Raw genomic sequence first — 70,317 nt, 5'->3', positions numbered from 1 at the left:
TTTTGCAAAATTAAAAATCAATGTTTTTCAAGACCATAGTCACGTATAGAGTGGGGAGGAGCAATAATCCTTTTTCTATCCATTTTTAATTTTAATTTTATAACTTTCACTCTCATGCAAACAATAAAAGTAAATAGATTTTTGCAAAATTAAAAATCAATGTCTTGTCGAGACTACTATAGTAACGTGGAGGGTGGGGAGGAACAATTTTTGAAGGTCGATTCTCAATAAAAACAATGTGAAATAATTAATTAAAATAAAATTGAAGGAAAAAAAATATATTTCAGTGAATAGTTCATTATAAGGATAACTATATACAGGGAATTCAACCATTCTTTTAGATATTTCAGCAGCAAGCAAACAAGAGTTTAGGTAAATTTCATTTCTGCTAACATTCATTCATGTTCATGTCCTCTGGGGATTGAGTCACGTGTAGGTATGTGATTTGAAAGAGGATACTTGAATAGGTATAGGACAGATGTCACTCACTTATTTGTTAATATGTTGACTGTTGAATTTTGGGTCCAATTTTCATATGGCTAAGAATTTCTTTTAAAGAGAGCGGAATATGGCTATGAAAAGGCTAAATTACATCCACTCGTTATCTTCTTCATATTTATATTTAAATACATTAATTGCTTATAAAATCACGATTCATCACTATTATTAATTATTAAAAGAAACTAAAAGGAATAGTGAAATTACTATAGCAAAAAAAAACATTGTAGCCCGCAATTAATCAAAAAATAAAAGGAGTACTAAAATTCCTATAGTGAAACGTTGTGATCTAACACATTTATAAACACCATGAATTATAACAGTGAATCCTCGAATGTTTATTTTTGTTCAAGTTTTGTTTTTTTAATTTTATTTTTTTTATGTTTGGTTGATTTGGGATTGAATTTTATGGTTTGTCTCTGTTATCTTTGCATTGGATTCTCAAGGTGTCCAGAAAAAAAATCCAGCACTCGGTTGATGCTTGGTTTGAGAAAAAAAAATCAATTTCATTGACTTGAGAAATTTAAAGCTTTATGGATGAATTCAAAACTTGGCAATTCAAAGACTAATTTGAACCCGAAAAAAAAGGAGAATTGTTTGCTGATAAATTAAGTTTCGTAATTTATTTTATTTGCCTTGTATGCGATAATTCTGGTTTTAAGATATGGATATTAGGATGGTTCTCCCGGGTTGACTTGTGTTTTTTTTTAATCTCATTCTTTAACATTGAGTTGATTGAAAATTAAAATTCATTTTTTCCTTTTATTTTTTTTCAATAGGGTTATCCTAATATCATGACTTAGTTCGAGGGTTTGACGAGTTAACCTAAGTTGTCTCAGGTCTTTTTTTTAATCTTTTTAATAGTTTTTTATTTGCAATATGTCTTTCAACATTAGGATAGTCTGTAATTAGGCATCGTAATTCTTTTCAACAAGGTTATCTCATTTTGATGACCCGTGTCGCAAGTTCAGAAGGTTTGCCTAAGTTATCTCAAGTTATTTTTTGGCCCTTTTTTAAAGATTGAACTTTTTTTTGTTTATTTTTAGCCTTTCATCAGTAAGTTGATTGAAAATTAGGCCTTATAGTTTCTTTCAATATGATTTATGTGAGGTTATTTTATTCTCATGACCTTTATCGCAGCTCATGCAGTTTACTCAAGTTAACTCAAGCTATTTTTTCATCCTTTTGTTAGATTGAATTTTTCTAAATTTCATCCTCCAACATTAGATTGAGAAATTGAGTTTCGTGATTTTTTTTGAATTTACTTTCCATAGAATTATCACAAATTCATGACCTTGATCGAGGATTGTGCTAGTTACCAAAGTTGGTATGGGTCAATCAAGTTTGTTATCGTCTCAATATGTTTTTTAAAAACAAGATGTCATCTAGTATGTACAATCTCAATATTTAAAACATGAATCGTCTAATACGCATCAGATTTAAAATTTATAATTATTATTTTTTGCTCAAAAACACGTTAGCAATGCATTTACACTTTTTTATGTTTAGAGAAAAGAATAATTCTACCAGTGGTGTATCGCACATCACAAATCTAGTTATTAACAAAAACAAAAAAGATTAGGGAAAATCACTATGCATAAAGACAATTCATTATGAATTGGAATAATGATTTTATTTTTGTTTTTTTTATCCTTTAACATTTTTTTCTTTGACCATTGAGACTTTTTTTTATTTTGTCCTTTTCCATTGCGTTGTCATGGCATTAGGCTTGACAATTTATTTTGATCTTTCTACAAAGTTATCACGGTGCATAAAAAAAATCATGACATTGGGTTAGTGTTTGATTTTGCATGAAAAAAATTCAATTCTATTACCTATAAAAAAAATAAAAATTTGGGATCAAAATTGACATCGAGGTAAAATAACCAAGGCTTTTCTCTTTTTTGTCATTGTTCATCCATTGCCTTTTAAAAGAAATTTGTAAGTGGGATTTTTTATATTTCATTTTTGGTTCCTTTAGTTTGGAAATTGTATATATTAGTCCAAAACTTTATTCTATCCACATTTCAATCCCCGAGTTTGAAAGAAAAAAGAGAGAGTCATTAAAAAAAGGTAAACGAGAGAGAAAGAGATTGGTTGCCCAGATTTCATGAGTAAAAAAAGTCAAATTTAATGTCAATGTGTCTCTCTTAATGAGAAGAGTGTTGTTGAGGTGTTTTTGAACTTCTATATATTTTTTTAAAATATATCAAAGTTGAAAAGTTTCTTTTCGGTTTATTTTTTTGTTTTTGAATCGACTTAGGGGTATTTTGAGCCAAGAAATTGGTTTATTAAGATTTTAAGGATGATTATTAGATAAAAATAAGCTTAAAATGTTTTTTTTTTATGTTTAAAAAACCCTAGCCTAATTTTCTACTACGTCATAGATATCTAGAGTCTAGGCTAACAAATGGTGATTTGTTTGCTTTATTTTTAAAAAATAATAAAGGGTGAATGATATGCTTAACCATTGGAAAAAAATAATTTAAGGCTAGACAAGCGAGTTTTAAGATTTATGTGTTTAGATTGTTTACTTTGCATACTCTTACATATTTAAAGTATCAAGGAATAATCAAATTTTGAATTGAAAATCAATTATATGAAATTGAATTTTAAGCTATAGGTAAAAGAAACTAAAAAAAAAGACGAAAATAACAACAAAAAAGAAAGTCCAGTGTTCAAATAGAGCAAAAAACTTTAATTTGGTTCCTAAACTTTCAATTTAAATATTAATTTCTTCCTTAAAATTTTAGGATTTTATGTTTTGATTTTTTTTGATTTTTTAATTCTTAAAGTAATAAGAAAGATAAGAGAAAGTTGTTAAAAACAAGAAAAGAGAAAAAGAGATCAGTCAAACACATTCTAATAAAAAAACAATTTTAGTATTAATGAATTCACTTGTTTAGAGAAGTTTAATGAACAATAACTATTTTAATTTTATAGAAAAATAATTTTTTTAAAAAATAAAAAAAATAAAAAATAAATTATTTTTCATGAAAATAATTTACAAGAAAATAGATATTTTCTAGATAAATAAATTTTGCATAAGAAATACGCCTATAGTGAATATTAAAAAAAACAATTTAATTTTAATAAATTTCAATAGATATGGTCCATTTTTTAATTATTTTTAATCTGTTGGTATTTAAGATTTTTTTTATTGTTATCTTATTCTTTTATAGATAATATATTTTCATTTATTTTCTCTTACTGTATTTACTAATTTTTTCATAAAAAAATTATTTTGACCTTTATATATATATATATATATATATATATATAACAACCAATAATTCGATACTTTAGTTATTCGTGAATAATCAAATCAGGCGTATACTTTTCAATAAATTAGATGCCATGTGTCAAACGATGAATAGCAAGAGCATTTAAACGAAGGAAGGATGGCTTTGAAGAATTTGTCCAAAGAAATATAAGTTGGATCCCCGCACCCGTTCTTCTGTACACCTGCTTGCTTTTCCCTCGAATTACACACTACATCGAGCCAAGCAAACAACATCTCCAAATCTACCCAGAGTCTCTTGCTCCAGCTTTCAACGCGTTATCTCCCACATCTAACTCTCTCAATGGCAACCGAAACAGAAAATCCTTCAACCGCCGCCGCCATCACCGTCGAAGATAACCCTAGCAAAACCCTAGACACGGCAGTCCCTGCTTCTACCAAGCCAGATCGAGTCCAAGATTCTACCAACACTGCATCATCTACCGTTGACTCAGCTACAGAAGGGCCCATGCAGGGCGCCGATAATTCAAAGAGCGCTGCCCCGGCCACCGATACTGACAAGAAGATCCGCCGTGCTGAGCGGTTTGGAATTACTGTTCAGCTTTCCGAGAAAGAGAAGCGCAATTCTCGTGCTGAAAGGTATAAACATATATTTCTTTTCATGTTTTAGATTCTTTCTTTTTTATTTGCTATTTTAAACTTCGCAATTAGGGTTTTGAGTTTCTTTCTTTCTTTATTTTGAGAGGGGGGGTTAAATTAGGAAAAGAAACGCTTATTTTGCCTGGGATTAAAGGACCTTGATTCAAATTTATCTAATAAGAATGTACATAATGCTTGATTATTTTGGCCCAAAGTTTAGGCTTTTACCTGGGCCATTCTAGGATGTTCAGAATTTGGTGTTCGTGATGATGCTGCTTATGTGTTGGTTTTTTTTAGGAGATGCCTGAGTCTTTTGTAGAAGGTTTATTATTTTTTTTTGTGTGTAAACTTATGCCTTTTTTCTCACCAAGGAATATGTCTCTGGCATATGGAGATTTTTTTTGGGGAAGTGGGGGTTGTCGCTAGTGTTCTTTTGGGAGCTTAACTATTTATAATTGAAACTGGATAATAGAAAGTTAATAAAGCTAGGTATGGAGGACTTCATTTCTAGATTTGCATGCATATGCTGCTGTGCAGGCACTGGTATAAAGCTTGAATCTGTGAACAAGCTTTGATTAGCCGTGTGTGCTTGTGCTTATGCATGCATGCAAGTGGGTCTGTGCATGGGAGGGTGTTGTGTTGATGACTGCAGGTGTCCGTCCATGTGGTTGTGTTTTTTGTGAGTTCTATGTTCCAATGGTGTTTTGCGAGTGGAAACTTCTGTGCAGAACTTGATTTCCCTTTTCAATTGACTGAAATTATCATATGAGAACCCTTCTCTTGCATGTAGATGCTTTATTGGGGATGGGGTTTGTCTCCAGTTTATTTTTGGTGCCTCAACTGGTGATTTTGTGAAGTAGAGTGTACCAATTTTTTTATGTATTGATGTTTGGGAAGCTTAAACTGTAATTTTGCTTCTATAGTGGTTGCAAAATTGATCTTTAATTTGGTTTGACCTATTATTCTATTTATAATACAAAGTGAATAGTTGGAGTCCTTAAAGCAAGGCATGGGGAACTCATTTGCATGCATTTGACACTGTGCTGGCCCTGGTGTCTAGCTTTATTCTGTGAAGGAACTTTCACTTTGGTGTGCTGTGCTTATGTGCAAGTGCAAATGGGTCTTTGTGTGGGAAAGTGCTGTCTGGATCGATTGAGTTTGTATGTGCCAATGGCATTTTGTCCATGGAGATGTCTGCGAAGAACTTGATTCCCCTTTTCTATCCACTAACTGAAATTGTCGCATGTGAACCTATCATGTTGTAGGTTTGGCACTGGATCGCAGGGGCCAGGGTCAGAGTCAGACTCAGTGAAGAAATCAGAGGAGCTGAAGAGGAAGGCTAGAGCAGAGAGGTCTTATTCCATGTCCCACCCTGGGCTTAAATAGCTTTAGTTTAATTGATCCAGCCTTGTTTTTCAGTTTACTGTTCTCACAGTTTTGTTCTAAAACTTTTTATTTGTTTCTCCAGGTTTGGGATTCCTGTGCCACCCACAGCTACTGCTGAGGAGACGAAGAAGAAAGCTCGTCATGAAAGATTGGCACCGGCTCCAAAAATAGATGCACTTGAAGAAAACAAAAGGAAGGCAAGGGCTCTCAGGTCTGTTTAACTGGAAACTGCTCCGAGTTGTTCAGAATTTACAATGCTTGTGATTCATTAGAACCATGACTAACATGCTACTCTATGCTTCCAGGTTTTCACAAAGTTCATCTGATTCCCTATCAATGAATGGCAAGGGGGATCTTGAGCCAGTAAGACCTTCAATGGATAACTTTTCCATTCATTGATTGTCATTTATATTTTTGTTAGTTCTCCTTACTGAACTTTCTTTTGTTTGTTCCTCAATTAGAAGGCAGCTATTGCAGGCAAGGCTGGTGGAGGGTCTTGAAAAGAGATTTCCTTTGATAATTTTTAGGTATTATTTGAGATTTCATTTTCTAATTTTCAGGTGTTAATTTTTTTGAGGGAATAATTGTTAAGTATTTATTGAAATATGCTTTACATTGGAAGCTCCCTTATTTGACATGTTGACTTGAATTGGCATTTTATCTATTGATCAGTTTTTAAGTCTTGTTTATATAAGTTTCAATCGAGCTACTTCATTCAATCTTGGTTTTTGTTTTGTTGTTTTGTCAGGTTTAGTGTTATAACATGAGAGATTCTCTTAGTGGCTTCTATTCTCATTTTATTTTTCCAACAAAAGAACTCCCAGATGCAGCACTCTTTATTCTTGGATAATTATCTACAGGGCATTTGACAGGATTTTGGCACCTCTCATTTCAGACTACCTATGTCATTTACCCGGGGCGTAGACGAATCAACAGGGACTTTGAGTGTTCACTTTTCTCAAAATCTTCTAAAAATATCAGAAGTTCTGAATTTTGAATCTAGGAAATTTTTTAATATTTTAAGCCTATTTAAAGAAAGTATCAAGTGATCTTTTTTCTGCTGGACTACATTACTGTGATAAGGATGCGTTGCTAGTGTCTTGTATATTCATGAAGCTGCTTATGCATGATCCAGTATTACATGAGTATTGAGTAGATAATGTGTTGCATCATATCATTCATGACATTGAGATTTCAAACATGTTTCTTACTTCACTGAGAATTGGGGATGATTCTTATGACTTAATAAGTGATCCAGAGAATGGGCAATTATGAATAAAATTATGGAGTCTTATTTTGGTTGATGCAAGCATTTATCCATGGACCATGGTCAGTCTTTTGCTATTTAGTGGCCATTCGCCAGTCTTTTGCTATTTAGTGGTCATTGAAGCCTATAACCTAAGCAAACAAGCTTTTGAGGTAAGCCTGCTTTTTTGAATTAGAACATTGGAGAAAGGCTGCATTCTTTTTGTTTTGTATGCATGTAAAGCACGAATATGTTTTCAATCCTTTAGAGAGTTCAGTGAACTAGAATCAGTTTTTATCCTTTCCTTTTTTAAAAAAAAATTGTTTTGTTTTCATTTGTGTTTCATGCCATGACTGTGCATTAGAACATGTTTCCATAAACCATGGATGGATTGGCTAAGTTCATCCCAAATTCCTGTGTTTACACAATACTATCAGGTGTTCTGATGTGTAAGATCTGGATATAGATGCATGTGCTACTTAATGCAACGGAGTTTCATGAGGTGTAAGGCTACTATAGGAAATGTTGTCTAGTTAGTTATTCAGAATTTCTGATATTCTTTCTGGTATTTTGAGATCAGTGAACACGCTTCGAAGGTGTTATTGATTATTTTTTTCGGCCTCATACTGAATTGCTCTGCAAGGTAGACAACTGGGAATGGAAGATATCTTGATAATTGGGCTGCTGATTTAAGTGTCTCCATTACAAATTGTGAAAACACAGCATCTGAAGTTGCATCTGAAGTTCTTGTAATTGATATTTAGGGATGGAAAGACCAGGATTATTGGGAGAATTTGTAGAATTTCTTTTAATTCTTTTGTTTCCTTTTCCATATTCGCAACTTTATGTATGTGTTTGGTGTTGATTTCCTTTTCTGGTGTTGGTGTGAATTTTATTTTCAGAGTCTAGGTGTTCGCCGTGACATCTCTTGCCCAAGTGATGTGGGCACCTAGTTTGATGTGTTATGTGTCAGATGGAAGACTTGTGTTGATTTTTCAAAGTTTATTGATCGACAGAGGCGGGAAAATGTTAGGTTTATATGGGGAAATTATAGCACGAGTCTGAGTCATTTTTTTAGCTTGTATCCTGCGTCCTGCTAATGTGCTGGAGAGTTCTTGAACTTTGAAGCAAGGCCTCGGATTTCTTCCCTTTTCCTAAGCCTGGGTTGAAACGCCTCAGGAAGAAGATAATATTGTCACCAGAAACGGATTGTGACAAATGTAGAAGTAGGGTACTGCTTGAATATTTTCAAATGGAATTTAAATCTTAAAAAATAAACAAAAGCAAATTAGAAAGGGGATATATTTTTATTTCTTACAGTAATTCTAAATAAAAAATACCCTTCTAGCTTTGGTTCTTTATCATATTACGAAGGTGTATGTGGTGATGCGTACTATTTTTGGATTTTATTGAGTGGAGTAGAATGAATCAAGAATGAATCAAGAATGAATTTTTTATTTTTATTTTTATTATTAATAAAGAAGAAATGGTCTTTAAGAAAAATATATTGTTGGTCTATTATCATGGATTTACAAATGTGTATTTCTTTGGTAAGTGGTATTGAAATATACTATTTTTTTTATATAAATATATGTTTTTAATGGTGAATAGCTTATTTAAAAGTAGATAAATTGTTTTATTCCCTGAAAATTATATGAGAATATCTTTAAAACTAAGAGAAATAATATATTGTTGTTAATAACAATCATTTGTTCCTGATATTTTCTACTGTCATCGCTGTTAATATTGCTTGACCATGCATTATTATTTATTATAAAATAATTTATAGATTCTATTTTTATATTAACAAAAAGAAATATTTTATTATAACAAAAAGAAATGATTTCTGAATTAAGAAATAAAATAGTCAAGGTTGTTATTTCAATTCAATCCCACAATAATTTTAAATAATATAATTGAATATAATTATATATATGATTTAATATTTTATTTTATTTCAAATATAATAACAAATAAATTGAGTTCAAATTACATGTAATTTCACATATGATTTGACTCGGAATCATCATGATATAGTTATGCATGATTCTACTTTCACGTGAGATGGTGGCAGTGTGTAGAAGTAGAGCAAAGGTTTCGCTTGTTTCCCTGTAAATCCGACTGGTATGCTCAAACGATGTTCGATGCTGCTGACCATCATGGAGCCTGAATGAATGACAAGCTATTCACAAAACAGCTCGTTCTGCAACTTAAAAGGCTTAATAAGCTCAGAGTCCAAGGGCGAAAAGAAGAAGAAGGAGGAGTTCATGATTTCGTGGACAATAATGCTAAATGACAACTCATCGTTTGAGCACACAAGCACGTCAGGTGCTGGTGAATGTCCCAGTTATGAGCCACAATGCTAATGAATAGCAGCTATGTTAGGATCATAATATTGTCCTGCCATGTGAAGGCTTCTTGATGGGACTCTCTGTTTTAGTGACTGAATACTGAAAACAGGGAGCATGGTTTCGCAAAGACTTGAGGCCTCAATATAAGCGATAATGAGATGCATGCCAAAGATCTTACACAGGAGATGGCATTGGAAGAGATCAAACGCTAGAATCTCGCCACTGAGTTGGATACGGTGGGGATGCTTCCTCCTCTTATAGACAAGGGAGGACTGCTGATCAAATGAGAATCTATATACACAACTTGTGACACTAATATCATCATGAAAATGTCTCCTGACCCCTCGTGCGATCGATCTCTTTCAGATCCATATGCTTCATCTCTCTTTTCTTTGCAGCTTCCTGAAGTACAGCTTCAACAAGCCTCCTGGCAATTCCCTGCGTTGCAGAGATGAAAAAAGGATCGAGTTAATGCTTTGAAACAGCTATCTTTCGTTTGTGCGCCTATTACGGACAGCTGCAATGATCATGACAGTTCACTAACACAACATGTTACGTCTTAAATCTTATGAGGAAATTATAGATTATACAATTAATTGAGGTCATTGCAATTTAAATACTATTAATCACAGCAACGTTGCCATGTGAACTGCTGGATAACCAGCTGCCAGGATGATTAAACAGGTCTACACATAATGACATGCAAGAAAATTACCTGTATGATGCCCTTCACGCGCCAAACTTTGTACTTGTGCATGACAATCTGTTAATCATTGGGGTGCGGGTGCAAAGACCGGAGTTCATCTCTCACAGATTCTATATTAGCATTGTACTCCGTAGATAATTGTACTGAAGCAGCTTCCCTGGTTCCTCTATCTGCTCCTCCTAAAACCGCTCGGGAGTCTCCAGCATTTGCAATATATAACAGTCCATTGCATATGACTCCCACCATACAACATGATCCCACAGATGCCATATGGAGCTTACTGAGCCCCTGCTTTTTCACAAATGAAAGAAAATCCTCTTCTGCGGCTGCAAAAGCCTTCTTGATAACAGTTTCCGATACATCTTGTTGCTCGGAGACAATTTCTGCATCACAAATAAGCGGAAAATTATTAAAACTAAGGATCTGTCTGTCCATTTGAAAGATACTAATCAATACTTTGGGCCAATTGACGTTAAATATAGATCCACTAGAGAATCAGTCGATTTGAAATATCAAATAAATTTTCAGCAGAAACGGAACACAGATCCCAACCCATCCTCGTGGTGCGCATACAAGTGTCTATAAGTTTGAAGATCAAAAGAGTGGAGTGAGTGAGACCATGAGGAACAATTTTCTACAGTCTAACTGTATGTTTCAAGAACATGCATCTAAGTTCTGAACTCCTTTAAACTTGACCAACTTGCAATCTATCTTCATTGAGACACAATCTACTTGGTGACAGTATACTAAAACGTGTGGGATTTTCAAACTTACATTTGTCATTGTACTTTTTTTTTTCAGTTTGATCCTTAAACTTTATTTTTGAACGAACAAGTTCTATTTAAAGAGTAATTGATTTTCAATTCTTATAAAAAGATGGGATTGAATGATGAAGGATTGAAATGAAAAACACGGTAAATATAGATGACGTACCAAAAGTTTAAAAAACATTCACTTTGGTCCCCCAACTTAAACAATCACATAAATTATACAATTACGGTCCCTCAAAATTGTTCCAATTTCATTTTGGCACAAAGATTTATTTTTGATTCCTAGTTAAGAGAGGAGAGAGAGAGAGGTGTTGTCGGATTCCGACGATAGAGAGAAAAACTTGTCGTTGATATCGATTTAGACCACCAAAATAAGGGAATTTTGTGTCAAATTGTTCCATTTGATGCGAGGAGTTCATATTAAGTGTTTTTATATCTTAAAAGTTCGTGAAAAAATAGATCTGAACTCGGGTTAATTTTTGGTTTCGGGTTAAGTTCGGTTATTGGGGTGGTTTTTAGGGTATTTTGAGGCCATGAATGGATTTGTCATGATTTCTAGGGTGTTTTATAGATTTTTTGGGTAAAAAACGGGTTGTAAAATAGGTTTTTGGGTCAAAAAAGCATAGATCTTAATTTTCCGGCCACTATGGTGGCCAGAATCTAGGCAAAACAGGCGACACGTTACTTGCCTCAGCAGGCGACGCGTTGTCTATTACTAGCATGACTGCCAGACCAAAGACGTTTGGGTTTGACATAATTGCCTGACCCATTACTTTGGATCTGACATGGTTGCCATGAAAATATATCTTTAAAGAATGCAATTGAAAAGAGATAAAATGACGTCACTTGTTAAAAAATTAAAAACAAAAAAAATGGATAAAACCTCTTTTTATTTTGTTTAGAGGTCTCTTTTAAATAATATTAATTTTTTTTGTTATGCGTTTAATTTTCAAAAAGGTTTTTCTGGTTCATCTATGGTTTTGTTTTTATCTTTTATATAGATAAACTATGTTTCTGAAAATAAAAAAATATTTATTTTCAGATGATATTTTTAAAATGTGTAGTCTTACATGTTATTCATTTTTTCTTTTTATTTTATTCAATCAATTTAATGTTATATTTTTCAAGATTAAATATGTTAATCTATATCTGTCTCTTGGTTTTTCAAGTTTTGTTTTTAGGTGTAATTAATGATTATTTATTTATTTATTACCGCATATAACTTTTAGTTTATTTGATTACATGTGTGCATAAACCTTTTGATTTGTTATATTTTTGAACTACAAAAATACGTTGAAAAAATTTGCATATATAGTTTTTTATGAAAAGTAAAAATATTTGACCTGTGGCGAAGAGTGGGTCATGTAGCTAGTTATTCACTAAATTTCGAGTCGTGAACTTTATTTTTACATAATTTTCACGGTGTTGTATAGCCTTAAAATACAGGTTGATTAAATATGTTGTTATGTTGTTATCTAAATTTTGTTTTTGGAAAAAAAAGATGATTTTTAAGCATTTTGTTTATTTTAAATTGATCTTCATTCATGATATATTTTATTTTGGATTAATTGATTTGAACTTGCTTTTTATATGGCTTTTTATTATCTTGATTTTTTTTAAAATCAAAGCCACATTATTATCGACTGTCGAGTTTGTGGAGTTATATGATAATGCAAAACAAATTCCTTCAATCTTTATATTTTTTTATGTTTTAAAAAATTAGTCCGATCCACAACATAATACGAGTCAAAAGACTACTATAATTTAAAAAGTGTGGTGGAATCGTTGTTCACCATGTCACTATTCACAAAGAGACATATCAATATCAATTGCTATAGTGATTTGTTTTGTTTTTTTTGTTCCTCAACTGTTTTTTTCTTTCAATTATACTCTTATAGGCGCAAATTTATTTCTAATTAAATTAATTTATTGAGGAAGGGCAAGAATCAAATACAGAAAACCAAAGTAAAAATGTTGCAAAGAAGGGTGGCCTTTTTAAACTTAGGATGAAAAGTTCACGTTAGTCCTTAAACTTTTAAATTATAAACTTGTGGTCCCTCCCAACTTGAAAAAATCAATTTTGACCCCAAACTCTATTTTACGTTATTTTTTCATCCCTACTTTGAGAGAGAAGAGAGAAAGCGGCTGAATTTTGGTGATAGAGAGAGTCTCGATTGACATCAATTCCAACCGAAAAAAAAAAAATCTTTTTATGTTGTGAGTTTCATTTGAGAAGAAGAGTTTAATTTAGATTTTTTTTCTCTTAACCTTGCGTGAGTAGGTAGATATGAGCCCAACAAAATCTTGGTCTTTGGTTGATTTTGGGTTTTCATAATGATTTTTAGGTAGTTTGAGATAATTTATGAGTTTTTTTTATTGTGTTTAAGTTGTTTTTTATGCACTTTAGATTAAAAAAAAATGGTTGAAAATAAGGTTTTTTTGGTGCAAAATACCCATGCCTTGACTTTTAGGTAACGAAATTTACCCACATTTCGACCATGTAAAACACCTCTGGTCATCAAAATTTGAGTAGGGCAAGGGACGTGTCGCTTACTGATTTATTTTAAGGAGATTTAAGGATAAATAATTTGTTGTTTGCCCCATAAAAAAAAATTAAAGAGGCCCAGGTGTGTGGGCTGCTACAAGCCCGCTTACCTCAACCTTTTTTTTTTATTTTGTTTTTTTATTTTTTATTGGTTTTTTTCCTTTCAATTTAATCCTTTACAATTAGATGTTTATTTATTGAGCACCAATCCAATATTAGAATTTTTTTTTAGTATTATTATAACTCATAAAAAATAAATCAAAATAAATTATCATTTTCAATTCTAAGTCAAAGCAAAATAAAAAGATGAGATAAAAAAATCCATGATCAAAGCAAAAATAAAAATAAATTAAAGGATGAAAAAAGAAAAATCATTTTTCCAATCACAATAAACTGCGTCTTGGTGCATATATCCATCAAGTTCGCCTTGTTTTTGCATGTTATCTCCTACCAAGGCACAATAAGAAATCCCAATTTAAAATTGAGAATAAATTACATCATAATTTACTGCTGGAATGTAATTTATGCTTTTCTTAGAAACAAAAATTTTCTACCCCTCAAAATTTATTATATGTTATTTTTATTTTTTTATATAAAAAATAAAATAAAAATAAAATAAATAACATGAAAAATAAATAGATTTTTATATATTTCTTGGTAATTGGTCAATGGAAGGTTGTTGCATGAAATGAGATATTTAATATATTTTATTACAAAAACAAGATCTCATAAATAAAAATCAATCAATAAAATAATATCATGTGATATTGATAAAAATTACAAGTGCCCTTATAATTTTCTTTAAATAAAGGGTCTTGTCCTAATGAAAAAGAACTTTTTTTAAAAAAAATACAAGATTTCTTTAAGTAAAGAAGCTATTTCAAAAGTTCTCAAGTCTTATTTATTTATTGTTGAATAAAACCTAAAACGATCCATAAAAATTCTTCAATAAGGCCTTAAAGATAAATCAAAGATACTTTTCTAAATATCAAATCATGTTATGCAATACACTTCTAAATTTATATTCTTGTAGAACACAAATCTTGCTTGTTTTCGTTTTCGTAAATAACTTAAATTATCATAGATCAAATTCAATGAAAAAATCAGATTATTTTTTAATATTTTGTAGAAATATTTTAAATAAAAATAGTACTAAACCATGTATTTTAATAAAATCATAGGTAGAGATTTATATGTGCACTCCACGATTACATAAAGTTTCTGCTCTGAAAACTTGAATAGCAGCATTGACATTACATTCATTTTATTAGAGAGATAGAGAGAGAGTGTGTGTGTGTGGATATATATATAAAAGATAACCAGGTGCACGGACTTGGGACAAATGAAGACATCTTTTCACGGCTAAATATGAGGTTTTCCTTCAATTATATTATGTTACAACAGAGAAATTGGGAGTGAATAACAGGATTCAAGAAGCACACACATATCAATCAATAAATACTATACAATTCTCATTCTATATTTCTTTTTCAGCAGAGGGAGTGCATAACAGGATTCAAGAAAAACATCGGTTTCAATAACCTAACCACATGTTTTATCTCTTCTAAGTTCACTAGGATCTATATGAAAAACAACCACTGAGTTGTCCAACATCACAAGCATCTCCATGTCTGATTGGTTTTGGAAACTTGTAATGAGACATCATTTTTCTGTGATCCATAATCTACTAGTTTTGCAATCTCAACAATTACACTATTTTTTTATTGAAATAAACCATCCAGTTTCATAACATCATAGGCATATCATGATCAGTTTAACCTTTCAATTATAAGTCAGCATCTGTACAGGGAAATGAAACCAGAGATGTACCGAACAGTCTCGGGTCACTCAACCTTCTCCATCACCTTGATGCCATACGCTTGTAAGATGTCCAGTGCTGCAAGACCACCAAACATATCATCATTCAAAAACATATTTCAATGTCATATCTTCTCAGCAGCACCGTTACCGGAGAGGAGTGGATTTTCATTTACCTGGTACATATACTTCAGGTTCAAAAGGTCTCAAGACACCTCTTGTATTGATCTTGTTCTCTAGCAAGAGCTGTGGAAATTGAAATCAACGTCTTGGTTAGAGCATTCCCTGAAAACTGATGAAAATAAAAATAACAGTACGGGAGAATTGAAGCAAACAAATACCAGAGCTCCAATGGCCACTGGAATACCAACAGTGAGAGCCATGGCAGTGGTTGTTTTCCCATTCCCGGTCCTTCCAAATTCTAGTAGTGTGCCCTTATGGTTCTCTGTAGCTTGGCTGTCAGGGAATTCTACCTCCATTTCATGATGCAAAAGCACCATATCCTGACCATAAATTTCACAAGCGGGAATTATTAGTTTCTGCCAAGAACAAGGAATCATTAAAAAAAAAAAAAAACTGAATGATATGACACTACGTATATTATTTTACTGCAAGGTGCATACCTGTTCTGTGCTGGAATAGGCCAACCTTTCTTCCATGCGGTAACAGGTAACATCAAATGCACTTTGGCAGGAGACAGGAATTACTGTCTGCTCATGAAGTCCTAAATATCTAGTCCACATGGTAGAACAATCTTAGCTACTTGATATGAGTATGTCACAGCATGCAAAGCAGTTGATAATAAATAAAATTACTACTGATTGGAATAGTGTATGCAATTGCAGCTATTCCACCATTTACTATGCATCTCAGCCCGAAGTTATGCATTGTTAGTTTCTCCAGCAGAATGTGATAGCTTACATAATGGTTTTGGCCGTCCTTACTGCTGTTCCTTGCTCTTTGCAATGCCCAAGTGCAACAATTCTCTCACTAATGTGCTTCTCTCCTAGCGGAACTCCATCCGGAATTTCACTAACAATGTTTAGCAGTCCACAAAGGAATCTTTTGAATGAGGGTCTCTGTCCATGTCTTAAAACTAGATGAGATTCAGTATTAAATAGACCAATACTTGCAAGTGTCCCCATTATTTCGCCAAACCCTACACAAATAATCAGAAAATAAGTTCTAGACGGACATACAAAGTTCCTTGCCCCCCTTTTTTTGAGGAAACAAAGCATTTCAGAGAACAGGAAGCCAAGACAGTGGGGCGAACTAGGAGAAGAAAACCACTTCCATTTTCAGCTATGACAAAAAAAGTATCTTGGATTTAGTTCCTCGGTTAACAAGGTCCTAGTACTCAATCTACTGAAAGATAATTTTTGCAATTATATTTTCTTAGAGATCAGCTTAAATAATACATATTCGAAGGAACCAAAGACATGTTATACCTTCATAGCGGAGCGTTCCACGAAAGATGGTGGATGCTTCATCTTCTATGCCATACAGTTTTCCATAAACTAAAGAATTGCGATTTGGAAGACATTCTAATGCAAAAGCTGGAAAATTCGGTATCCGATATCTAAATGCTGAATCATAAAGTTTCTCACCTGCAAGTTCAAACAATAAAGTGAAAAACAAATCAGAAAAGAAAAAACTTTGAGAGATTAAACATTGATTCTTTTAAGTGATCATATAGCCTTCCATTTGTGTTTGAGAGTGTGGTTGCGATTGTTTTTTAAAGTATTTTTCACTCGGAAATGTATTAAAATAATGTTTTTTTGTTTTTTAAAAATCATTTTTGACATCACCACATCAAAATAATTTAAAAACACCAAAAAAATATTAATTTGAAGCAAAGAAAACAATAAAAAAATTTGAATTTTTTTAAAAACGTTTTTGAAATGTAAAATTTGTTAGTAGCCAGTCATAACATTTATATATGAAATAAAATAAAATAATGAATATGTGATTGTCATGTCTACATAAATTAGATAAATTTTGGTGATAAAGGTCAAGAATGATTTTTTCTTGCAGACATGAGAAATATTCCATTTCTGGTCTATAATAAGAAACAAAAAAGATACATATCTTACTACTTGGATTTATAAATTTTCCTTATTCCAGGCCACTTACCATCAACATGCACAATTTCACCATGATTTTTATATGTGGCCGGATTGCGCCCAGATCGGATGGCTCCTGCAGGACTCCAGCTGAACAACTAAGAAGATCAGTAACTGCCGTAACCCATTTTAAGTTAGAATTACTGCAAAAGAAATCTTCCTTCAAAATTATTTTCTATAAGAGAACATTTAATGAATCTTCCTTCTTAATTTGCAGTCAGAAACTTTTACAATAAGCACAACTTATGCAGTGTGATAATGAACCAACAGTGCAGATAAATAAGGAAATCAATTACACAAGAGATACGGAGATAAAGGTGAACATTTGTCAAAGTAAAGGGAAGAACAGCTGAACAAATTCTGGATCGTCTCTAGGGTATAAAATGACCAAGAATACAACTGTCCGTTCTTATTTAGAGGCACTTATTCAGTGAACAATCCAATACTTAGCTGTAACAGAAAACAATGGTACCAGAGTGGGAAAGGAAACAAGAAAGAAGTTGGTGATTTAAGAGTTGCTGAAAAAGCCATCTCAAAGATATCTGTTTAAAAGAACCTTTAGGCCACATAACGAGCTTTACCTATTTCTCTCATTCTCTCTTGCCTTCTGTTAATATATTAGACTTCGTTGCTTATTAGTAACCACTAGCATGAGCATCAACTTGTTTACAGGCCAAATCACAAGAAAATAGAGAATCCTGGTACTCTAAGCCAATGCAGTAGTGATCCAGCAAATTCATGAAGGTACCGAAGAATATCCGAACAAAAACTTATTAAGTCGCACTTAAGACATTCTAACCCTATAGTTTAACAAGTACATCATTGTCTACTATCATACAAAAGGGCAAGCGTACTTCAAAGGGGATCAATACAACAGCATTACAGCTCATATTTAAAAAGAACAGGTCGTTTTAGTCAACAGTACCCATGAGATTGTAAAACTCATTGATCAGTGTTGATTTGTGATAGAGCAGTTAATTTTCCGGATCTCCCTGATTAATTCACAATGAAATGAAAACTCAATCATACTGTCCAATTGCATGGTGATGTGCCAGTCAACTTAATTTCCAATGCCCAGCAAAAACATGAGAAGGAAAACCACCAGAAACGGTAACTTTCAAGGAAGCCGGGCCACATAGCTAGGTTTTATAGTGTAAGCAGTGTCAGGAAATACCTGAATTTATACGCTAATGGGTTATTTGCAGCTGCTGGGGATGGGAGTCCTCCACAATAAGAAGTGAAGGACTTTATTCTCCCTTTCCGAACACGTACATTGTTGATCATCTTCATTGCCATCATATGATCTGAAAACAATGTGTAATTACAGATCAAAACAAAAGCAGGTAACAGGAAATCATGTGTACATTTTGGTTTTCAAAAATCTGCTGGGTTGTTATTTTTAGATATTAATAACCACAGATACAAAGAACAAATGAAAGCTTGAAGGAAAAAATGGCTTCAGTTTGATGAAAAAATAATTAAAACTTATATGAGAAATCTGAATCCAAGACTATAAATCTTCATGGCTGATGTTGGAAATGGGTTCAAGTCATTAAGTTGCATGAAATGATAGTAAAATATGATGAAAAAATATGGACAGAATAATGCTCTAAATTTCAGGAAGGTCCTTTTGAAGTCAACAAATGCATCTATACTGGATACCTCCTGATTATGACTCTACATGAAATTAATAATTTTATCATTCTAAGGATATTGTAAACTGGTAATAAGTATGTAAAGCCTTTGGATCTCAAAACATAAAACTTCGATGTTTGGTCTTGTAGCAAAATCTAGAATGAAAACTGACCTATGTACTTGCATATAAATGACACCATATGTTCATGTATTTTTAAAGGAAGTTCTTTTTTTGTGAATGCACTAGTCTAGGTGTGGATGGCCTACTTAAGAACTAAACAGAGGGACTTAGTCCCCCTCAACACCCACACCCCCCCCCCCCCCCCCCTCAACAAAAAAAAGGAACAAAAAAGAAAAAGAAAAACACATCATGGAAGCATACATTAACAGTGTAATTATACATAATTTTCTTTATAATGGAAATTACCAATTCCTGGATCCAAACCCATCTCGCCAAGAATAGTAACATCAGCGGCTTTTGCCTCTTCATGTAGAAATGACATAGAATCATCAACGTAGCTTGCTGTGACAAGATGCTTTTTAAGCTGAATCAAGAGACAAGTCATGTCCTTAGCTAGAAGAAAGAAATAATGTAAAGCAAATGCAATATTTCTAACATATCCAATAAATGACATTGAACTTCAAGAATTTGTGGAGACAACAAAAACAACTTGTATGATGAACCTCATTGTAGTATCAGGCTTAATTTTCCATCAAAATCAAAGTGAACGGACTACGATGCATAATGAATATCAATATAGAGTAAAATACCTTGATGCATGCATTAGCTATAATTATGTGGCAACTAGGGGGAAGTAAGCTGACAACAACCTCAACCTGCACAAGGGCAAGAAAAACATTGGCAATATATAAAACCATGATCCAGCACTTATCTTATCTTATCTTGGGAAAAAAAACATGTTATGGTGAAGTTGCAGTGATTTGTACCTTATTGCAGCCAGTTAACAACCTCTGCCTTATTCTCCAGTTGGTAAAGTATCATTCATTATAGTTGCATGCTATTTTTTCTTAGGTTGTGAAGCCAACACTCATCTAAGTGTCATTAAATTGATAATGATAGAATTTATCATCACAAAATTGTTTTTCAAGAACTAGTGCAGCCAATTTCTGATGAATATATGATATATATCCCTTTGAATCATATTGCATAGAAAGAGGACTTTACCTGTGAAATATACTTGCAAAGACTTTCATCATCCTTCACATCAAGCTGAACTGCCGATGCATTAGGAATTCCATCTATAATCTGCACCAGACCAATTAATATTATGTCAGAACTTTCAAAAGAAAAGAATAGCAAGCACACCAAGTTAAAGCTTTTGAATGCAAAAGAATAATAAGCACACCAATTTATATCTGAATAAGTACAACATTGATATGGATGCACAGATATAACCATCATTATTATGGTTACTACTAACTCACATCCTTGAGAATTAAAATTTTTTCATTATAACATAAGTTGAAACCTTGATGTTCTCACCAGAAATTGATAAGGTAAAGTTTAGAGGTTTTCTTCTCAATTATACCTCTTCTGCATCCTTAAGATAAAGAGAAGCCACGACAACTTCGACTACACGCTGCCCTTCAAAATCAGTATTTAGACATGCCTTGTACCATTCACGAGATGAAGTGTTTTCATTTGATGTTAAAAGCTCAACAGCTGGTCGACAAACGCGGCCTGCACCAATAATTAGAACAGCGGCCTTCCTTTTTGTATCATTTCCCTTATTCATGTCATTCTGCTGGACTTTACCAACCTTCAAGGAAATTCTAGTTCCATTACTTTCATCTGGATTGGCAAGAGAAGTTAAAGAATCAACAATTTGATTCAGAACTGCCCTATCATGTGCACCAACCTGTCCAAAAGCAATAGGAAAACCTGTCATGAGTTTTGAAGAAATCCCATGTTGGCAATATGCAATGTTTTTTGCTTATGGTTATTAGGTTCAATAAACTTTCCACTTCAATCTTTAATAATATGAGCATATAAAAATAATCGCTAATTTTCTGAGCATATCAACAAACAATTAGAACATCAAAAGACAAACAATTAGAACATCAAAAGGCAGCTATCTGTCAAAATTATTCCTGACAAATAAACATAGCTTTGACAGAGGTATTTGCACGATCACAGCTGATTTGTTTCGTGTAAGATATCTAATAGAATTCAAAGATAACTTAGAGATTAAAATAAAAAAGAACTGAAAAACAAACGCCAACAACTTAAATTTTATCCAAACGCGGGAAGAAATTTCTCTTGCATAAACAGGATCAAACTGAAATAAGGTCTACTTACTTCGAGATCAGAGTATGACATAGCAGTAACACTTTGACCCACTTGACACTTAACCAGGTGGAAGGAGCCACCAGCAGCTTCGATGATATCTAATGCCTCATTTATTAGGAACTGATCAAATAAGTGTCCACTCAGAGATACCTGTCAATTATAATCAGAAGAGCAGCCAATCATGCGTGAGATGCTGTAAGGAATCCTAGGATTAAAATGAGTGGCCAATATAATTTCGTGTGGCTTTGAAACGAGTATATCGCAATCAATTATCTTATATCTTTCCAACTACATCAGCTAATCTCTTTATTGAGCTGGCATATGAGGCATCACATCACCAAGAGTTAGAAAATAGAAAACCTCGCTTAAGATGGTCCCTATTGGACTTTTGAACAAGTATATTTTACAAGAAAAAGAAGAAGAAGCAATTAGAAAAGAATACAAGGAAGGTCCAAGTCCCGCGTGGGTCCCATGATTTGATTACTCACTATTTTGTGCTAATCTATTTCTTGTTGCTTTTCTCTTGGGAAATAGCATTACTCAAGTTTCTCTATTAAGCCAGTACCCTTGGGAACAATGTTTAGAAGTGTCTACCCATTTCTTTTGGCTATAACCAGAACATGTTGAGAGAGCAGTTCTTTAGTTCCACGAGTTTTGAAAGAAAGTTGGTAAACGGGTGTGATCAGATATTGATTACTATAATAAGAGAAGCCTTTGCATTTTTGTGCTTCCATCATTTGATATCATGAAAACATTTGCTCCATATTTGCTGATGGAGCTAGGTTTTAAACGATGTAACGTTAACTTGAATCTTTGGCTTCTCTACTTTGTTTTCTCAAAGAAATTTGTACTCATTCTCATTTTCCAGCATAAATTATGAAAACAAATAGCATGCATGATCTACAAATTATATTTAATCTGGAATACAAACGCGCAAGCAAAAGTGAATAACTTACCAAAATACTGAACGTATTCTTGCTAGACTTTAAATTTGTAGGACTTTCTGCTATATCTCTGCACATCATGAAAAAGCGTTCATGTTATTACTAACAGAAGACAGCATATACATAAAATAGATGCAATAGCTTTCACAGATCTCTTGGATCATTTGAATGCATTACAAATTCCAATGACTTGATACTGTAGCCTGAGGTTTGCAGATTTGTTGCTGGTCAATTTTATTTCATTGCCAGGTAAAAGCAGAACTAGTCCTCTAAAACTTAATACTACCCCCACCTCCCCTTCTTCGACTATATAAGTTTCACGGGACGAAGGTGGTTTTCAAACTGTGAGGTTTGATCTGTAAATCTATGTGGTGACATCCAAAACTGGTAGTCAGTAATTCACCGCACAAATAAATAACGTCAAAGAGAAGGAAAGAAAAAATATTATGTAATGGAATAAAAAAAGCTTACTCTGAATCAGACTTTCGCATGCGTGGAATGTATTCAAACAAGGCGGCAAGTGCTCCTCCATGGGCTATGCAAGCTTTCCTTAGATGTGAAGGTAGCTTAGTAATGTCAGTTGTTGAAGCCAAACTGCCAATAAATTGGGATAGTATGTCTCCGAAATGTTGTGAAGCCTTCCCATGATTTAACGGTTTGGTACATGTTACCATGAACATTGATTAGATAATGCACGAGTAATCTAGACCTATTGCTCAGACAAGCTTAAAGGTTAAGGATCGGAATAACAAACCTCTTTTGCAAACTGTGTAGGAAGAATGTCGACGGATGAAAATATCACACCATCACCCTCCATGTCATGGTGATACGAATCATTTAACGGATCATATCTGACAACCAATCAACACAGGAATAGTAAATAGCAATTGAAAGTTATTGTTGGCCAGGATGCATGTTAGAGCCTCAGCTGGTGAAGGTGTGAAGCAAACTACAAATACTAGAAAACCAAAATCCAAGCACTCTAAGTGGAATCAGCAGAGACAAGCCACACTGTTTCTCTTTAGGGAGACAGTTGAAAGAAAAGTTTCATTTTGAGTTTCTGTTAATGAAACTAAAATCCAAGCACTCTCAAGCCACATTGTTGAGTTTCATTTGTGACAATTTCCTTCTTAGGTTCCATCATCCTTTGGGGTTGCACATCTTCCAAGAGCAATTTTTAAGGGGTGTAAAAGTTGGTTTTTAAAGATGTTCCGTGTATTCATAAATTGAAGGGTTAAATGTTATTAGAAAGAGAGAAGATAATTAAATGAATTAATTTATGCACCATCTCATAATTTCCCCCAAATGGGATGTTAGATTGATGTTATTTAAGATCTTAGTTAAAGCTACGCAAGCAAACAAGCGTAGTAAAACACCTAAACAACTCCCTGCACGATCATCACCATCTCCAATTTCAGTCAAACTAAACAAGGAAAAAATCAATGAAGCACGGGACAAGAAAATAGTCGGCATACCATGTATTTCATGAAATTCAAGAAGCTACAAGCGTAATACCTCACGAATGGTGAGTCAATTGATGTGGTTTGGTTAATGAACTCTAATGAGCCCTCAATATCACAAGTTATGTCAGCAATTCCAATAAGCGGACAACCTCTCCTCGTTAGATCTTGAAGCTGCTGGGTACTCAACAACCGAGGAAATCTTTTTTCCCAGTACATGCAATTGACTGCAGTACAGTAAAGTTAAACAGTTGCTGATAGCACACAATGATTCTATAACTAAAAGGACAGAGAAACACATTAATATACTAGAAGTTTGGCCATTTAATTAGAAACTTTTTATCTATTCATCTACCAAGAAAACAGGATTTCTATAACTAAAAGGACAGAGAAACACATTTTGACCCGAATTTGGGTAGTTTATAAGCATAAATCAGGAGCTTGGGCTCAAAATTTATTTTTGAGAAAATCTAATAAGGCTTGACAATTTGGAGGTCAACAAGGAAACTCCATCAGTAATGACAATATCTTACGGAAAAATAAATATTATACCAATAACAGATGCATATGGAGCTATTTTTTCATGGAAAATGGGCTTGTAGTGCTCTGGATGTGCATAATAGTCTGTCTGCACCGAAAACAAAACACCCATGGTCAGAATAGTTCAAATTTAACACATACAATCCCAATGAATTCAAAGAAACCAAGTGTTCACTCTTAGTTGAAGATCAATGACTTCCAAGGCTTTAAAGAATTACTGAGCACATTTGCATCTCGAAAGTTAGGAATCTAATAACTGATTAGCACTAGGTTATTAAGCAAACTATAAGTGAAAATTGATTGTCCTTGGTATGCTAAGAGTTAATCAAGCAGCCAAAATTTATTGAGGCTGACGGTAAGGCAGTTCACACAAAGATGAGATATCAACTCTATAAACGATACACCACAAGACCTAGTAGAAATGTATCATGCACTTTGGCAAGGGAAAAGATAGTTGATCAGGTATGACAGACAGCAAAACCAGAAACAGAAATACTGGAGAATCTTACTTTATCAAATGTTTTTGAAGAATCTAGGTGTTCAACCATGTCTTGACAAGTGACAACACAACCATATACTTGGAAAACTCTCTTCGAAGCCTTTTCAGGTGGAATGAGATCCCTGCCCTAAGCAAAAACAAGAAGTTGACTTAGGTGAGCGCCAAAGAAATGTTGCTGAGCAAATTAGCAAAAGAGACAGTGAGAAAATTGAAATGATGAAGAACAGGAGTACATGGTATCATTTTTAAAGTATAGTGGCAATAAATTAGAGCGAAATGATAACTGAAGACCCCTATAGAACTTTCTGTGGTTTCTAGTCAGATTTTTCTGTTCATCTTAACCTGTTCTTTAAAAAAGGTAATCAGGTGGTTTCTTCTGCCACAAAGTTGCTCAAAACTTACTTGTGCAAATAGCTCTGGAAGTCTGCTTGGATCAACAAAAGTGTGTGGAAGAAGCTTAAATATCTCTTGTGCGCCATGAGAAACTATTAGGAAAAGGAAAAGACAAGAGAGACATACTGCATGAGAAATACATGCCTTTAAAAGTTTGCAGCAGAAATCATTGTGTTTGCGTGTATGTGGAGCAATTTAAATGTATAAACATGAAAATCAAATTCCACTGCAACTAGTAATTGAATTAACAGCAGCACTTAAGAAACATGTAAAAAACTTCAGAACAGAATGATATATCATCAAGTGATCTAAGAGTGCAGAGACTGAACTTAATACCACGATCCACATCTTTGATAGCAACAATATTGAATCTGTCAGCTAAGGACATCATGGATGTTTGGAAAATAGAATATAAAGTAGCTCTTTACAATACCATTTCCATTTCCAGATCCGGTGAATATGAATACCAAAGGACAGATTCCTGATGGCAATCCAAAAGTAGCGATCTCTTCTCCAACAGAAATAACAGCAGCTTTGGCAGCAGCCAAGGATGAATACATGTAAGCTTCACCCAATGAGAGGAACGGTGTTGAATATCCAAGACTTAGATAACCTGAAGAAAAATTTTAGTAATAAAAACAAAAGGGTTAAAATCAACTCCAGCTGGAATATTCCAAACATAGTAGAACAGGATCATCATTTCAGTATCACTAAATGAAATAAGGCCCTATAAACATAAACATCCTCCTCGTACCGGGAGTTAAAAAGAACAAGAAGGAAAAGGTAATTCCACAACCCTTTCCCTCAAAGGAGAAACAGGGAAGAAGTGTGCAGAAGTAATTGTGATTGTATGCGAACAAGCTCTACAAAAAGGAGACATAAAAGTGCATAACAACAGTTCATCAAATCAACGGTGTAAGATCAGTAAACAGGATTCCAGAACTGGAGCATACGCTTTCCTAATCCACCCAAGAAATCAATGAACCCGGCTCTGCCAGCAAATTTCCCAAATGCAAGTAACCTTTTACCGTGGTCCCCAACAATGAGTTCATAGTCATACAAGGACACCCTCTGAGCTAGTACCTACATGACAGAGAAATCAGCATGAGCAAAATTATCACCATCAATTTATCACAGCCAACAAGGACATGAACACAAAGAAATACCTTATCCAACAAAGGCATGTTTTCTTTCTGAGCCTTGTGAGTATGAGAGAAGAAGGCATAAGCTCTATCATGAAGAATCATATCCAGCTGCACCAAAACCAAACAAATCCAATCAAACTTCCTAACATAGTTACCCTTCAAAACCAGAGAACATTCGATCTCATCACCTTGGGCTGCTTAATTCCCACGATGAGACCACATTCGGACAAATCATCCGATATCTCACAGCCAACATCCTCATACATCGTATCATGGTGAATACGCTTCGTCGACGGCTGCACAATTATCCGAGCCACCCCAGTTTTATCCTTCCCGCTATGCAAAAGTCGAGCACAATGAGAGGGGGTTAGAGGCGCCCTTCTTTCCCACTTGTTCCCTGACTCCGAGAGGATTCCAACAACTCCATTACCAAGCATGGTGTACGTACCTTCTTCCCTGTTCTTCCTGAATAAAGCAATCATACACTGAGAATTATAATTTAAGATAACCTTGTTGCAAGATGACGAAACAAACCGTTCCTTGATATGCTTGATTTTGAAACTATTTATGCCATTCCAAACAAGATAACTTTCAAAATAAAATTAAAAAAATATTAAAGTAGAACAAAACCAGTTGCACTTGCAAACGCAATCGAACAAATTATTTAAAAACATAGCCTCCAATTATCGTCTCGATAAAGAACAGAAACGATCAATAAATAAATATATGACGACGGACATGCTTGAAAGTGAAAGAATGATTATCCAGATTTTTGTATTTCTTCCTAAGATTTGGAACAAATAATGCATGCATGGATTACATCAACAAATATAAATTTTGAACAATTTTCTTATATATATATAAAAAAAATAGTCATGGCACTATTCGAGGAGGATCACAGTACTTGAAACTTTAATGATAAAAAACCCCACAGTGATCTTCGGCAGCTTTATTGTTTGTTTTTATGTTTCACAATATTTTTAAAAAAATTTAAATTTTTTTTAATTTTTTATATACTTTAAATTAATATTTTTTTTTAATATTTTTAGAGTATTTTCAGATTATTGATAAACATGAAAAGATAACCAGAGAATAAATATAAAAAATTAATCGTAGTGCTGATTCATAAAAAGAAAAGAGAAGAGATGAGAAAAGGCCACCTTTTAATCACAAAAGTCTTAGTCCCTCCACATTTAAAAGAGAGACGACTTTGTTTTATCTTGGTCTTTGTTTATCTATTTTCTGTCAGGGAAAGAGAGATAATCTCGGATGCAAGTAAAATAATATTTTTTTATTTTTTAAATATTATAATTAAAATAATATTTTTTTTTATTTTTTAAATAATAAAACAAACCGCCTCTAATAACAAACTTTTTCTTAATTATTTTTTTGTTACAGATTTTGAAATAGAGTACAAAAATTTAAGTAAGAAACACTTTTGCTATTTCAGAGAAACATGCGTTACGAGGTTTAGTTTATTTGTTTGTTTTTTCTTGAGCGAGGACTTGTGTGTGACCAGATGATTATTCTTTTTTTTAGTTTAACGTGGGTGTCCGGCCTAATTTGAGTGCAACTCGACTAATCCCACGGGTCTAGAAGTTAACGACTATGTAAGCTTCCAGTGATCATCATATAGGCAATCACAAGACTCGAACCTGAGATCACAGAGAAAGCAAATCTTTTGATTTCAAGTTATTACCACTAGACCACTATCTAGATAGTTAGATACGATTATTCTTAATATCTTATAATATGGATATGGCTGACGTAATTAGCAAGAAAGTTGTGGGTCCGTTTGTTCCATTTGTGAGTTATCTACCCACGTCCACCCACACTCCTTTCGAGGTGTTTATTTTCGTAGTTGCTTCTTATTTTAAAGTAGACCATAAAAATAAAATATTTAGATATATTTTAAATATAAATTATTATCTATGGGACCATTAACAATTTCGTTGAAATCACAGGATAAGAAATGGTAGCTTTTAGCTTTTTTTTAGACGTATTTCATAAAGTGAATAGTATAAAGTGAATTAATTCACTAATTATTGTTTACTTTGCATAATGAATAGTAAATTATTTTGTTGTTTATAATTTACTGTTAATGTGAACAATGAAAAATAAATTAATTTATTCTTTATTGTTCACGTCAATAATTGAGAGTATTTTTATTGTTTATAGTGTTACCGGGTGTCACCCAAACCTAAGTGCAAAATTTATAATGAAGTAAGGTGCATGCTGTGATTTTTCATATGGCTATGTCATCCAAATTTAGATGCTACATGGATTTCAGAGGCTGACTTTCTTGCATTGGATCTCGAGCTTCGGGATTCTTATCCCCAGACAAACTCTCCATCTTCAAGTTCTTTTTAACCCGGGAAGAATGATGCGGGTCCGCATGATAGATTTTGTAGGGATATTTATTTTAGAAAGAAACTAGATTATTTGCCCATGCAACTCCGGATCAAAAAAATTTAACTCAAAAATAATAATGTAAGAAATGATTATGTTTTTTAAAAAAGTAAAAAAAAATTGATAATCAGATTAAATCTTAATTAATTTAATGATATAATACAAAAAATAAGGTAAGAACAACAAAACAAAAAGCCACAAAAAAATAGAAAATAAAAATAAACTCTTAAGATAAATTTCAAAGTTTCCATCTATTTCACTTGTTTTTTTTTTCTTTTCAGTTTTTTATTTTTCAATTTAATTTTTTTAAAAAAATATAGTGTTTAATTATAGTTTTCGAGTCTCTCTCTCTCTCTCTTGGTCCCTTAAAGATTGAGTGTGCTCCCATGATTTGGCGATCTTGTTCGTGCATGCAGCATATCAGCTCTTTTTTGAGACAAAGCATTAGCACATGAATGGAAGGTTCTTTTCCATGTTTCTTTTGGTTCTTAATTTATTACTTGCAACTAATTTTCTCAGATGAGTCTGAAGAAGAGAGTGATATTATGGAAGCTTCTGAGGATAATGTGGACGAGGAGGACACTTCCATGAACACTTATTCTGATGCTCTGAATGAGGAACTGAAGAACACCACCCTTAATAAAAGTTTTGTTCATAATGTAAAAATTAAGGAATTTTTTTTGGAAATACAAGATTTCTTCAAGTAATCTCAAGTCTTATTCATCTATGGTTGGATAAAATCTAAAACGATCCATAAAAATTCTTTAACAAGACCTTAGAGATAAATGTTGCTTGATTTCACAAATAAACCATCCAGTTTCATAACATCATAGGCATATCATGATCAGTTTAACCTTTCAATTATAAGTCAGCATCTGTACAGGGAAATGAAACCAGAGATGTACCGAACAGTCTGGGGTCACTCAACCTTCTCCATCAACTTGATGCCATACGCTTGTAAGATGTCCAGTGCTGCAAGACCACCAAACATATCATCATTCAAAAACATATTTCAATGTCATATATTCTCAGCAGCACCATTACCGGAGAGGAGTGGATTTTCATTTACCTGGTACATATACTTCAGGTTCAAAAGGTCTCAAGACACCTCTTGTATTGATCTTGTTCTCTAGCAAGAGCTGTGGAAATTGAAATCAACGTCTTGGTTAGAGCATTCCCTGAAAACTGATGAAAATAAAAATAACAGTACGGGAGAATTGAAGCAAACAAATACCAGAGCTCCAATGGCCACTGGAATACCAACAGTGAGAGCCATGGCAGTGGTTGTTTTCCCATTCCCGGTCCTTCCAAATTCTAGTAGTGTGCCCTTATGGTTCTCTGTAGCTTGGCTGTCAGGGAATTCTACCTCCATTTCATGATGCAAAAGCACCATATCCTGACCATAAATTTCACAAGCGGGAATTATTAGTTTCTGCCAAGAACAAGGAATCATTAAAAAAAAAAAAAACTGAATGATATGACACTACGTATATTATTTTACTGCAAGGTGCATACCTGTTCTGTGCTGGAATAGGCCAACCTTTCTTCCATGCGGTAACAGGTAACATCAAATGCACTTTGGCAGGAGAAAGGAATTTCTGTCTGCTCATGAAGTCCTAAATATCTAGTCCACATGGTAGAACAATCTTAGCTACTTGATATGAGTATGTCACAGCATGCAAAGCAGTTGATGATGAAGAAAATTACTACTGATTGGAATAGGTTTATGCAATTGCAGCTATTCCACCATTTACTATGCATCTCAGCCCGAAATTATGCACTGTTAGTTTCTCCAGCAGAATGTGATAGCTTACATAATGGTTTTGGCCGTCCTTGCTGCCGTTCCTTGATCTTTGCAATGCCCAAGTGCAACAATTCTCTCACTAATGTGCTTCTCTCCTAGCAGAACTCCATCCGGAATTTCACTAACAATGTTTAGCAGTCCACAAAGGAATCTTTTGAATGAGGGTCTCTGTCCATGTCTTAAAACTAGATGAGATTCAGTATTAAATAGACCAATACTTGCAAGTGTTCCCATTATTTCGCCAAACCCTACACAAATAATCAGAAAATAAGTTCTAGACGGACATACAAAGTTCCTTGCCCCCTTTTTTTTGAGGAAACCAAGCATTTCAGAGAACAGGAAGCCAAGACAGTTGGGTGAACTAGGAGAAGAAAACCACTTCCATTTTCAGCTATGACAAAAAAAGTATCTTGGATTTAGTTCCTCGGTTAACAAGGTCCTAGTACTCAATCTACTGAAAGATAATTTTTGCAATTATATTTTCTTAGAGATCAGCTTAAATAATACATATTCGAAGGAACCAAAGACATGTTATACCTTCATAGCGGAGCGTTCCACGAAAGATGGTGGATGCTTCATCTTCTATGCCATACAGTTTTCCATAAACTAAAGAATTGCGATTTGGAAGACATTCTAATGCAAAAGCTGGAAAATTCAGTAACCGAAATTTGAAAGCTGAATCATAAAGTTTCTCACCTGCAAGTTCAAACAATAAAGTGAAAAACAAATCAGAAAAGAAAAAACTTTGAGAGATTAAACATTGATTCTTTTGAGTGATCATATAGCCTTCTATTAAAAGTGTAGTTGCGGTTGCTTTTGAAAGTGTTTTTCACTGGGAAATGTATTAAAATAATATTTTTTTATTTTTTAAAAATCATTTTTGACATCAGTCCATTAAAATGATCTAAAAACACCAAAAAAATATTAATTTGAAGCAAAGAAAACAATAAAAAAAAATTTTGAATTTTTTCAAAAGCGCTTGTGAAACGCAAAAATTATTAGTAGCCAGCCATAACATTTATGTATGAAATAAAATAAAATAATAAATATGTGATTGTCATGTAAATAAATTAGATACATTTTGCTGATAAAGGTGAAGTATGATTTTTTCTTGCAGACATGAGAAATATTCCATTTCTGGTCTATAATAAGAAACAAAAAAGATACATATCCTTCTACTTGGATTTATAAATTTTCCTTATTCCAGGCCACTTACCATCAACATGCACAATTTCACCATGATTTTTATATGTGGCCGGATTGCGCCCAGATCGGATGGCTCCTGCGGGACTCCAGCTGAACAACTAAAAAGGTCAGTAACTGCTGTAACCCATTTTAAGTTAGAATTACTGCAAAAGAAATCTTCCTTCAAAATTATTTTCTATAAGAGAACATTTAATGAATCTTCCTTCTTAATTTGCAGTCAGAAACTTTTACAATAAGCACAATTTATGCAGTGTGATAATGAACCAACAGTGCAGAGAAATAAGAAAATCAATTACACAAGAGATAGGGAGATAAAGGTGAACATTTGTCAAAGTAAAGGGAAGAACAGCTGACCAAATTCTGGATCGTCTCTAGGGTATAAAATGATCAAGAATACAACTGTCCATTCATATTTAGAGGCACTTATTCAGTGAACAATCCAATACTTAGCTGTAACAGAAAACAATGGTACCAGAGTGGGAAAGGAAACAAGAAAGAAGTTGGTGATTTAAGAGTTGCTGAAAAAGCCATCTCAAAGATATCTGTTTAAAAGAACCTTTAGGCCACATAACGAGCTTTACCTATTTCTCTCATTCTCTCTTGCCTTCTGTTAATATATTAGACTTAGTTGCTTATTAGTAACCACTAGCATGAGCATCTACTTGTTTACAGGCCAAATCACAAGAAAATAGAGAATCCTGGTTCTCTAAGCCAATGCAGTAGTGATCCAGCAAAGTCATGAAGGTACCGAAGAATATCCAAACAAATTGGAATATCAACAAAAACTTATAAAATCACACTTAAGACATTCTAATCCTATAGTTTAACAAGTATGTCATTGTCTATTATCTTACAAAAGGGCAAGCGTACTTCAAAGGGAATCAATACAACAGCATTACAGCTCATATTAAAAAAAACAGGTCGTTTTAGTCAACAGTACCCATGAGATTGTAAAACTCACTGATCAGTGTTGATTTGTGATAGAGCAGTTAATTTTCCGGATCTCCCTGATTAATTCACAATGATATGGAAACTCAATCATACTGTCCAATTGCATGGTGATGTGCAAGTCCACTTAATTTCCAATACCCAGCAAAAACATGAGAAGGAAAACCACCAGAAACAGCAACTTTCAAGGAAGCCGGGCCACAAAGCTAGGTTTTTATAGTGTAAGCAGTTTCAGGAAATACCTGAATTTATATGCTAATGGGTTATTTGCAGCTGCTGGGGATGGGAGTCCTCCACAATAAGAAGTGAAGGACTTTATTCTCCCTTTCCGAACACGTACATTGTTGATCATCTTCATTGCCATCATATGATCTGAAAACAATGTGTAATTACGGATCAAAACAAAAGCAGGTAACAGGAAATCATGTGTACATTTTGGTTTTCAAATATCTGCTGGGTTGTTATTTTTAGATATTAATAACCACAGATACAAAGAACAAATGAAAGCTTGAAGGAAAAAAATGGCTTCAGTTTGATGAAAAATTAATTAAAACTTATATGAGAAATCTGAATACAAGACTATAAATCTTCATGGCTGATGTTGGAAATGTGTTCAAGTCATTAAGTTGCATGAAATGATAGTAAAATATGATGAAAAAATATGGACAGAATGATGCTCTAAATTTCAGGAAGGTCCTTTTGAAGTCAACAAATGCATCTATACTGGATACCTCCTGATTATGACTCTACATGAAATTAATAATTTTATCATGCTAAGGATATTGTAAACTGGTAATAAGTATGTTAAGCCTTTGGATCTCAAAACATAAAACTTCGATGTTTGGTCTTATAGCAAAATCTAGAATGAAAACTGACCTATGTATTTGCATATATATGCCACCGTGTGTTTATGTATTTTTAAAGGAAGTTGTTGATCGGCACATGTCATTCATGTGCTTATGTTTAGAAATAGAAGCTAGCCTTGAAAGGCTTAGCTGGTTGGTAAATTGGTTTGCTCCCATGCTATCATCAGGGATTGAATCCTACAAGAGGCTGCAGAAAAAATTCTTTTGTGAATGCACTGGTCTAGGTGTGGATGGCCTACTTAAGAACTAAGCAGACTACCAGAGGGACTTGGCCCCCCCCCCCCCCCACCAAAAAAAAAAAAAGAGGAAGAAAAAGAAAAGGACACCATGGAAGCATACATTATCAAGGAAAATGTGAGATATAGTAACAGTGTAATACATGATTTTCTTTATAATGGAAATTACCAATTCCTGGATCCAAACCCATCTCGCCAAGAATAGTAATATCAGCAGCTTTTGCCTCTTCATGTAGAAATGACATAGAATCATCAACGTAGCTTGCTGTGACAAGATGCTTTTTAAGCTGAATCAAGAGACAAGTCATGTCCTTAGCTAGAAGAAAGAAATAATGTAAAGCATATGCAATATTTCTAACATATTCAATAAATGACATTGAACTTCAAGAATTTGTGGAGACAACAAAAACAACTTGTATGATGAACCTCATTTTAGTATCAGGCTTAATTTTCCATCAAAATCAAAGTGAACGGACTACGATGCATAATGAATATCAATAAAGAGTACAATACCTTGATGCATGCATTAGCTATGATTATGTGGCAACTGGGGGGAAGTAAGCTGACAACAACCTCAACCTGCACAAGGCCAAGAAAAACATTGGCAATATATAAAATCATGATCTGGCACTTATCTTATCTTATCTTGGGAAAAAAAAACATGTTATGGTGAAGTTGCAGTGATTTGTACCACATTGCAGCCAGTTAACAACCTCTGCCTTATTCTCCGGTTGGTAAAGTATCATTCTAGGTGCATGCTATTTTTTCTTAGGTTGTGAAGCCAACACTCATCTAAGTGTCATTAAATTGATAATGATAGAATTTATCATCACAAAATTGTTTCTCAAGAACTAGTGCAGCCAATTTCTGATGAATATATGATATATATCCCTTTGAATCATATTGCATAGAAAGAGGACTTTACCTGTGAAATATACTTGCAAAGACTTTCTTCATCCTTCACATCAAGCTGAACTGCCGATGCATTAGGAATTCCATCTATAATCTGCACCAGACCAATTAATATTATGTCAGAACTTTCAAATGAAAATAATAGCAAGCACACCAAGTTAAAGCTTTTGAATGCAAAAGAATAATAAGCACAGCAATTTATATCTGAATAAATACAACATTGACATGGATGCACAGATATACCCATCATTGTTATCGTTACTACTAATTCACATCCTTGAGACTAAATTTTGTCATTATAACATAAGTTGAAACCTTGATGTTCTCACCAGAAATTGATAAGGTAAGTTCTCACCAGAAATTGATAAGGTAAAGTTTAGAGGGTTTTTTCTCAATTATACCTCTTCTGCATCCTTAAGATAAAGAGAAGCAACGACAACTTCGACTACATTCTGCCCTTCAAAATCAGTATTCAGACATGCCTTGCACCATTCACGAGATGAAGTGTTTTCATTTGATGTTAAAAGCTCAACAGCTGGTCGACAGACGCGGCCTGCACCAATAATTAGAACAGCGGCCTTCCTTTTTGTATCATTTCCCTTATTCATGTCATTCTGCTTGACTTTACCAACCTTCAAGGAAATTCTATTTCCTTCTTTATTTAAAGTTCCATTACTTTCATCTGGATTGGCAAGAGAAGTTAAAGAATCAATAATTTGATTCAGAACTGCCCTATCATGTGCACCAACCTGTCCAAAGCAATAGGAAAACCTGTCATGAGGTTTGAAGAAATCCCATGTTGGCAATATGCAATGTTTTTTGCTTATGGTTATTAGGTTCAATAAACTTTCCACTTCAATCTTTAATTATATGAGCGTATAAAAATAATCGCTAATTTTCTGAGCACATCAACAAATAACTAGAACATCAAAAGGCAGCTATCTGTCAAAATTATTCCTGACAAATAAACACAGCTTTGACAGAGATATTTGCATGATCACAGCTGATTTGTTTCGTGTAAGAAATCAAATATAATTCAAAGATCACTTAGAGATTAAAATAAAAAAGAACTGAAAAACAAACACCAACAACTTAAATTTTATCCAAACATGGGAAGAAATTTCTCTTGCATAAACAGGATCAAACTGAAATAAGGTCTGCTTACTTCGAGATCAGAGTATGACATAGCAGTAGCACTTTGACCCACTTGACACTTAACCAGGTGGAAGGAGCCACCAGCAGCTTCGATGATATCTAATGCCTCATTTATTAGGAACTGATCAAATAAGTGTCCACTCAGAGATACCTGTCAATTATAATCATAAGAGCAGCCGATCATGCGTGAGATGCTGTAAGGAATCCTAGGATTATAAAATGAGTGGCCAATATAATTTCGTGTGGCTTTGAAACGAGTATATCGCAATCAATTATCTTTTATCTTTCCAGCTACTTCAGCTAATCTCTTTATTGAGCTGGCATATGAGGCATCACATCACCAAGAGTTAGAAAATAGAAAACCTTGCTTAAGATGGTCTCTATTGGACTTTTGAATAAGTATATTTTACAAGGAAAAAAAAGAGAAGCAATTAGAATAGAATACAAGGAAAGTCCAAGTCCTGCGTGGGTCCCATGATTTGATTACTCACTATTTTGTGCTAATCTATTTCTTGTTGCTTTTCTCTTGGGAAATAGCATTACTCAAGTTTCTCTATTAAGCCAGTACCCTTGGGAACAATGTTTAGAAGTGTCTACCCATTTCTTTTGGCTATAACCAGAACATGTTGAGAGAGCAGTTCTTTAGTTCCACGAGTTTTGAAAGAAAGTTGGTAAACGGGTGTGATCAGATATTGATTACTATAATAAGAGAAGCCTTTGCATTTTTGTGCTTCCATCATTTGATATCATGAAAACATTTGCTCCATATTTGCTGATGGAGCTAGGTTTAAAACGATGTAACGTTAACTTGAATCTTTGGCTTCTCTACTTTGTTTTCTCAAAGAAATTTGTACTCATTCTCATTTGCCAGCATAAATTATGAAAACAAATACCATGATCTACAAATTATATTTAATCTGGAATACAAACGCGCAAGCAAAACTGAATAACTTACCAAAATACTGAACTTATACTTGCTAGACTTTAAATTTGTATGACTTTCTGCTATATCTCTGCATATCATGAAAAAGCGTTCATGTTATTACTAACAGAAGACAGCATATACATTCTGAATAGACGCAATAGCTTTCACAGATCTCTTGGATCATTTGAATGCATTACAAATTCCAATGACTTGATACTATAGCCACAGGTTTGCAGAAACCTTGTTGCTGGTCAATTTTATTTCATTGCCAGGTAAAACCAGAACTAGTCCTCTAGAGCTTAATATTACCCCCGCCTCCTTCCCTTCTTCGACTATATAAGTTTCAAAGGACAAAGGTGGTTTTCAAACTGTGAGGTTTGATCTGTAAATCTATGTGGTGACATCCAAAACTGGTAGGCAGTAATTCACCGCACAAATAAATAACGTCAAAGAGAAGGAAAGAAAAAATATTATGAAATGGAATAAAAAAGCTTACTCTGAATCAGACTTTCGCATGCGTGGAATGTATTCAAACAAGGGGGCAAGTGCTCCTCCATGGGCTATGCAAGCATTCCTTAAATGTGAAGGTAGCTTAGTAATGTCAGTTGTTGAAGCCAAACTGCCAATAAATTGGGATAGTATGTCTCCGAAATGTTGGGAAGCCTTTCCATGATTTATTGGTTTGGTACATGTTACCATGAACATTGATTAGATAATGCACGAGTAACCTAGACCTATTGCTCAGAGAAAGAACAATTACAAGCTTAAAGGTTAAGGATCAGAATAACAAACCTCTTTTGCAAACTGTGTAGGAAGAATGTCAACGGATGAAAATATCACACCATCACCCTCCATGTCATGGTGATACGAATCATTTAATGGATCATATCTGACAACAATGATAACCAATCAACACAGGAATAGTAAATAGCAATTGAAAGTTATTGTTGGCCAGGATGCATGTTAGAGCCTCAGCTGGTGAAGGTGTGAAGCAAACTACAAATACAAGAAAACCAAAATCCAAGCACACTAAGTGGAATCAGCAGAGACAAGCCACACTGTTTCTCTTTAGGGAGACAGTTGAAAGAAAAGTTTCATTTTGAGTTTCTGTTAATCATTTGTGACAATTTCCTTCTTAGGTTCCATCATCCTTTGGGGTTGCACATCTTCCAAGAGCAATTTTTAAGGGGTGTAAAAGTTGGTTTTTAAAGATGTTCGCTGTATTCATAAATTGAAGGGTTAAATGTTATTAGAAAGAGAGAAAATAATTAAATGAATTAATTTATGCACCATCTCATAATTTCCCCCAAATGGGATGTTAGATTGATGTTATTTAAGATCTTAGTTAAAGCTACGCAAGCAAACAAGCGTAGTAAAACACCTAAACAACTCCCTGCACAATCATCACCATCTCCAATTTCAGTCAAACTAAACAAGGAAAAAATCAATGAAGCACAGGACAAGAAAATAGTCGGCATACCATGTATTTCATGAAATACAAGAAGCTACAAGCGTAATACCTCACGAATGGTGAGTCAATTGATGTGGTTTGGTTAATGAACTCTAATGAGCCCTCAATATCACAAGTTATGTCAGCAATTCCAATAAGCGGACAACCTCTCCTCGTTAGATCTTGAAGCTGCTGGGTACTCAGCAACCGAGGAAATCTTTTTTCCCAGTACATGCAATTGACTGCAGTACAGTAAAGATAAACAGTTACTGATAGCACACAATGATTCTATAACTAAAAGGACAGAGAAACACCTTTTGATCCGAAGTTGGGTCATTTATAAGCATAAATCAGGAGCTTGAGCTCAAAAATTATTTTTGAAATAATCTAATAAGGCTTGACAATTTGGAGGTCAACAAGGAAATCCATCAGCAAGAGCTCGCTTGTAATAGCAGAAACTTTACTGTGTGAACTCAGAAATGACAATAGTTTACGGAAAAATAAATATTATACCAATAACAGATGCATATGGGGCTATTTTTTCATGGAAAATGGGCTTGTAGTGCTCTGGATGTGCATAATAGTCTGTCTGCACCGAAAACAAAACACCCATGGTCAGAATAGTTCAAATTTAACACATACAATCCCAATGAATTCAAAGAAACCAAGTGTTCACTCTTACTTGAATATCAATGACTTCCAAGGCTTTAAAGAATTACTAAGACAATTTGCATCTCAAAAATTAGGAATCTAATAACTGATTAGCACTTTAGGTTATCAAGCAAACTATAAGTGAATTGATTGTCCTTGGTATGCTAAGAGTTAATCAAGGAGCAGCTCAAATCTATTGAGGCTGACAGTAAGGCAGTTCACACAAAGATGAGATATCAACTCTATAAACGATACACCACAAGACCTAGTAGAAATGTATCATGCACTTTGGCAAGGGAAAAGATAGTTGATCAGGTATGACAGACAGCAAAACCAGAAACAGAAATACTGGAGAATCTTACTTTATCAAATGTTTTTGAAGAATCTAGGTGTTCAGCCATGCCTTGACAAGTGACAACACAACCATATACTTGGAAAACTCTCTTCGAAGCCTTTTCAGGTGGAATGAGATCCCTGCCCTAAGCAAAAACAAGAAGTTGACTTAGGTGAGCGCCAAAGAAATGTTGCTGAGCAAAATAGCAAAAGAGACAGCGAGAAAATTGAAATGATGAAGAACAGGAGTACATGGTATCATTTTTAAAGTATAGTGGCAATAAATTAGAACGAAATGATAACTGAAGACCCCTATAGAACTTTCTGTGGTGTCTAGTCAGATTTTTCTGTTCATCTTAACCTGTTCTTTAAAAAAGGAATCAGGTGGTTTCTTCTGCCAAAAAGTTGCTCAAAACTTACTTGTGCAAATAGCTCTGGAAGTCTGCTTGGATCAACAAAAGTGTGTGGAAGAAGCTTAAATATCTCTTGTGCGCCATGAGAAACTATTAGGAAAAAGAAAAGACAAGAGAGACATACTGCATGAGAAATACATGCCTTTAAAAGTTTGCAGCAGAAATCATTGTGTTTGCGTGTATGTGGAGCAATTTAAATGTATAAACATGAAAATCAAATTCCACTGCAACTAGTAATTGAATTAACAGCAGCACTTAAGAAACATGTAAAAAACTTCAGAACAGAATGATATATCATCAAGTGATCTAAGAGTGCAGAGACTGAACTTAATACCACGATCCACATCTTTGATAGCAACAATATTGAATCTGTCAGCTAAGGACATCATGGATGTTTGGAAAATAGAATATAAAGTAGCTCTTTACAATACCATTTCCATTTCCAGATCCGGTGAATATGAATACCAAAGGACAGATTCCTGATGGCAATCCAAAAGTAGCGATCTCTTCTCCAACAGAAATAACAGCAGCTTTGGCAGCAGCCAAGGATGAATACATGTAAGCTTCACCCAATGAGAGGAACGGTGTTGAATATCCAAGACTTAGATAACCTGAAGAAAAATTTTAGTAATAAAAACAAAAGGGTTAAAATCAACTCCAGCTGGAATATTCCAAACATAGTAGAACAGGATCATCATTTCAGCATCACTAAATGAAATAAGGCCCTATAAACATAAACATCCTCCTTGTACCGGAAGTTAAAAAGAACAAGAAGGAAAAGGTAATTCCACAACCCTTTCCCTCAAAGGAGAAACAGGGAAGAAGTGTGCAGAAGTAATTGTGATGTATGCGAACAAGCTCTACAAAAACGAGACATAAAAGTGCATAACAACAGTTCATCAAATCAACAGTGTAAGATCAGTAAAGAGGATTCCAGAAGTGGAGCATACGCTTTCCTAATCCACCCAAGAAATCAATGAACCCGGCTCTGCCAGCAAATTTCCCAAATGCAAGTAACCTTTTACCATGGTCCCCAACAATGAGTTCATAGTCATACAATGACACCCTCTGAGCTAGTACCTACATGACAGAGAAATCAGCATGAGCAAAATTATCACCATCAATTTATCACAGCCAACAAGGACATGAACACAAAGAAATACCTTATCCAACAAAGGCATGTTATCTTTCTGAGCCTTGTGAGTATGAGAGAAGAAGGCATAAGCTCTATCATGAAGAATCATATCCAGCTGCACTAAAACCAAAAAAATCCAATCAAACTTCCTAACATAGTTACCCTTCAAAACCAGAGAACATTCGATCTCATCACCTTGGGCTGCTTAATTCCCACGATGAGACCACATTCGGACAAATCATCCGATATCTGACAGCCAACATCCTCATACATCGCATCATGGTGAATACGCTTCGTCGACGGCTGCACAATTATCCGAGCCACCCCAGTTTTATCCTTCCCGCTATGCAAAAGTCGAGCACAATGAGAGGGGGTCAGAGGCGCCCTTCTTTCCCACTTGTTCACTGACTCCGAGAGGATTCCAACAACTCCATTACCAAGCATGGTGTACGTACCTTCTTCCCTGTTCTTCCTGAATAAAGCAATCATACACTGAGAATTATAATTTAAGATAACCTTGCTGCAAGATGACGAAACAAACCGTTCCTTGATATGCTTGATTTTGAAACTATTTATGCCATTCCAAACAAGATAACTTTCAAAATAAAATTAAAAAAATATTAAAATAGAACAAAACCAGTTGCACTTGCAAACGCAATCAAACAAATTATTTAAAAACATACCCTCCAATTATCGTCTCGATAAAAAACAGAATCGATCAATAAATAAATATATGACGACGGACATGCTTGAAAGTGAAAGAATAATTATCCAGATTTTTTTATTTCTTCCTAAGATTTGGAACAAATAATGCATGCATGGATTACATCAACAAATATAAATTTTGAACAATTTTCTTATATATATATATAAAAAATAGTCATGGCACTATTCGAGGAGGATCACAGTACTTGAAACTTTATTGATCAAAAACCCCACAGTGATCCCCAGCAGCTTTACACTTAAACATGAAAAGATAACCAGAGAATAAATATAAAAAATTAATCGTAGTGCTGATTCATAAAAAGAAAAGAGAAGAGATGAGAGATGACCACCTTTTAATCACAAAAGTCTTAGTCCCTCCACATTTAAAAGAGAGACGACTCTGTTTTATCTTCCTCTTGTTTATCTATTTTCTGTCAGAGAAAGAGAGAGAATCTCTGATTCTGATTCCGGGCGTTAAAAGGGAGTGCGGATGCAAGTGCTAGAACAGGTCATTCAATGTGACATCAACATCGTATGTATTACAGCGAAAAAAATATTTTTTTATTTTTAAAAATTATTTTTAATATTATTATATAAAAATATAAAAAATTAAATTTTAACCGACAGTGACTAATAAAAAGATATTTTAAAATATTGTAGTAATTATTTTTATAAAAAATTATTTTTTTATTTTTAAAAAATTATTTTTAATATTATCATATAAAAAATAATTTTTAAAAAATTAAGTTTTAATCAAAAGTGCGAAATAAAAATGTATTTAAAAATGTTATAGCGATTATTTTTATAAAATATTTTTTGATTTAAAATATTTTAAATTAATATTTTTATTTTTATTTTTTAAAAATTATTTTAATATTAATTCATCAAAATATCTAAAAGTATAAAAAAATAATTTTAAATTAAAAAATTTCAAAAGTTTTTAAAATGCTACCTCGAGTAACTTTTTCTTGATTTTTTTTTGACGGAATTTGAACTAAAGTACAAAAATTTGAGTAACAAATAGTTTTATGGGATAATTATTTGTGTTTAGGTTGGATTTTTTTCAAAAAAATAACCAAATTAAAATTAAAAAAAAAGCTGAAATCGGGTCAAACCGATCGATTTTGGTTTTGTTCTGTTTTTTTAGGATAAAAACCGGTTCAAATCGATTTGGCTCGGTTTTTCTAGTTTTTCTGGTTTGGCTCAGTTTTTTCCGAGTTTGGCTCGGTTTTTTCGGTTTTTTGCTTATAAAACTGAAACCACACCAAACCGTCTGGTTTTTTAAAATTTTAATCAGTTTAATTAGTTTTTTCGGTATAATTTTTTTTAATATTTTTTTAATTTTTTCAGTTTAATTAATTTTTTAGTTTCTTTACTTGTCCCTTCACTTTCGTGCTGCTATTTCAGAGTAACATGCGTTACGGAGTTTCAGTTTATTTGTTTGTTTTTTCTTGAGAAAGGACTTGTGTGTGACTAGAATCATTCATATGATATGGATATGGATGACGTAATTAGCAAGAAAGTGGTGGGTCCACACATTTTCCATTATGTTGTGCTTCGTTCCATTCGTGAGTTATCTAACAACACCCACCCACACTGCTTTCTTGGTGGCAAATGGGACAAGTTAGAAGAGGAACACCGTGGCGTCACGTTTTCCTTGTGAGAATCCCAGACTCCTTCCCTTCCGATTTTTTAAGATAAATTAATAAAATGATATATGACATATTACCACCTATGCTAATGTTAGATTTTTTTAATGTAATATTTATAATTATTTTATGAATAATTATATATAAACCTAATAAGTATATTTTTTTAAAAAGCTTTGGCTCATGAATATTCAATGAGAATAATTTTTCATATTAATTGTTTCATATAGTCATAAAAAATATAATTAAAATATATATTTTTTGTTTGCTGAAAATTTCTATATAGATCGTGATAAATTCTTATTTGAAAAATCAGTATTCTGATAGAAAGACATGCTTTAGTCAAAATAAGAAAAATAAATGAATAATAAAAAGGAGATTTTTGACTAAAGAAACATTTTTTCTCCTACTAAATTTAAACCATTTATATTTGTAAGATTATCTATTTTAATTGCTTTAAGTTTTCATTTAAATAACCATGCTATTCATAAGAAAACATTTTTTATCGAAATTAAAAAATTACATTAACAAGAAAAAAATAATTTTATCTAAAAAGCATATTTTTTATTTCAAATTTTTAATCATAAAGTGCACGGGAAAAAAAAACAAGTGGCATCCTATAAAGTTTAGAAAACAACTAGGTTTTTTTTGCCCACATTATGCTACAAGTTAAATAAAAAATATAATCATAAATAAAAGTTGTTAAAACCGTAATAGATTATTTGATATTATTATTAAATATGACTCAACGAGTTAATCTTAAATTTTATCAACTGGATTCCTTGCTTAATTCGAGTTTAAAATTAACCCGCATTAAAGTTTCTATAATGTATTCCACATAATTTGATGAGTTCAAAGGTGACCTGGAAGACTAATAAAAAAACATGATTTGTATAATAGCCTAGCCCAACCTATCATATATTGTTCACTTTGGGTCTTATCGCCCTCACGATTTTGTTCTTGGTGATGCAAGTTTACTTTTAAACCTGACACCCCAAAACCCGTATAACAGGTCAGCGACCAACACTACTCATATAGCCTTGGTTTTAGACACTCGCTTTCAATGTAGAATATCATAATTTGACTTGATAATATAATAACAAAAACAAACACCTGCAAAATTAAATACTAACTAAATATCATGATATTTGTGTTAAACTATGATAATGACATAGACGAGAACGAAGGATAATCAAGTTTGTTACATGTCAAAATCTTTAAAACCCAAAAACATTATAAGAGGAAAAAAAAAACTAAATGACTATAATAATTTAATAGAAAAAAAAATAAACTAAAAAAAATCCCCTTTAAATAGGAAAAAAAACTCTAAAAGCATCATACTAAAGAATAGATAAAATAAAAACAAGAAAATATATATTCTTCTAAAAAAATATATGCATTAAATAAAAAATAATCTCATAAAATAAATTATGATAATTAATTTAAAATCAACAAAACATTAATGAATGAAATTGAAAAAAAAATCTAAAAAACACTCAAATGAAAAGAGAAAAAATTGAAAAATAATTTTTATATTCTTAAAAAGGCTACCTCCTTAATTGATGACAAGCGGGGAAAATACAGGAGGTAAAGGTCATACGCAAATCTCTCTTCGAGAAATGAGGTGGAAGGATTTCGAAGTTCAATTTCTAAAGTAGCCCAAAGCAAGTCCCGAGGGAGACTGAAGCCCCCTGCGCGAGTTTATATGCGACCATGAATCGGCCCATTGAGCCCCTCCTCGGCCTCTGTTCAGTTGTGGAAAATAAAAGAATTAAAAAACATGGTAAGGTTCTGGTTTCCCCCAGAAAGTCCTTACTCTCTCTGGCTCTTTTATCACCCTCCCCGCCTGTCTAATGCTTCATTGATTCCCTTCTGGCTTCTACCCAAATGATCAAAATGGCTGCCCAGTCGCAAGCACACTCCCGAGTCCCAGACGACACTGTTTACTACGCTATCTTCCCGGACTCCTCTTCCCTCTCTAATCCCTCCGCTTCCTCTCAATCCCTCCACCTCTACCTCCAAATCCTTGACTTCATTTCTCCTTACACCTCCTCCTACATCTGGCAACACGAACCCTTCTCTCTTTCCCTCTCCTCCTCCTCCTCTCCCCCTCTCCCTCACCTCCACGGCAAGCTCCGCTTTGGCGACAACATTGAAGATGAGTGGTTCACTGTTTTCCTTCTCTTCCAAATCTCTCACCACTTCCCTTCTCTCTCCATTCGAGTCTGGGACAACGATGGTGAATTTCTCCTCATTGAAGCTGCCTTTCATCTCCCTCGTTGGATTAACCCCGAAACCAGTGATAACCGTGTGTTTATTCGCCGCGGTGACATCCATATTGTTCCGAAAAGCCGGTTACCCAACCCGAAGTTGATCGATTCCTTGAAGTTCTTGATAGACTGTGAGGGTGAGTCACGTGCGGCGGAGTCTGTTCAGATTGCGGTGAAGGGTCGGATTTCTGATTATCCAGAAAGAGCGAGGCGAAATATGCATCAAGCTAGGGTTAGGGTTCCGGTATCGGTGGCACAGGTCTTAAAGCAGGAGCCGTGCTTGATTTCTTTGGCGGTGGAGGGGTTTTATGATAGGGATATTGATACAATGAAGTATGCGGCAAAAATGGAGAAATTTCTTAGTAAAGGGAAAGAGGAGGAGTTGGTTTGTGTGGTGATAAAAATGTCTAGAGCTATGTATGCTCAGTTAATGCAGCAGAAGTTTCAGGCACCCAAGTGCTATCGTATGCCAAATCGAGGAGATGACGTGGGTGCGTATCTGGAGGCGGAGTTAGGTATGAAGATTGCTTGTGGGTTCGAGATGATGTATCAACAGAGGAAGAGGGAAGGAGAGGAGGGTAAAGGGAGCACGTGGTTGAAGTACAAGGAGAGTTTGGAGAGGAGTGGGTATTTTGAAGGATTTTTGCCAGGTTCGAAGGATTACAAGAGGTTGATGGAGAATGCTGAGGGGTATTACCGAAATAGTACCTTGTTTTCGAGGACCAGGTATTTATTTTTCTTGATAATGCAAGAGTTTCTAGTGCATGGTTTGTTTATATGATTGTGGTCAAACTCTAAATAAATTGCTGAATTGGTTATCCCCTAGCAGAGGAAACATGATTGGCCAGCAAAGCTGGAAGATTCATGAATTGTTAGACATCAGGTTCCATCTTCTAGTTTTGTAGGAAAATTGATTATCTGTTGCAGTTTGTAGAAATGCCATGCATCCAGCATCACATCTCATTTTTATAATTGTTTTTAAATTTTCAAATATGAGATGTGGATGCCACAATATCAATATATTAATGGCTCTTGGAAGCCTTTTTCCTTCGAGTTATGCAAAATAAACCTGATTCCTATTTGATGTTACACAAATGTAGTGTTGCTTTCTTTGGTTGTTGTTGTTTAGTCATTTCTAATGATGAAATGCTATTGCAGTCAAATGATGAGTGCTCCAGTGAAACGGATTGATGAGATTCTTGCTTTACCACACTCAGCTGATGATTTTAGTTGCCAGGAGGTTCCACCTTCTGATGATGATTCTTGGCTGTATAGTGGAGAAGATGAGTTGAATGCTGCTCTACAACAGAGACAAAACGAGATGGATCTCTACAACGCCAAACATAAAAAGAAACAGATGCCAAAAGAGTCACAAGATGCTGGTCCTTCATCCAGTAGTAATTTTGATGATTTTGATCTTGGTGAAATGGCAAAAGCTATGCAAGCATTCGTGGATAAAGCATCAAGTTACAAGGGAGCAGAGGTTCCAGAAAACAGGTTTGCACATAAACCCTATGGCGTCTGAATTGCAGAAATCCTGTGCCTAAACTCTAGTTTAATTGTATAATTCTAAAAGATCAATGCTCAAATGTATCTCCCTCATGAAAGTTGTGTTTTTTGGTTGACATTTTTATTGACTGTGATTTTTAAACTTGTATTGGCTAGACAGTGTTGTACCTTGGTGACTTTAGTATTAGGAATTCCTGAACTCCAATCTGCCCTAGCTTGGGCTGTACATAACTTCCTGATTTCAATTCAGTTTGTGTAAACATAGTTTGTCAGGCCTTAACTTGCTTACCCCATTTCAATTTTTTTAATCTTCTTCTTCTTCTTTTTTTTTTTTTTTTTTTGATTATCGTGGGTGTCCGGGCCAGCTTGCGCGCACCTCGACTAATCCCACGGGTCCTGAAGTTAACGACCATGTAAGCCTCCAGTGGCCATCATATGAGCAGCCATAGGGTTTGAACCTGAGACCTAAGAGGGAGCAAACCCCTTAGTCCCAAGCTTTTACCACTAGGCCACCACCTAGATGGTTTAATGGTGGTGGGGTTAGATAGAACTTACTTGTAACCATTAACTCCAGGATAATGCACCATAACTTGTATGTTGATGTAGTATACCTGGTAGAAAATTAAAGTTTTCAAGCCACTGGCTTTTCTTGCTTGTTAGGATCAGATTTTTTGTCATTCCTTGTTCAGATTTAAAATGATTTGATGTGAAGTCATTACATAGATTATATGTTGTTAACCTTTTGATTTAAAGCCTTGCATGGACATGTTTAAGATGCTGCATACCCATTCATTCAATGAAGTAAAGGAATAATGCTTATTTTCAGTTGCTAGTTATGTGATTAGAACACCATTGTTGATCTCTGGTTGGAGCTATGATAGTCTTTTCTGAATCATGTTGCTTATGTACTCTAGGGAACAAGAGGCATCAACACCCCTTGGTTAGACTAGAGATTTATTCCCTTCTCCCTTCTTATATTTCAGCCTAAATTGCCTGTATCTGATCCATGCTGCACTGTTCTTTAGATTGGATCAGCAATTAAGCACAACAGTCATGTATTTTGCTGCTTTTATTTGAAGGAATATGAAAGAGGTGGACCTTGATGTGGAGTGTTTTCTAAATGACATGGAATCAGTAATGAAGCGCTATGGCCCTAAAGACGGTGCTGCCGATGTTGATTCTGAAGAAGCATCCTCATCTGACATGGATTTTGGTATGTTTATTCTTTAGTTTATTATGTTGCATAAATTTCTTTTTTCTCACATGTGCTGCTTGTGGGAATCATATACTTTCTTCCTTTTGTGTTAGCTGGTCAAGTCTCACATCATTTTAATCTAGAAGCAGCAACACAAATCTAATTAGCTTTTCCTATACTTAAGGAGCTCTCTGTCTAGAGGGTAGTGATGTTGGTCGGAAAATTTTATGTGGTCCTTTGATTTCTAAATCTTATGGCTAGACTTATTACACAATAATAGACAACAAAGCTACAACTAAAATATGATGCCTGACGGCATAAGATAACTGCCAGTTTGCTGTTTTTGCAAGAATTTGCATGCTTTTTTAAGAGGCTTTTCTGTTAGCAGCCAATTGTTTTTTATTTTTTGAGTAGGATGGAGTTTGGTTGGGATGAGTGGCTGTGCTGGGAGCTTAGTAAACTTTCAAATTGTTATAAATCACATGGCTTAATCATGCACATGGATGCCTATTGTCTGGATGTTTTGGGTTTTTCCGCTCTTTGTTGTGTTAGCACATAAAGCCAACTCCTCTTTGCTAGAGAATATTTAGTTAACTTGCATGAGCTCCAAAGTATATTTGGTGAATTTAGATCAAGTTGAAAATTTATACTGAAGTAAGGTGCATGTTGTGATTTTTCATTTGGGAGATTCAGTAAGGTGAAAAACAAACCCTTATTTAGATGTTCTTGTACTAGCCATCATGTTTTCATATGGCTATGTCATCCAAATTTTGATGCTACATGGATTTCAGAGGCTGACTTTCTTGCATTGTATCTCGAGGTTCGGGATTCTTATCCCAAGACAAACTCTCCATCCTCAAGTTCTTTTTAACCCGGGAAGAATGATGCGGGTCCGCATAATAGATTTTGTAGGGCTATTTATTTTAGAAAGAAACTAGATTATTTGCCCATGCAATGCCATGGGCCGGATAAAAAAAATTTAACCCAAAAATAATAATTTAGGAAATGATTATGTTTTTAAAAAAGTAAAAGAAATTTGATAACCGGATTAAATCTTGATTAATTTAATAATATTATAAAAAAATGAGGTAACAACAACAAAAAAAATAAGCCAAAAAAGATGGGGAATGAAAATAAACTTTTAAGACAAATTTTAAAGCCGCCATCTATTTCACTTGGTTTTTTTCCTTTCAGTCCTTTATTTTTCAATTTAACGCTCCCTAAAAAGAATATACAATTGATTGCTAATTTGGATTCAAAGAGCTTAATTGTGCAAAATAAAAGTTCAAGAATCAATTAAAATAATCGTTGCTGAGATAGTGAACAGTAATCATGCTACTATAAAAGAAAGAGCACTTTTAGTATATACATCTTGTTCGTGCATGCAGCATATCAGCTCTTTTTTGAGACAAAGCATTAGCACATGAATGGAAGGCTCTTTTCCATGTTTCTTTTGGTTCTTAATTTATTACTTGCAACTATTTTTCTCAGATGAGTCTGAAGATGAGAGTGATATTATGGAAGCTTCTGAGGATAATGTGGACGGGGAGGACACTTTCATGAACACTTATTCTGATGCTCTGAATGAGGAACTGAAGAACACCACCCTTAAGAAAAGTTTTGTTCGTACAGATGACCAATTGCCCAAGAAAAACGAGGTAGCTTTCTCATATTTTGCTTGTGTGGAGTCTGCTGAAATTTGGATTAGGCAGGAATATTTTGTTCCTATTCAGTGAAATGCCTTGTAATGTGCAAAAGAAGATACTTGTCTTTCTAGAAGGGTGTTATTTATTTATTTTGCATGTGTTCTTTTCAGTAGATATTTAGAGGAGGTTCAAATGCTCGGTTTATTCATGCTCTGCTCCATGTAGTGTCAAGTTAAAGAAGTTTAAGTAAAATGTTCAGACAATATGCACATTTAAAAGTAGGAATTTACAATATCTGTACTTTTTTTTTTTCCTAGAGTGCCTTGTTGCGTCAATTATTTAGATCAAATTATGAGATATATGAATTTATTCGCATGTAGGAGACATCAAATGCCATGGAGGGCATGGATGAAGAATTTACTCCCGTGGATGTTGATGTTAACCTGGTGAAGAGCCTGCTTGATTCGTATTCATCTCAACAAGGACAACCTGGCCCCACTTCCAATTTGCTGGGGCTCATGGGTCTACAGCTCCCTCAAGATACTACTAAGGGCAAATGAAGCCGTTACATCTTCTCCCCTCATCTCATAGTTCTTGTGCACTGGGGTTCATGATTTTGCGAGGTAACCCATCTGCACTGCTTAGTGTCAACTGAACTTTTAGATGCAGAATTTCCTCATGTAACTAGTGCCTATATACCCTGAACCATCTAGTATAATGTTTGAAGTGTTAATTATCCAATTTGTGGTTTGATCAGTTTGTGTTTAGCCTGACTACGATTGATACTTCTGAATCGGATTATGGATGAGGTGGTGGATGCGATTTTAGGACAGGAATTGAATTTACATGAAACAGACCTGAAAACCAGCGAAATTGCCTAGAGTGGGGTGCGGTATGGTCTGCCTGCGGTAGCACATTTATTGTTGAAAAGGCTTGCCTTCTACTAGTCTCTCTCTTCCATGTGGTCGCATCTCATGTCTGTATTCGGTAAAGGTGAAGACATTGAGAAGTAATTCACCTGCCATTTGTCATTATATAATGAGCTGGAGGAGTTCTGAAGGCAAGATGACGAAAGATACCACCTCATCACTGAGCGAATGGGTTTTTACCCCATGGCTAACAAATCATAATGATGTTTTCGTTGGAGAAATTGTGCTATTAGCATACATAATTAAAAAAATTAAAGAATTGATATAATAACAAAAAGTTTTGTTAAAATAGCATCTCCAGTATAACATTGTTAAATTGTGTTATTTTTTACTTAATTAGTCTACCAAAAATAATAAGAAAAGTCATAAAACTTTCAAAACTATAGGGTTTTGGTGAGATTTTTTATATTTAAAGATTTAATGGTCTATGTAGTGATGGAATAATGAATTGTAAACGTATTGATGAATAATGAATTGAACAGAGCTGCCAATAAGTCCGGATGGTACGGATAACCTTCCAAAATTTGATGGGCATGACTCATGAGCACAATGGGATCGCTTTGGAGCTCCCACTATTGCAGGTACAGGCAAGCGACCATATGATAGATAATTTTCAACAACCGAAGATATTATAAAATTATGTACGACGAAATCAAAAGAAATAAAATAAAATAAAGTGAGAATATGTTTATGTTCAACCAATTAAATCTATTTAATTTAAAAATAAAATTTATTTTAAAAAATAAAATTAACAAAGAACAACAAGTAAAAAAAATATGAGATAACCAAATTAAATAAAAATAAAATAAAGGTCATAGAAAGAAAAAAAAAACAGAATTGAATCTTCAAAAAAAAAAACATTAACTTAACAAAATAAAAATAAAAACCAAAGTAATTCTACGCATATCTCCTGAAGATGAGTTAATTTCTAAAGCTTGCAACCTGTAAAATACTAGGCACAAACTTAATCAAGAAGGTTAAATCCAAACAACTTATATGTTGAAGGATGAAATAGGGTAAAATAAATACCAATCTAGAAAATATTGCAAAGCAAAAAAAAAAAACAATTAAAGGAACGAGGATAAGATCTAATAGGAAAAAAATTGATCGAGGGTGGAATCACAAAAAAAAAAATACAATTCTAAAAATTATCTTAGATTACAAAAAATACAATTAAAAAAATCAGGACTAAATTTGACAAAGTAAAAAATTAAATGAAGATAAAATTGAAACAAAAATTCAATTTCATAAATTATTTTAAATAGAAAAATAATAACCATAAGAATAAGGACTAAATAAAAAAAAGTTTAGGAGCTGATTTGAAAAATTAAGGTAAAGCACAAACATAAAAAAAAAGAAAAAAGAAAAAAATAAAATTCACCACCACCAAACTAGAGTTATTCCCGGTGCACGTACCACAAGTTAATGCAAGAGACATCAAGATAAAAAGGATGCGACCTTGGGATGACCTTCTAGCTATTGAAATCAGTCGCATATGTCATTTGAAGATGACCGTGTCAGCATTTTTTTTTAATTTTTTTCATTTTTAAAAGAGCAGATTCCTACAAAAATAAATAAAAAAATAAAAAAATTCAGTAGCGCAATCTCTAAAATACCATCCAACGCTAGGCTTAAAAATATAAACTCTAAGGGAAGTAGGTCTTTTTATTGTGTATAAAACTGAAAAGATGAAAAAAGCTCCCATTTTCAGTCCAATGTTTTTTATTTATTTATTACAAAGATAATTTGATTATTTTACTGTACATTTTTAAATAAAATTGTAAAAAATGAAATACTATAAGATATTCCTAAGAAAAAAAAAAAAAAAGAGGAAGAAGAAGCTTTCCGTCCGGCCCAATATTTGGGTGGAGCGGATTGGAATAAATCGAATACCTCATTCCATAAGAGGCCAGGAAATGGGAGGAAACGAGGGATTTCCTCCGTGCGTTCAGTCCATTTTGCAAATGGAACCTAAGCTTCGAGAGTTAAGATCGCAATCTCCCATGTCTTCTCTTATTTATTTCGACAAGACATATCGTATCTCTTGGTGGGGTCGGTAAGTTCTAGTTTGGACATTTATGTTTTAATCAACAATGTTGACCATTCGAATAAAGTATGAAATCAATTTGTTTAAAAATCTCTCCTAAACATTATTGCCATGCATGTGGTTAAGATTCTTATGCTTCTTGTATAGGAATGCTTTGAAACTTATATTCTCAAAAATAAAAACCAATTTAAGAATAGGTTATTGAAATTATTACCGACGAAACTATCCCATCAAAAAGCTCGAGTTCTTAGGTGAATTTATAATAATAATAATTTTATATTATTTTCTAATAAATTTTATTACAATTTATGAAATTAATAAAATTTTAAAAGCGATAATTTTATCTGAAACTTTAAAATGTACAAGGAAGGTATCGACTATAATTTTATTTGCAAGTATAAAGAGATAAAGGGCTTGGAAATGTGGAGGTAAAGCATTCTTCTGACAAATCGCAATAAAGAGAGATCAAAGATTTGGTACAAACCATGTCAGTCGACAGAGGCGGCCAAAAGTCGGTTGCAGGTAGGTCCAAGATGAGAGAGAGGGCCTTCCACCTTCTTCTTCCTCTTCTTCTTCTGCATTTTTTTTCCAATGTTTTGAAACACATTGAAAGAGTGGCTTAAAATCAAAAGAGAGATTGATTGATGGATGCCCTCCAAGTTATTCCAAAAGAGCAGGAAATCGTGTCAAGATGAACCTCTTCATTAGTTGAAAATATTAGTGGCTTTTCTTCTTCTTTTTGAAGTATTTCGATTTTTCACTACAAAACAAAAAAAAGAAAGAAAAAAAGAGAAATTGATTGATTGCACATATTTTTAAATAAGAATTATACTTTAAATTTCAAATTATAATATATTTATTTATCACTTTTTTTTTAGTGTGGAACACATTGAGAATATATATTAAATAGAATAGCTTATTTTTCTCACGGGACACTCTTAAAATAAAATGAATTTTGCAATATATTTTTAATACATTATTTCAAATTGAAATGCATTTTTAATATTGTTTTAAAATTATAAATTAGTCTAAAATATTTTTTTCAAGCAATAAGTTTATAAAGAAAGAATTAATACTGAAGATCAAGAACAATTCTCCATTTGGCAAGAGATTATTAAAATTCATTTACCGAAAAAAAATAACAATTTAATAATTTCATATTTCCTGGTTGTTGAAAGACAAGTTTCGAAACTCATTTTGATATGGTTTTAAATGAATTTTATCTGGATATCTTAATTCACATCCTTTTAAAGAGTGAGACTAGTCCTGTTTAGGGTTTGTGATTGCCCCTCCCAATAAATATGTTTTCTAGAGATCAAACTTGTATTTTTATCCTTGTAAGGATATATATAGCAGTGTTTTAGCTATTAGACCAATATTTTATTAATAAATTTTATCTGGCTCTAAATCATTACTTCAATGCGATAAGAAAATGTGATTTTCCACGTGGGAAAAATCATTTTTATTTTTTAAAATAACAAGCATGAACTCCAATTATTCATATTCATAATAAGAGGATTGAATCTCACAAAAGATAATATTGCTCTCCAAACCACCTACACATGGTCCACATCTTGGTGTGTTCAATTCCCGATTGAAATGATCAAATATAGTAAAAAGTATTAGCCGATTGTGGAGCACAAGCATGTGGGGTTGTTCTTCTATGCATGATGAAGAAACACAGAAAAGAAGAGATCATACAACTATAGCTAAGCTAAGCTAGGGCAAGGTCCCCTCGTAATTAAGAGCCTTTGCATCTTATACCGTCCCCATGAAAACATTAAGAAAATGAAATAAAGTTAGAAAATGAAAACATACACACGCTATATAGTAATTATATATTATGTTGAGAATAAAGCATACTAGCTGGTTCAAAAGATAAGATGACAGGAGCAAAGCACATGCAACGTATAGGAGACGGTATGCATGCCCACATTAGCACAATATTATTAGTGAAGTGGGTCTCAAGAGGCTTATGATCATTCATATATTAGTTTGAAATTGCAATTAATGACACAGAAAATAACTGATAATTATATATAGAAGGCTAGCTTGATAAGGATTTTGGCTATATATATATATATATGTATATATATATGTATACAGACAACGAAGCAAGTGCAATTTGATCGAATTGACATTTGAATTTGTGGGATGGAAAAGCTTAAGACCGCGTCGGGTGCTTTCTGCTTTGCTAGCTGTAAAAAACGCGTTTTCGCTTTGCTCTTCTTTAATGCCATCTCTCTCTCCCATGTATCTTTTCCAATTGTCTAAAGAGAGAGATCCCTCTCTGTTCCTTTTCTTTTCTTTCTACAGGAAAGATATCTCTTTTGATAGCCACATTTATGTCCCTCTGTTAGTATATTCTTGTAGTGTATTATTGGCCACAATGTCTACAGTACTGTTACTATACATTTCCATTCTATATATATATATATATATATATATATATATATCTTCAATTTACTAGCCGAGCCAGGCTTGCTATGGTGAATTCACCACCCCTATTTATTATTATTATTATTATTCTTGTAATTGTAATGATATAGATGTGATTAAAGTCTTCCCTGCTAAAGCTAACAACTAACGAAATAGCAATGATCATCCAAGGCCGGCCTTGGATGAGCCTTGGATGATCATTGCTATTGTTAGATATTAGTTTTAACAAGGAAGACTTTAATCACATCTAATATCATTACACTTACAAAAAAAATCATTAGGATAGTGAATTCATTACACCAGACACAATATATTGTTGATGGGAATAATGTAATTATATTTTTATTTTTCTAAATAAAACTATTAGGCTTGTTATTAGAAGTAACACTATCATTTTACAAGGATAAATTTGTCATTATCATAATTCTTGGGGACAATAGGGTCTTTTTGCATTTTCAGAGCACCTTGTAATGATTAAAATACCATTAAAATCAAAATTACATAAAAAAATTTTGATTGGGGTAGTGAATTCGCTATACACCTAGACAAAATGAATTGTAAACGGGAACAAAGTAATTACATTTTGTCATTCTACAAAAAACCATTAGGCTACCTATTGAGGGCAATACTATCATTTCACAAGAACCAATTGGTCATTATCATAATGATTGGAGATAACGAGGTCTTTTCACATTTTAAAACACAATGTAATTTTTAAAATACTCTTAAAATTAAAATTATATAAAAAAAATTAAATGGGGCAATGAATTTACTGTACATCTAGATAAATAAATTGAATGGGGTAGTGAATTCATAATACACCCAGACAAAATGAATTGCGGATGAGAATAAAGTAATCATACTTTTGTCATTCTACAAAAACCATTAGGCTTTTAGTAGGAAATCCTTTATATTCCATTGCCAATTCATTGCCTTTTCACCCAAGAGATTTTCTTTTTCCTTTTCTTTTTTCAAAAAAACTTGCAAATTCAACAACTTATCTATTTTGGTTTCAATCAATGTGTATGAATAAGAAAGAAGTGTATTTACTCTTTGTCTAATTATTGATAGGCTAATAGGCTTGAACATGAGAAATTAGTTATGATAATTTTTTTATCCTTTTTCTTTTTTTAGGTTGATTTCAGAGCTTTACAAGTTGTGCCAAATTTATGCTACTAAATTGTTTAACCTTTAAAGAAAAGTTATTGATTTTATTAATCAGTTTATTATTATTGTATATATTGTATTATAAGGGGTTTTATCTTTCAAATTATCATGTGACAATGATAATAATCAGGTGATAACAGGTTATGTGCATTCTAGTTACAATTTTATGTATTTAGTGATCTAAGAAGTAAAAGAAAATTTCTACTTTCTTCTTGTATTTGGTTTTGATTTTTCTAGTTCCACAAATTATGTGATGAAAAACCCCTTTTCAATATTTATGTTGGAATTAACAACATTTCCTAAACTTGTCATTTTAAAGGTGCCATGAAATTGATGCCCAATTAGTTGCATTATTCAAGATTATTACAAGGTTAAGACTGCCAAATTGATGAAGAGCATAGAAAGCTAAATTGGTATGCATGAAAAAGAAAGAAAGAAAAGAATATGAGTTGCAAAAGAAGAATAAGGAAAACCAAATGAAATTATAATGTACACAAAATGTTTGATAAAAGTCAAAAATAAAAATAGCAATCTAGTACTTATTGGATTGTCATTTTTTATTTGGTGGTATTTTTTTTTCTGCACTAGGAATTTTTTTAGTCATTAAATAAAATGTAATGACAATTTTGTAAATAATTTAACTTTTTTGATGATTTTTTTTGTCATTATATAAAGTGTTATGAACTTATAAAGTTCAAGATGTAAATTGTATTTTTTCAATGAATAGTGACAAAGTAAAAAAAAAAATAAACTATAGGATGATCAAAGTAATTTTTTCAAATCTTAATTGTGATGACGAAAAGACTAGGTTATAATCAAATATGAAAACATAGGGATTTAATATTAGTTTTTTGAAAAAGAATTGATTAGTAATTATTTTATTATTTTATATTAGTATCAATATTTTTGTAATGGTGTTTCTAATGTTAGTGCTTAAAAGATATAAAATATGGTTTATAATGTATGTAAAAATTTAAAAATTTGATGAATAATAATACATGAAAACAACATCCTAACAAAAACTCAATTGAACTAAGCCAATTAATGTGTCAAAGAATAAAAGTTTGTAACACTAATAAGTTTTATCCAACTTAATTTCTAGCACAACTAAACACTATAAATTAATCTCCAACTCATTTTTCTAAGGCATAGTCAAACACCAGAAAATAAACTATTTTTTTAACATTTATTTTCATGGAATTCACTATTTAGTAAACAAGCAAGTTTTAAAAAGACTGAATGTTGCATTGGTTTTAATCGTTTGAAAGAGTGGTAAAAGCAATGAAAAGGCTAGCCCACAAGCTAGAGATGCCTCCCTTTTTTAGAAATATTATTTTCGCACAAGAATTTAGCTTACATGATTACAAATATTAGACTAAATGCCTAATTTGCTCAAATTCAAAATCTTATATCATACATGTATGCTGATGAGATTTATGAAAAACACTACAAGATCAAGGTATTTTCAAGGCTAATGGATGTACTAGAAAATTAAGACTACTCGACTTGGACTTCATGAAGACCTGCAAAACAAGTCCCTTCCTAGCCTTAGGAGATTGTCTAATACTTAAGTTAGTATTATGATGGAGTAAAAGAGTTTCAAAGGTTGTGTTATATTTATTTACAAAGAAGTTATAAGATATGATCAAAAGTGGAAGAAAAAAAAGTGATTTGAGAGATTTCAATCATTTATCTAATGGCTAATAGAGATTTATATAGACATGAACAACACCAAATTGTATGGATATAGAGGTAGATATGAGAAAAACATTGAGATACTTATCTTAGAGGCAAACATTTAAGACAACAGCCTTTAATGATTAATGGTTCATTGTTGAGTGAAAAAAAAGATACCACGAGGGCCATTGCCTAGGTTTAAGCTTGATACAATGCTATTTTATAGGCTTTATTATGACAGAAGGATATGTGAGCATTTAATACATATGTATTTTATCTCTATAGATAATGGTGAAAATACAAGGTTGACTATACAAGCTTAACTAAGGGCAATGTACCTAGATTGTAATAGTTGGATTCAGGGGTATAGGCTTTGTCACTAACGATTGCATTTATACCTAGGCAAGATAGGTTTTTTTATACCTAGGTAAGGTTATTCCTTGTACACAGAGTAAAGAATGTCTTTATACTCAAGCAAAGTTGTTCCTTATACTCAGGGTATATAATTTGTAATTCAAAAACCATATACAAAGCCATTTTATACCAAGATGTAGAATATAATATCTTCTCGTATTAGTTGTTCCTTGTATATGAGTGAAGAATGTCTACGTATTCAAAAAAAGTTATGTCTTGCACCTAGGATGAAGACTATCTTATTTAAACAACATATGAAGAGCCATCTTATATCTAGGTTACAAAATGCCTTTGTACTTGGATTATACAGTTATAGGGAGAGAGTTTCATGTAGATTAATTGTATAAAGAGCAATTAGTCAAGAAAGTTTCATGGATATCAATCATATAAAGAACATTTTATAAAGAACAACTCATTCAGAAATTTTCATAAAGATCAACTGTATGAAGAATGTTATATGAACAATACTAAATGAAGCATGCTATGAAAAATATTTTATGGAGAATTATATACGGAGAAAATTTTAGAGATAACAACCTTTATTTTAATGGTTGTTCTTGGTGGCCTGAGAAATATCTAGATACTTACCATATTTGGAGGACTTATTCTTATAGTTTTGAAAACAAGGGTTAGATTTTCTTACCACACTCATTTCTTTTACTTAAATATGGTCTTCAAATACTTGTTTTACCTTTAAGAGATTTTTTCCCTAGAAGAGCGTGTAACTCTCTCTACAATATTAGGTTATGGAATACATAAATTAAGGTAATTATAACAATTAGCTCAATAAACCTTCTACCTTTAACATTTATTCATTAAACCTATTCAGATAAGCCTTAGTGCCTTCATTCTCTCTTTGAGTGATGAACAATTATGTGAAGCTTTTCTTGGTCAAGATGTTTATTCTAAAGTGATTTATGAGCTTTACAAAAAGGTACTCATTGCCAATATTTGATCAAGGGTCTAAATAAGGTTCCACATCTAGACTGAACCTCATAAAATCATAGAGAGAGTATTTTACCTGATGCATGAATCCTATATAATCAACTTTAAATTGCTACATATATTTTATATATGTTCTTTAGATCTGTCATCTTATTTTTATTGTTTAAATTCATTTAGGTGAAGATCAGATCTCTCAAAAGATAAGTGTCTAATATTTTTTTTTTCCAATAGAGAGGACCTTACCTAGTAAATATTATACACTTTTGCATTCGAGGTCTATATCAATATAGACTTAACATCTCTCCAGGTTCTTTTTCTATTTGGATTGCCCAAGAAGGTCCCTAATAGAGAATGATGGTGATGGTAGTGGCTATTATCATAATCGCGGTTATATATTGTTATATCCTGGGACTTCTTTTTATCATGTCTCGAGTATCCACTTGTAGAATGATATTTTTTATGATATGAATGAATTTTTTAAGGGCTGTATGAGTGGATTGATTTTTTTTTCTCACTATATTGCATGTCAATTTAGCCTATTTCCTCTTCAAACTAGAATTGTTTACATATATTGAGGACTGTAGGTGGTGGTTATAATGAATAAATCATTTAATATTGAAGAGACATGACCTTTAATTGATGTGCTATGGAATGATAGAATATATAACCTTTCTATATCCTGGAGTTTTTAGGTTATCAATCATGAAAATAATTAAAAAATATATGAAAAGAAAAGAGATTGAATTGACTTTTTTTTAATAATTTCCACGACAATGCCATTAATGCCACTAATGAGATTTACAGAAAACTTTACAAGATCAAAGTTTTTAAAGTGATGATTGATGGATTAAAAGATTAAGACTACTGGACTTGGGACTCATAAATACCGGCAAAACAAGTCCCTTGTCGGGTTTATGGTACCTTTTAATGCTTAAATTAACATTATGATGGAGGAAAAAAAGGGCCTTAAAGATTATTTGTGTGTGATTACAAAAATTATATAAGAAGTGATCATTGGTTGAAAAAGAAGAGAAAGTAATATAATAGATTGTAACCATTTACATTATGGCTCATATACTTTATATATCCATGATCCATACCAACTTGCATGAAGAGAAGACTAGGAGGGAAAAACATTATAACATCTATTTTAGAAGTCATCATTAAGATAAAAACCCTTTAAAACTTATAGTTCATTATTAAATGAAAAGGATAACTTCACAAGGGCTATACTTAGGTATGGATGTTGCCATATCACCATTCTATAGGTTCCATTATGGTAAGAGGGCGTGTGAACATTTGATGAATATATTTTTTGTCACTATAGTTAGTGTTGGGTAGACTAGGTTTAACTATAAGATAGTTCACTCGAGGTATATAATCTGGATTCAAAGGTATAAATTGAAAGTATTTAAAATTAATATTAAAAGTATTTTAACAATTTTAAATAAGTATAAAAATTTATCTCTTTAATCACGAGAACTTTCCCCTGTTAATTGATTTTTTTTACTTCTTTTTATCAAAAATATTAATTTTTAAATAAAAACTTATTATAATTTTTAAATAAAGTTTTGATAAAAAATAATGAATTGATGATTTTAACGTGAATGTATTAAAAAAATAAGAATAATAAAATTGAAAACAATTATATTAAAAAATAAATACTTCTTTAACATTTAGAAAATTATACATATTAAGTTCAAATATAATTATTCAAAAAAAAATTGTTAATATTACCATAAAAACACTAATATTATTTGAAAATAAGAGCATACTTTGATGATTATTTAAACATAATTAAAATAAATTCATTTAAAAAGAATCTAATTAAACAATGCCAAAAGAGAAAAAAATATTGAAATAAAAAATTGAAGTGCCATTGTGCATGAGCTGGAAGAATGAGTTTATGCATCCGGACCATTTTAAAACCCAGGTTCTTGGACATAAAAGCCAATACCTTCGATTACAAGGTGAATTGCTTGGCGTGTGTCTCTATTATTATTTTTTAAAAAAAATAGATGGACAATACATCACCTACAAGGCCACACAATGTGTCATTCGTTTGCAATCTTAATTTTTCAATAAACTTTTTAAACTATAAAAGCTCAAATTCTAATAATTGTTTTCACACAAAAAACTTGAGTAAATCATCTCATAATCCTCAATAACCTTTTTTTTTTAACAATAACACACATTTTAATTAACCAAAATACTCAAAAATCAAATCAAATATAAAAAATTCTTTTAATTTCGATCTACCTTTTTTTTTAGCATCACTAAAGGTGGAAATCACCTCCATTAAATTTCTCTCTCAAAGTTGACTCTACAAACACTAAAATTAAAGTTGTTGGTGGTTGTAATCCAACTACCAGAGATCTTTCTCTCTCCTTAAATTTTATGACTATTTTTTCTCTAACCTCTCGAGATTTAGAGACTATAGCGTAAATATATTTTTGGGATCCAAATGAAAAATCTCAAAAGAAAAAGGATCAATATATAAGAAAAATAAACATTAAGGTATCAAAGTGTATACTTACATACCTCTTGAAAAATACACATGGGATAAGACTACTTACTATAATTTATTATAGGAATAACAAATTTAATTTTTATTCTTTTAATTTTATGTTTTAAAATGACTAAAAACCTTGCATGTAAATTTAATTTATCATTTAATCTTGTAACGACTCCAAAACCCCAAACATATCATAGCATGCAATATGAAGATAATACAAAATTTAAGAACAACAAAAACAAAATTTGCAAGGATTAAAATGAATTTCATTATTAATTTAATGACTTAGTGAAATGTGATTGTTTTGGTATTTATGGATTCGACCATTTGACTCTGAAAAAAATAAAAATAAAAAGTGTGACCGCCGACACATTGATGATAAAAATAAGAATAGTTACGAGAGAGAGGACCCCATCTCAGCCCTCTAGGCTCGAGCACATTTTGACCCATGCCATCACCTTGTCTTAAATTCCCTTACCTGCCCTCTAACACCCATCTGATCTTTGCCTTAAATACTCACTCACACCTCTCTTCACTTCTACAATACAAATCCATGTCCTGAACACCTCTCCTCATCTCTCTCTCTCTCTCTCTTTCTTCTTGTTTATGACTTCGATAACATTCATTCCACGATGACTTTTTCACACCCCACTAGAATGTCTAAAATCTCAACTCTTTCACTCTTCCTTTTGTTGCTTACATTTTTCCTCCCTGTATGCACTGCACATGCAAGTTCCATCACTGATGATCTCCAGAATAACTGCTTGAAGGTACCTGTAAATCAATTTGTGGGATCTTTGATGAGCACTCTTGATATAATCCGAGATGTCATCTCTATAATCTCAAATTTCGGCAATGTTTTTGGTGACATTCGCCTTACCAATGCCATAACTGATTGTCTTGACTTGCTTGACTTCTCTGCTGATGAGTTGAGCTGGTCCATGTCTGCTTCCCAGAATCCTAATGGTAAAGAACAGCATCCGCTTCTTGGCATTCAGTCTTGAGTTTGTTTGTTTGTTTGTTTTTGTATTACATAATGCTAAGAGAGTAATGGGGTTCCAATTCCACTCAGTATCCACCAAATCTCTCTTTTGCCATGTAAGATAGAGGGGACCTCATCTTTACTATGTAAAATTCTTCATTCTCTTCTTTAATTTGGTTTAGTTCTCATTTTCATTATATTTGCAGGTAAACACAACAGCACCGGCGATTTGAGTTCTGATTTAAGGACATGGTTAAGTGCTGCACTTGTTAACCAGGACACATGCATTGAAGGATTTGATGGTACAAGCAACATTCTTAAAGGTCTGGTGTCCGGTAGCCTTAACCAAATCACTTCATCAGTCCAACAACTTCTCAAGAATGTGGACCCACATACCAACTCCAAGTCCAGTGAAGGTGGCTTCAGTGGTAGCATAAGTGGCAATAATGACCGCTTTCCTTCATGGGTTAAGCATGAAGACCGCAAATTGTTAGTCTTGAATGGGGTCACACCTAATGTAATTGTAGCAGCAGATGGGACTGGGAATTTCACTAAGATAATGGATGCAGTAGCAGCTGCACCTGATTATAGCATGCATCGACACATCATTTACATTAAGAAAGGTGTGTACAATGAATATGTGGACATCAAGAAGAAGAAATGGAATCTGATGATGGTCGGAGAGGGTATGAATGCTACAATCATTACCGGTAACCGGAACTATATCGATGGTTGGACAACTTTTCGCTCTGCAACCTTCGGTAAGCTGGAACTATCAATTTTGGTGGTTTGCTTATTTGTCTATGGAAAAGATGGTTTTGATGTGGATTTTATCTGCGTTCGATAATAATAATAATACTACTATAAAAAATGATATTCTCAAACCTGAGATGTGAGATGATCTGCATGTTATTTTCCTCACAGTAGACAGTGTTGTGATTGTTTCGATCTTCTATTTGAAGTTTTTCAATAATTATGCCTTGAAGTGACACTGACATGGCATAAACATGACTAATTTATATAGAAATTTGACTCTGTGAACTCGATTCATCCATATAGAAATTTGAAGTATTTCCATATATTTTATTTTAATAGTAACATGTGATGGCCTGCTGGCCTTGATAATTAGAACTCATTGAACATTATTGCATAAGTGCACTATATATACCTGATCGTCATGTCAATTAAGAATCTGATTTGGATATGATGCAGTACTTTTGTTTTTCTAAATTTTCTGAAGTATCAGTGGCTAATCTTACAATAACGACACTACCTTTTTCTTGTCTGCAGCGGTCAGCGGCAGAGGATTCATAGCTCGAGACATCACTTTTGAGAACACCGCAGGACCTTCAAAACACCAAGCAGTTGCTCTCCGATCTGATTCAGACCTATCAGTCTTCTTCCGGTGTGAAATTAAGAGCTACCAGGATTCACTCTATACACATACAATGCGTCAATTCTACCGGGAATGCCGTGTGAGTGGGACGGTGGATTTCATTTTCGGTGATGCAACTGCAGTGTTCCAAAACTGCCAGATTCTAGCCAGAAAAGGCCTACCAGACCAAAAGAACACGGTAACAGCTCATGGTCGGAAGGACCCAAGTCAACCAACAGGCTACTCTTTCCAATTTTGCAACATCTCAGCAGATATTGATCTCTTGCCTTATGTCAACTCCTCCTACACTTACCTTGGCAGACCCTGGAAAAATTTCTCAAGAACCATAATTATGCAATCCTACATGAGCAATGCTATAAGGCCAGAAGGATGGCTAGAGTGGAATGGCAATGTGTATTTGGATACTTTGTACTACGGCGAATACATCAACTATGGCCCAGGAGCTGGTGTAGGTAGGAGGGTTAAGTGGCCTGGATTTCATATGTTGAACGATTCCACGCAGGCTAATAATTACACAGTGGCCCAATTCATTGAAGGCAACTTGTGGTTGCCATCAACAGGAGTGAGATACACAGCAGGATTGGAAGTTTAGTAATGTAATCATGATTTTCGATTTGTTTAATATGTTAGTTGAAGCTGTTTCAAGGATTGCAGACTAGTTTGGCTTTTGGAAAAATAAGTATATCATAACCCAAATTTGACCCCTCTTTTATTTTTATCAAAACTCTCCTAAAAATTAAAAAAAATTTTCACAAAAATACCTTTTCATACAAATTCATTATTTTCCCAAATATTAATCATTTTACGAGTTTTTCATAATTTTTACTTTCTTTGTCTTTTTCTGCATATTTTTAGTGAGTATCCAAAAACAAAAAAGAAGAAAGAAAAATCAAGTTCAAAAAATATATGAGAAAAAATTCAACAATAAAAAAATCAGTTAGAAAATTTGAAAAAAGAAAATGAGAGAAAACTAAGAAACAGGAAAAATATATAAAAAACACAAAATACAATATGCAAGTTGGATATCTTATCCCCATTTTTTTTTTCTTATCCAAACTTTCTTGGATAATTTAATTCTGCTTAAAATTTATTGCAATCATTTAGCCAAACACCAAAACTCACTTTTAGATAAACATAAACAAAACACCAATTTATCAAAATACTTAAAGCAAGAGATAATGATAAATATACAATTTAGCCCATCTAGCCACACATCCCACTTAATAGGTATAAAGAAAAAACTCCTCATGAAAAGATAAAAAACAAAAAATAAACCACTTTCTCTCCCCTTATTTGATTTGATGTAGGCGAGCTAAATAGGTTTGAAGATTCTGAACAATCAGATGAAGATCTACTACTAACAGATCTTGTAGTTAACCTAGCAGATATATATATTGACCAAATCAATAACTTGGTTACAAAAAGCTATAATTTTTAATCTAATCGTTAGATCAGTCTTAAAGTTTTTCAGGTGATTCTAAAAGCCTAGTTGTATAGTGGGGTTGGCATGTTTGCACTAGCCCACCTTTATAAGACCTTCAAATTAAGGAACAAAGATATTATTTAAGCTAATTTTGTTATTTTTTTCTTGATTTGTTTCTTGGATTTTATGCATTTTCCCTCTTTTGTTGTAGGATTCTGATTTTATTACATTGTAAAGGTCGATTTCTTACCTATTTAAGAAGTTAAAAGCCTCGGATATATATCAAAATTATCTTTTAAAAATAAAACTATGAATTTATGGTTCTTCATATGCAATCATATTTGGCTATTAACTTTATCATGTAGGAAATGATGAGAAGGTTCACCCTTGAGATAAAAACATTTAAGAGCTCATGATCGAGGATATATAGAGACAAATCATAAAGTTAACCTATTAGTTGGCATAAAGAACTTTATGTTAATAGGAACAAGAGGAAAGTGGTCATGGGTCTTTGGCTAATATCAATAACTTGTTGCAGATGAGGTAGTTTTTTATCAGAAAGATTATCATAGGGATTTAGAATTTTAGGTGAAGCTTTCTAACTTTTCAAGAACTTTACAAGAAGATAAATTTATTAACTAGATAAACAATATTGAAAGTTTTTTAATATAAAGATATCATAAAGTAGACAAGAGTGAAGACAGTCATCACCAGATTGAAGAGGGGTATTTTACTTAGTGATAGTAATTGAAGAGGACACAAAAGCGACAAGGAAAACCAAGAATCAATGAATGAGAAAGATAAATGATCACTCTCTTCTTTTTTTATCATGCATAGAAATTGTATCAATGACTCCTCACACTGAAATAAGATGGTAAGTCTCTTGATGATTACACTAACAAGTCATATCAACTAGTAGTAAGGAATGACTTGCTAGAAATAAAGGAGCAACTGGTGGTAAGATATCAAAGTAAGTTATGATAGACCATCCAAGATGTATTATGTTTGTAGTCCCTGTGAACAATATCAAAGGCATGGTAGAAGACCTTGACACTAAAGAAGCAATAAAGTGTTAGGGCAATCAATAAATTTTTGAAGCTGACTAGTACTTCAAAAGGAAAACAATAATAATAAGAGATCAATCATTACTCAGCCTAAACTATAACAAACTCAGACTCAACAAACAATATGCCAGGGTTCTAATTTTAGAATTCAATATTAGGAATATGTTGAACTAGGATATTGAGCCAATAAGTGTCATATGCTAGAGGGTCATCCAGAAAAGAATTTATTGATAGAAGAGTTGAATGATTTTAACTATGATGATTCTAAAAGTAATGGAGAGATTCTGTATAAAGATGATGGTGCTACCCTAATCATCTAAAAGAGTTTGTTGACATCTAATGATGATTCAAGTAAAGATTAGAATTATACTAGCATCTTTCATTCCACATGCACCATAAAGGATAAGACATGTAATTTAATAATTGACAGTGATAGTTGTGAGAATGTGGTGTCTATAAAGACATTGAAGAAACTCCATCTAAAATCTAAAAGCCACCCTAAGCCTTACAAGTGGACTCAGCTATTTAAAAGACACTTAGGTTGTTATTGATAGATGATTTTTTGTTTCTTTTTCATAGTATAAAATTATTTTGATAATGCTTGGTATAACATGGTTTTGGTGGATGTGTGCCATATTTTGTTGGGTAGGTCATGATAGTTTGATAAGAGTGTTGTGAATAATGAAAAAAAAAATGCACGCCCTTTACATAAAAAGGAAACATATAATGTTTTTAGCTATATAAAAAAAAGTCATCACTAAAATTGGTAAGGGAAAGAACATGTTGCCCTTGTCGTGGTTCATGAAAGAGATAAAGAGAGAGGGAGTAGTATATGCCTTAATGCCAGTAGTAGTGTTATAGAGGAAAATGATGATAACGACCTGAACAAGTACAAGGTGTGCTAGTAGAATTTGTGGATTTGATGCTAAAAGAGTTACCTTAAGGATTACATCTTATGAAGGATAACAAACACTAGACTGAATTGATTTCGAGTTCCATCATTCCAATGTAGCTCGCATTAGAGATATCTAGTAAGAAGCAAGAGATTGTCTTTTTCTCTTTCTCAATCTTAGTGTTTGGAAAAACTTTATGGAACTAAACTACCCTGGATTATGATTTATAATATTTATTAAGCTTAAGATAAGCAATAATAAAGTGGGAATTATTGAATTAAATATTAATTACCTATTAAATAGTCAGTCTTAGGATTCTAAAATGAATAAAAGTTAATAAATTGGTTATGCAATCATGGTATTGGAATCTCCAAAAAGTATAAAGCAGGAACTCTTTAGAGTCTTTTTTGACTTTGAAATTAGGAACCTCTCTTTTGTTATTAGCTAAGAATACATCTAACTCTTTTTTGAATTTGAACAACCTATAAGATTGTTATTTTAGGATTACTTTTTTATCCCAGTAAATGTTGGCTACATTTCTACTGGTAGCCAATTTTTAAATGAGGTGTTTTTTGAAGTTTGTGTAGCTTTGAACCTACATTTGTATGACTTTGTTTCTAAAAAAACTTGTGCAATGAAATATTTTAAATTTAAGATTTTTACACTAGAAATAATTTTTTTAAATGAAAGCATTCGTGCTTGAATGGAGGCTAAAGATAAGTTTTGTGAAAACCTAACATTCCATATGAAGGTTTTATCTTATAAGAAATGCTTTTTAATGGAACTTGAGCTAAAGTTGGTTATGACAAAAAAAAAAAACCCATATGTTTTGCCTGGAGGGTCGAGAAATTTCATCTTAAATCTTGTCTTCTTATTTTATGTTGAAATAATATTCACTAGGAAAATATTTTATTAAACTAATAGGTAAAAATCATTATTATTATTTTCAAAAGAGGTTTAACTATAAAGATATCTCTCATACTAATTACATGTCATTTGAAAAAAAATATTTCTCGTAGCATAATCTTAAAGATGCATTTACATCAACTTGGTTTACTTTTAATAATATTTTTAGCTGATATCCTCAATATTTGTAATAAAAAAATCAAGAAAAGAAGTAAACTTCTTTAACTATCAGGTCAACTTAACGATTATAAATTATATTAAAATCACATTTGCAAGGAAAAATCCTATATCTAGGAAGCAACGAATAAAATACACTATTTGAAAAGCCTAAATCAATGACATATTAATAGTTTTATCTCTCACAAGGTGTCACAAGTAAAATTCCAAGTCAATTTTGAACATAATAAAAAATGTGTTAACATTCCAGATACATTTTAAAATATCATGATTTTTTTTCAAAAACACAAATATGTTGCTTACACATATATTCTATTTACATTACAAATAGGATATCAAGTCAATTTCTAATGTGAATTTTTATTTGTTTGTATATGCTTTTATGTATCATAAATTTTTTTAATTGAAAAACAAAAAGATATCATTTATGCTTTATAAAATAAACCAAAAATTATATGAACCAATAAATCTTAAAAGAGTTGTTAACACTAATTAAATATTAAAACATGAAGCTAATCTTCATAGTTTAAATAAAAGATAGATACAAATATAAATATTTTAAGCCGATTGTTCTTTTTATTTTATACGTTTTGATTCATTTTATCTTAACGACTAAATATTATTGATAATAACAATTGGTTTATGTTGTTATAAAAACTTCATACAAATACAATTAATTCATATAAAGTATAAGCGATATTTTTTTTATACAAACCAAACTAATCTCTTTGAAGTATTATGCAACTAAAAAAAATATAAAAATATCAATATTTAAATAAAAACAATTAATGAAAAGGGCAAAAATTAAAAAAATTAAAAATTAAAAAGGACAAGCAATCATAGGTCAAGGCCACACACTTACATTAATAAAAGACTCGGACATATTTGGACTTGAAAGACTAGATACGCAACAATTTTTTTTCTTACATTAATAATAGATGATTTGTCACCTGTTTCTATGCACACAACACACACATATAAAGGTGGACAACAAGTCAACTGCAATGATAGGTGACCTCTCAACGATTGATTTTATTTTTTTAAAAATTAGGGCTCATGTTTTTGGACTCCAAAAACTTAATTTCCAACTTTTTTTTTTTTTATCTAAAAACATCTCCAAAACACCATATAAACCTACAAAAACACATAGCAACCACAAAACACCCTAAAATCACTATAAAAAAACAAAAATCAATTGAATAAAAATAAACTAAATGGAACACAATCTACTTTTCTCAACATGTTTAAAGAAAAAAACTATTTTTATTGAATTTCTCTTGAGAAGATGAACTTATTAACATAAAAATCCTCTTTTTTTCTTGTTGAAATATAATCAATCAACATTTATCTCACTGTTATAATTTTTTATCAAGTTTCTCTCTTGTATTTCCAGCTTAGAGGCTGAAAAATATACACATAATATTTTGGGTCAAAATAAGAAATTCTAAAAACTTGGAGATTACCATCAATTTTGTTTTTATTTTATATTATGGTCCTTTATCTTTTAATTTTATTTTTGTATTACAATTTAGAGTTTTATCTTATAAATTTAGCTGCAAAAGAATTAAATAAAAACATTAAGGAAAAAATATAAAAAAAAGGTGAAAAAAGAAGAAGCTTCAATGTTAAGATGAAAGCCGCCTCAAAAAACCCCAATTCTTTTAGTTTTATTTATC

The 70,317-nt window shown here is 32.8% G+C and overlaps 6 protein-coding genes across 13 annotated transcripts; 3 read left to right on the top strand and 3 right to left on the bottom strand.

Moving 5' to 3' along the window:
* Positions 1–3,878: 3,878 nt before the first annotated feature.
* On the top strand, positions 3,879–7,880 carry LOC133689384 (protein MODIFIER OF SNC1 11-like). 2 transcript variants are annotated; one of them, XM_062109230.1, is made up of 6 exons: positions 3,879–4,378; positions 5,644–5,730; positions 5,847–5,975; positions 6,070–6,127; positions 6,226–6,291; positions 6,625–7,880. In XM_062109230.1, exons 1-5 carry the CDS (start codon positions 4,083–4,085, stop codon positions 6,262–6,264), a joined length of 609 nt encoding a protein of 202 aa, XP_061965214.1. In that variant the 5' UTR covers positions 3,879–4,082; the 3' UTR covers positions 6,265–6,291; positions 6,625–7,880. The 2 variants fall into 2 exon arrangements, with proteins under 2 accessions (XP_061965214.1, XP_061965213.1); XM_062109229.1 differs by having other exon boundaries at positions 6,513–7,880.
* Positions 7,881–9,682: 1,802 nt separating this feature from the next.
* LOC133689425 (probable protein phosphatase 2C 38) lies at positions 9,683–11,607 on the bottom strand. Its single transcript, XM_062109284.1, has 3 exons — positions 11,523–11,607; positions 10,173–10,450; positions 9,683–9,799 (listed from the first exon to the last, which is right to left on the bottom strand). The coding sequence occupies exons 1-3, from the start codon at positions 11,605–11,607 to the stop codon at positions 9,683–9,685; spliced, it is 480 nt and encodes a 159-aa protein (XP_061965268.1).
* A 3,220-nt stretch (positions 11,608–14,827) lies between these two features.
* Positions 14,828–27,069, bottom strand: LOC133689921 (alpha-aminoadipic semialdehyde synthase-like). 2 transcript variants are annotated; one of them, XM_062110025.1, is made up of 25 exons: positions 26,881–27,069; positions 26,439–26,715; positions 26,272–26,358; positions 26,059–26,188; positions 25,539–25,718; positions 25,115–25,197; positions 24,723–24,839; positions 24,226–24,301; positions 23,729–23,900; positions 22,968–23,064; positions 22,685–22,851; positions 22,226–22,283; positions 21,279–21,419; positions 20,509–20,838; positions 20,145–20,225; positions 19,730–19,795; positions 19,386–19,503; positions 18,498–18,627; positions 17,334–17,413; positions 16,649–16,807; positions 16,122–16,359; positions 15,824–15,932; positions 15,542–15,703; positions 15,377–15,446; positions 14,828–15,279 (listed from the first exon to the last, which is right to left on the bottom strand). In XM_062110025.1, the coding sequence occupies exons 1-25, from the start codon at positions 26,922–26,924 to the stop codon at positions 15,227–15,229; spliced, it is 3,225 nt and encodes a 1,074-aa protein (XP_061966009.1). In that variant the 5' UTR covers positions 26,925–27,069; the 3' UTR covers positions 14,828–15,226. The 2 variants fall into 2 exon arrangements, with proteins under 2 accessions (XP_061966009.1, XP_061966010.1); XM_062110026.1 differs by lacking the exons at positions 26,059–26,188; positions 26,272–26,358; positions 26,439–26,715; positions 26,881–27,069 and having other exon boundaries at positions 24,723–24,834; positions 25,539–25,673.
* A 2,365-nt stretch (positions 27,070–29,434) lies between these two features.
* Positions 29,435–41,889, bottom strand: LOC133690143 (alpha-aminoadipic semialdehyde synthase-like). Of its 4 annotated transcripts, none has more exons than XM_062110351.1 (25): positions 41,749–41,889; positions 40,889–41,165; positions 40,722–40,808; positions 40,509–40,638; positions 39,990–40,169; positions 39,566–39,648; positions 39,175–39,291; positions 38,675–38,750; positions 38,232–38,403; positions 37,504–37,600; positions 37,208–37,374; positions 36,742–36,799; positions 35,797–35,937; positions 35,033–35,380; positions 34,645–34,725; positions 34,233–34,298; positions 33,889–34,006; positions 32,860–32,989; positions 31,680–31,759; positions 31,001–31,159; positions 30,474–30,711; positions 30,175–30,283; positions 29,894–30,055; positions 29,729–29,798; positions 29,435–29,631 (listed from the first exon to the last, which is right to left on the bottom strand). In XM_062110351.1, the coding sequence occupies exons 2-25, from the start codon at positions 41,135–41,137 to the stop codon at positions 29,579–29,581; spliced, it is 3,171 nt and encodes a 1,056-aa protein (XP_061966335.1). In that variant the 5' UTR covers positions 41,138–41,165; positions 41,749–41,889; the 3' UTR covers positions 29,435–29,578. The 4 variants fall into 4 exon arrangements, with proteins under 4 accessions (XP_061966335.1, XP_061966336.1, XP_061966337.1 ...); XM_062110352.1 differs by lacking the exon at positions 41,749–41,889 and adding an exon at positions 41,605–41,735; XM_062110353.1 differs by lacking the exon at positions 41,749–41,889 and having other exon boundaries at positions 40,889–41,197.
* Positions 41,890–44,820: 2,931 nt separating this feature from the next.
* Positions 44,821–50,885, top strand: LOC133690022 (protein ecdysoneless homolog). 3 transcript variants are annotated; one of them, XR_009841383.1, is made up of 6 exons: positions 44,823–46,043; positions 46,476–46,814; positions 47,906–48,039; positions 49,513–49,679; positions 50,048–50,290; positions 50,425–50,885. XR_009841383.1 is itself a non-coding variant. In XM_062110166.1 (5 exons), exons 1-5 carry the CDS (start codon positions 44,935–44,937, stop codon positions 50,225–50,227), a joined length of 1,926 nt encoding a protein of 641 aa, XP_061966150.1. In that variant the 5' UTR covers positions 44,821–44,934; the 3' UTR covers positions 50,228–50,423. The 3 variants fall into 3 exon arrangements, 2 of the variants coding, with proteins under 2 accessions (XP_061966150.1, XP_061966149.1); XM_062110166.1 differs by lacking the exon at positions 50,425–50,885 and having other exon boundaries at positions 44,821–46,043; positions 50,051–50,423; XM_062110165.1 differs by lacking the exon at positions 50,425–50,885 and having other exon boundaries at positions 50,048–50,423.
* An 11,452-nt stretch (positions 50,886–62,337) lies between these two features.
* Positions 62,338–64,874, top strand: LOC133690216 (pectinesterase/pectinesterase inhibitor PPE8B-like). The gene is made up of 3 exons (XM_062110440.1): positions 62,338–62,766; positions 62,989–63,543; positions 64,073–64,874. The coding sequence occupies exons 1-3, from the start codon at positions 62,433–62,435 to the stop codon at positions 64,768–64,770; spliced, it is 1,587 nt and encodes a 528-aa protein (XP_061966424.1). The 5' UTR covers positions 62,338–62,432; the 3' UTR covers positions 64,771–64,874.
* The last annotated feature ends 5,443 nt before the right edge of the window (positions 64,875–70,317 follow it).

The sequence above is a fragment of the Populus nigra genome, chromosome 3 (assembly GCF_951802175.1).
Source record: "Populus nigra chromosome 3, ddPopNigr1.1, whole genome shotgun sequence".
Lineage (NCBI taxonomy): Eukaryota > Viridiplantae > Streptophyta > Magnoliopsida > Malpighiales > Salicaceae > Populus > Populus nigra.
Note: the sequence above shows the minus strand (reverse complement) of the source record. Positions and strands in the feature narration are given on the sequence as shown.

Excerpts from the sequence above, each read along its gene's own strand:
- LOC133689384 (XM_062109230.1), top strand. The coding sequence starts at position 4,083 with ATGGCAACCGAAACAGAAAATCCTTCAACCGCCGCCGCCATCACCGTC. Across the intron at positions 4,379-5,643 it reads CGCAATTCTCGTGCTGAAAG|GTTTGGCACTGGATCGCAGG; the intron begins GTATAAACATAT and ends ATCATGTTGTAG. Across the intron at positions 5,731-5,846 it reads AGGAAGGCTAGAGCAGAGAG|GTTTGGGATTCCTGTGCCAC; the intron begins GTCTTATTCCAT and ends TTGTTTCTCCAG.
- LOC133689425 (XM_062109284.1), bottom strand. The coding sequence starts at position 11,607 with ATGGGTCAGGCAATTATGTCAAACCCAAACGTCTTTGGTCTGGCAGTC. Across the intron at positions 10,451-11,522 it reads CGCGTCGCCTGCTGAGGCAA|AAATTGTCTCCGAGCAACAA; the intron begins GTAACGTGTCGC and ends TTTGTGATGCAG. Across the intron at positions 9,800-10,172 it reads ACAATGCTAATATAGAATCT|GGAATTGCCAGGAGGCTTGT; the intron begins GTGAGAGATGAA and ends TCTGCAACGCAG.
- LOC133689921 (XM_062110025.1), bottom strand. The coding sequence starts at position 26,924 with ATGTTTTTAAATAATTTGTTCGATTGCGTTTGCAAGTGCAACTG. Across the intron at positions 25,198-25,538 it reads CGGATCTGGAAATGGAAATG|TTTCTCATGGCGCACAAGAG; the intron begins GTATTGTAAAGA and ends TTTTCCTAATAG. Across the intron at positions 15,280-15,376 it reads ACCTGAAGTATATGTACCAG|CACTGGACATCTTACAAGCG; the intron begins GTAAATGAAAAT and ends GTGGTCTTGCAG.
- LOC133690143 (XM_062110353.1), bottom strand. The coding sequence starts at position 41,182 with ATGATTGCTTTATTCAGGAAGAACAGGGAAGAAGGTACGTACACCATG. Across the intron at positions 34,726-35,032 it reads ATCTTAAGGATGCAGAAGAG|ATTATAGATGGAATTCCTAA; the intron begins GTATAATTGAGA and ends GGTCTGGTGCAG. Across the intron at positions 29,632-29,728 it reads ACCTGAAGTATATGTACCAG|CACTGGACATCTTACAAGCG; the intron begins GTAAATGAAAAT and ends GTGGTCTTGCAG.
- LOC133690022 (XM_062110165.1), top strand. The coding sequence starts at position 44,935 with ATGATCAAAATGGCTGCCCAGTCGCAAGCACACTCCCGAGTCCCAGAC. Across the intron at positions 46,044-46,475 it reads ACCTTGTTTTCGAGGACCAG|TCAAATGATGAGTGCTCCAG; the intron begins GTATTTATTTTT and ends ATGCTATTGCAG. Across the intron at positions 48,040-49,512 it reads CTCATCTGACATGGATTTTG|ATGAGTCTGAAGATGAGAGT; the intron begins GTATGTTTATTC and ends TATTTTTCTCAG.
- LOC133690216 (XM_062110440.1), top strand. The coding sequence starts at position 62,433 with ATGACTTTTTCACACCCCACTAGAATGTCTAAAATCTCAACTCTTTCA. Across the intron at positions 62,767-62,988 it reads TGCTTCCCAGAATCCTAATG|GTAAACACAACAGCACCGGC; the intron begins GTAAAGAACAGC and ends TTATATTTGCAG. Across the intron at positions 63,544-64,072 it reads TTTTCGCTCTGCAACCTTCG|CGGTCAGCGGCAGAGGATTC; the intron begins GTAAGCTGGAAC and ends TCTTGTCTGCAG.